The sequence below is a fragment of the Pezoporus flaviventris genome, unplaced genomic scaffold, assembly GCF_033815535.1.
Source record: "Pezoporus flaviventris isolate CSIRO_AGI_PZ_B2104156 unplaced genomic scaffold, CSIRO_AGI_Pfla_v1 ptg000029l, whole genome shotgun sequence".
Taxonomy (NCBI): Eukaryota; Metazoa; Chordata; class Aves; order Psittaciformes; family Psittacidae; genus Pezoporus; species Pezoporus flaviventris.
The window spans coordinates 6,488,919-6,561,007 of NW_026892577.1; the positions used below are offsets into that span (position 1 = coordinate 6,488,919).

General features: G+C 40.6%; 1 protein-coding gene across 4 annotated transcripts; it reads left to right on the forward strand.

The window, feature by feature from the left end:
• Positions 1-5,672: 5,672 nt before the first annotated feature.
• Positions 5,673-51,224, forward strand: GPAM (glycerol-3-phosphate acyltransferase, mitochondrial). Of its 4 annotated transcripts, none has more exons than XM_061458767.1 (21): positions 5,673-5,799; positions 20,546-20,675; positions 22,644-22,766; positions 25,623-25,696; positions 28,626-28,739; positions 29,984-30,133; positions 31,214-31,310; positions 32,269-32,405; positions 33,766-33,865; positions 34,574-34,786; positions 35,189-35,302; positions 37,316-37,401; positions 38,076-38,191; positions 38,932-39,002; positions 40,096-40,360; positions 40,785-40,927; positions 42,532-42,609; positions 44,708-44,848; positions 45,558-45,747; positions 45,857-45,915; positions 47,885-51,224. In XM_061458767.1, exons 2-21 carry the CDS (start codon positions 20,574-20,576, stop codon positions 47,999-48,001), a joined length of 2,490 nt encoding a protein of 829 aa, XP_061314751.1. In that variant the 5' UTR covers positions 5,673-5,799; positions 20,546-20,573; the 3' UTR covers positions 48,002-51,224. The 4 variants fall into 4 exon arrangements, with proteins under 4 accessions (XP_061314751.1, XP_061314749.1, XP_061314750.1 ...); XM_061458765.1 differs by lacking the exon at positions 5,673-5,799 and adding an exon at positions 18,472-18,620; XM_061458766.1 differs by lacking the exon at positions 5,673-5,799 and adding an exon at positions 18,920-19,017.
• The last annotated feature ends 20,865 nt before the right edge of the window (positions 51,225-72,089 follow it).

The following is a 72,089-nucleotide window of genomic DNA, read 5'->3' on the forward strand; positions in this document are numbered from 1 at the left end:
AATCTCCTGCTAGTCCAAGTTGGTATTTATTCCAGTTCAGTGTCAGCATAGTAGAGCATACCAAGCAACCCACAAACTGTGCTGGCGAGCATATTTAATCATACATCAGCAGATTACCTATAATTAGCTCTATCGCAGCCAGATCCTTGGAGATCTTCAGTGGAAGGATAAAGTCTACTCCAAGGACTGAAGGAACCCTGCAGGGAAGATGGGAGCCGAGCTGCAAAGTACTGCTGGAGTAGATTCGAGCCTTTAATGATGAGTCTGAAGTTGTTTATAGTTTCATATTTCAAAGCCCTGACTATGGTTTCCATGAACTGTTCCAGTGGGGATCTCTGGACTCCATGTCAGTCCTATGCATCTAAATAAACTCTGCATTTATTTGCTTTGTGCCATACTGTCAAGGCTTGTCAGCTGGGCTGGAGTTTACCCTGCTTATCACTAGAAGTCAGCGGTTTGTATCTGGAATAGTGACCTTAAACTAATGCTGTATTCAGCGCAGGAACAGGGTCCTTGAGAGCCTGTTACGACCAATGCATCTGAGTGTTTGAGGCATCTACTTTGGGATCAGATGAACTGTGTCCTAGAAAAGAATTTCTCTTTCCAGAGTGAGATAGAGATACAGATATCTAAGCTTAGCTGGATGAAACTCACCCCATACCTTTGCCCTTCAGTCCAGTTCAGCTTTTCCTCTCAGTAATCTCTCCATATTAGCAGGACTAAGTAGGATATAAGATGCTTTTTCTAGATTGTAGAAGGCACAGAGAAACCAGGCAGAGAAGCAGAGTATGGCAAATCATTTGTATGACTTGTATGGATGTGGAAGTACACTCCGCTTTTGATATGAATGCTTTTCCAATAAACCTCCAAATTATCATCCCTTCTGAGTGTACCAGAGCAACATCTGGTACCACACAGACCTTGTGGGTTTAGCACATGGCAGGAGAAACAGAATCACAGCTCTTCTTGGGCCAGAGCTGGGGTTACAATACTGTGGTGATGATACATGCAATATTGTTCCAGATGTCTAAGTCTTCTAGATTTAGAAGCCACAATGGTTTCCTGTTTTGCCATTTCAGACTTTCCCACCTGATAAGCACCAAATCTGTTTTCTCTCACCTGAGTATCTACTAGTCATCTTATATCTTATTTTATCAGCAACTGGATTTGCCTAGATGTTTGTATGTAATAATCTAATTTCTTGTAAGGATATATTTAAGAAGACTAAAACCTGAATCTTCTGGTGTGGAATGAGCTGTGTCTGGGTCCCTCCTTCTCCCAGCTGACAAAGCTGCATCAGGATCAATTTTGAGACTTGCAAATCTAAATGAAATGTGTATAAAAAATAGAAACAAGGAGACATATTTGAGGATGAGAATAAAAGTCAAGAATATAGAAATAAGATCAGGAAGGCTGAACTGATACATATTTTAGAGAGTATAAAAAAAGGCAAGAAGAAAAGATTCTATAATGAAAATATAAAGGAAAGATAAAGGAAAGTTAGAAGTTTACTACTTAATATGAAATGAGATGAAATAGAAGATGATAAAAAAGTGAAATTATTTAAGGCTTTCAATCTGAAAGTTAGTTGTGTCCTGAAATTTAGCAAAATTAATTCTAATTATGTGGTAGGAGCTTAAGTCAGAAAATAGAACATGCTAGGGAATATTTTAAAGCATGCATATAGAAAGAATCAGAATATAAAAAAAACCTTTCTCTAGGATACTTGAGGAATTAGATAAAGTAGTCACTGAATTGTTAGTTGTCTGCGGTAGTGGAAAATGAAAAGACACAACGTATTTCCGCTTTCTCAGCATCATTCATCAGTAGATTTCCATCGCCACTGAATAGTAAACCTACTTTTTCCTTGCTCTTATTCATACACAGATTTTTTTCCTATTGCCTTTTATGGTCCTTGCATCTTGACTCCTGTTCTTTCCAGTAGCAATCCCAGGCACAGCTACAGGTTGGGCAGAGAAGAGATTCAGAGCAGCCCTGCAGAGAAGGACTTGGGGGTGTTGGTTGATGAGAAAATGAACATGAGCAGGCAGTGTGTGCTTGCAGCCCAGAAAGCCAACCGTATCCTGAGCTGCATCAAAAGGAGCGTGACCAGCAGGTCGAAGGAGGTGATCCTGCCCCTCTACTCTGCTCTTGTGAGACCTCACCTGGAGTATTGTGTGCGGTTCTGGTGTCCTCAACATAAAAAGGACATGGAACTGTTGGAACAAGTCCAGAGGAGGCCACAAGGATGATCAGGGCACTGGAGCACCTCCTGTATGAAGACAGGCTGAGAAAGTTGGGGCTGTTCAGCCTGGAGAAGAGAAGGCTGCGTGGAGACCTCATAGCAGCCTTCCAGTATCTGAAGGGGGCCTATAGGGATGCTGGGGAGGGACTCTTCATTAGGGACTGTAGTGATAGGACAAGGGGTAATGGGTTAAAACTTAAACAGGGGAAGTTTAGATTGGATATAAGGAGGAAATTCTTTCCTGTTAGGGTGATGAGGCACTGGAATGGCTTGCCCAGGGAGGTTGTGAATGCTCCATCCCTGGCAGTGTCCAAGACCAGGTTGGATGAGGGCTTGGGTGATATGGTTTAGTGTGAGGTGTCCCTGCCCATGGCAGGGGGGTTGGAACTAGATGATCTTAAGGTCCTTTCCAACCCTAATGATCCTATGATTCTATGCGTACCAAGGGGTTGAAATGGAAATTCTGAAGGCCTGTTATGAACATTTAGACGTGCTGATGTAAAAATGTGAGAACTCCTCGTGGCCTTCATTTTGCCCTATTTCCTCTCCATGGAAAACTCTGGTTTGAAGTGTGGCACAGCAGCAGCTCTCAGCTAATCACAGTTGCTGTGGAGAGGTATATACTGCACATACTGCTGTGACGCTTCTGTTGAATGCTTGTAGATTTTCTTACTCCCACTACTGTATAGTTAAAGCACATTTATTTGTGTAAGCCTGCCATTACGAGAACTGAAACCATACATGCATAATGAGTTGGAAGTGATTTTCCAGTCTTGCACCATGGAGTCATACATATATCCCAGGCCTCTTCAGCATCACTGAGATTCTTGTCCTGAGAGGACACTGTTCAGCTGAATAAATGTTCAAGCGTCAGGACTTGAATTTATATCTGTAATATTTATTAATGTTTTTCTGCTGCAAACTGGATGGCTAAACTTATTGGAAATATTGTCACATGTATGTGCAATGCTGTCTGAAAAGAGAAAAGAGGGAAGTTAGTCTGTGTTCACCTATCTGCGCGAAGATTTCTGAGATGGAAAACTGAAATGCTTGTCTATTCAGAAATATCGCTTTAGAGACATGGAGAGATGGATTTCAGTGCATGAACTGCTATCTCAGACAAGATCTCACAAGATGCACTATGCCAGGGCAGATGTTGTACCACATATAACCTAGCCAAAGATCCTGGCACAGAGAGGAGAATGAAGGCAGGAAGCATATGAACTACATCCGTCCTGAAACATAATGACTTTATTGATAATACACTATTAAACTGTGAGCTCATCCTTCATCTCCATAAAGCAGTACTGCAGCATTACTGAGCTAACATCTTCATTTTTCAAGAAGTTATTGGGCCCAAATTACTCATTCCTCTGGATGAAATGAGAACTAAACAACAACAAAAACTCCATAAAGGCTAACTTTATATACTTGCCATTGATTATTTCATGCAAAAGGTATCCTACCAGCTCTAGTGCAAGACATTATTAAAACCTGTTCAGAACATTTGAGAATTGGTTAGCTCTTACATCTGATTGCACCACATTAAGGTTAATGTATTACATTAATCTTAAAGCTTACACTGATTACAGCTGAAATAGCCAAGATATGAAAGGTGGAGTCTGTAACTTCCCAAAGTCACCTACTAGGTGGTGCTTCCTGTGAAACTGTCTAGCATTGTTGCCATCAATTCCAGTCCTGATTTTTATTAAGCTCAAATTGCCACCACTAGAAGTTGAAACTTATTAAATAGATGCTGAAAACATCTTTGATTACATTGCTGCAGAAATTGTCTATGGCATATGGAATTTCATGACATATTCTACTTGTATGCTTTTCTTTTGGTACATTTATTGAACACAGGTTTTCTAAGGAGTTGGTTTACAAAATAAAATGGCTAAAAAACCCCACCATTTTCATAATGAAACCTGAAGTAATTACTGCTGACTAAACTTATTGAGGATGAACATATATTGACATCAGTAAAATCACAGAATCATAGAACAGTTTGGGTTGAAGGGACCTTCAAACATCATGTAGTCCAACTTCCCAATGATGGGAGATAGACACAATAATTCATTGTGTTAGAAGGATGGTACTACATGAAAAATATTTAGATTAAACTGAAATGCCAGGTGCTTTAAGGGAAAAGATGCCAACATAGTGAACACACTGTTTTTCATTGCCAAGTGCTGTCTAAGCCTATTATTAATTTTGAGCAATCCAGGCTTTGCTGGATTTCCTTTGGCTACCAAGGCCCGTGAGACTGTAAAGGTTGCACAGGTTGTAAAGGATGACATGAGTGTGTATTAACCAAGTGTTGGTGGATCATGTATTTCTTTCTCTTGCAGGACTTAGCATTCAGCAGGCTTAAGAGCTTCTCCAAATAATAGTTCAGTATATTTGCCAACATCCTAGCAGGGTGGTAAGTATTTTGCCATTTTATAGACAATCATAAACATATTAATACTTTCTGATTGTATGGTATGAGAATCATAAAAGATTGTGCAAAAAGCATTATTCCTCCAATTGTGGCAAAGCAGGTGTATAGAGTTCATGGAGTAAGGGGCATAGAGTATGGAGTAATGGGTTATTCAGCTGGCCAACAATGGGTTACTCGGCTGGCCAGCAATGGGTACCTCTACAGGAGAAGCTACCAGGTGACATCTAACCATCAGCCTGAACTTACATCACTCATAGCAGATGTTAACATGACTCTGTCCCACCCAGAAATCTCACTGCTGGCTTTAGTAAATTAACAAAATTATATTCATATATTTATATTTTGAGTATAACTTATTGAGGCATGTAAACAGGTATGTTTTTCTTCCAAATCAATTTCAGGTATAATGCTGCTTTAAAGCACCTTTGGATAGTCTAACTTTGAAGTTAGACTGAAGGCATGAGTAGGCTAATGACATCTTCATCTAACAGAAATTAATTTTATGATGATATGGGCAACAGGGGAAATATATTCTTATTGGGCACTCTATGATTAAAACAACTGACTAAAATAGAAATATTGAAGTCTTACTATGAAATATATTTATCTTGAAGCCATAGCTGTCAAGATGATAGCACCAAAAGAAACTACTAGAAGTCAAACAACACTTCATCTCAACCATTCGTTCATGTCCAATAAAACCTTCAAGATGACATTTTAGCATAAATGCTTGAGAAACACTTGGATACTTTGGGAATGGGGTTAGTTGTTGGTTTATACAGAAATGTATAAACACTTTCTAAACACCTTCTACTGAAAAAGAGCTTGTTAAGTTTGTGCGATGATCTGTTCTGCTTCAAACTTCTGACCTAGAATAACCCATGTAATCTGTCTACCCTATCTGAGTGTGGTAAGAATAGCCGTATGATCATATATATTCTGGCATTGCAGTAATGGGAGAAGTGTAAATGCCTTAGCAAGACAGATAAAATAGCAGGGGACAGAGATCATCCCTGGCAAGTCTCCTGGGTACCTCCCCTCTAAACATCAATCGGGCTTCACCCAGGCAGATTTTATGTCCTTGCTCCTGACCACACATCGGCTGGACGTGGTAAGACACTGGCTATTTTGTCATTATTTTTTTTGCATAAAAGAAAAGAAAATACAGTTAAAGGTGCCCATACAGTGCTCAGGATGCTCGCAGGCAGAGGGAAGGGTGGGAAATAGATGGTTCTCATGTTCTCACAGCCATTGTCTTGCACTGGGCAAAGTGAACTGGGTTATCTGGGAGAGAGCACCATAATTTCTTTCAGAATCACTGCCTGTTTTGCAATTATCTTTTTATATGTTGCTTTGTTGTTATTTTTTAATGAAGGCAGAGAAATCTATGATTAAAAATAAGTCTGTGGAGTGATATTTTGTACTTACCTGTGTTAAAGCAATATAATTAGGATGTCATAGATGACAGACAATGTTGGAATAACCAGTACAGAGAAGGATTAAAAAAATTAAGATGAAGGTAGAAGTAATTCAGAATATAGTAAATAAATGCTTCATCACATTTTCCAGATTCTTCTGTATTCATAGATCCTTAGTTAATATGCAGAGTTTTTAACCATGTATATAGATAAAATGGCAGTTTGCCAATAGCAGGCAATGAAAGGAAGTAGCCTCTATGACAGTAAACTGGTTTCCAAACCTTAGGTGGTAGAAACCACTTTTGAAACCTATTTTGTTAAGAAAAATATTATGTTCCTTACCAGCATAATTATAGTGTTTCCAAACATGCCTGAATTGGATTTAACTTGTAGCAAAAGTTAAGAAAACACTGAGGAAAACACCTTGTTCAAGAAATCTTACTTTGGTGATTATTCCCATTGACACCAAAGCTCTAAAGGGCTTCGACAAATGGAATTTAGCTTAATTAGGGAATGAATACAATTATATTCTGGTAAACGGAAGTGTAGGCATACAAGCAAAACGGATTACTTTTTATTTTTAACTTGGAATTCAAATGTGGGAAAAGGCCTGTTATAAGTTATTTTCCCTTTTTTCACCCCCAGAAAACAGAACTAAGCCTTAACCTGGATAATCATGTAAAGAATGTACTTTTTAAAGCTGTGATTTGACCCCATTCTGTATGAAGTCTGTTTTCCTACTGGGGCTCTCCCTCCCCCATGTTTGTATTCTCATTCAACAAGAGGAAACAAAACTATTCCTCACAAGCAAAAGGATATGACTCTGAGCACAGCTCCACATACATGTCTTCTAATGGCTCTGCCACGTTGTGCCACTCCCTCAGTCATTCCTCCCACCCTTCCGCTGCCTCTATGGCTGGACCAGCATGATGGTTTTGATGATGACTTATTTTTCAGATTGATTGTTTCCCCATCTAGCTAGCTGCATGCCTCCCAGCTGAGGGGTATATTTTGTCATTAGCGAGTTTTAACCAGAAAAAGCCCAAAGGAATGGTGTATTCTCTTTCTGTTGAGAGAGGAGGGAAAAACATTAGGAAGGGTAAATTAGGATGGGTCAGGTTTTCAGGTGATTCTTAAACCTGGTCCTTGGCCTTTGTTGGGTAGGCTTTTCAGTGACTGAATGTGTGTATTTAAGTATTTCCAGGTGATTATGTTTGGAGAGTTGGAAACCGAAAAACGGGGGTCTCAACAGGGGAAATAAAATGCCTCCTTAGACTGGTGGGTTAGAAGCAAAGTTGGATGTGTGGATTTTTATCAGGCTGTGAAAAAGGTAAAAACCTAAATTTTCTTTTTCAGCATTCCTGTTCCCCCGAATATAGCCCAATTCTGTGTGTCCCAGTCATACAGAACTACTGTTTGAATGTATTTGATTCAAACACTTTACCTCTTAAACCATTGTGAATGCCTCAGTCAAGGAAGCAGGCAATGCCACATATTGAAAGATAAGCTCTGTGTCTTCTTCCAGCCCTGATGGTGTTTAAAATACCTGAGTGGTTTCTAAAGATTTAATGTAGTTAAATTGGGATAAACTATGCATCTTTCAAAAAGTATTTCTGACCACACAGTTATCTTGCCATGCATGTCAGTCTTTTATAATGGCAGAGGAAAAAAAGTCTGGTTTGTTATACCAGCAGAAATTTGTAGTCATCCCATTTTCCATTGATGTAAAAGTGACCGTAAGCTGTCACATAAAACATTTTGTATAGAACTTCAGCTGCTGCACTATAAAGTATCTAAAAAGGGTCTTGGAATGTTCCTTTTCACAAAACAGAATTTATTTATTGAGAAATTGCATCAACTTTAAAAAATATCCTGAAGGTAGTACAATGATAATTGGATATCGCTTCTTGAATTTAGAATATATGGGCATGGCTGCTTGAATTTAGACATACCCTGTGAGCTAAGTTAATACCTGAGAACGCCTGAATTAACAGTTAAAAGTAAGGGACGCTAATAAACTTTGTGCACAGAGAAATGGAGCATATTCTTCAAATTCTAATAGATCTGAAAAGCTGCGAGGCCCTGGCAGTTATGCTCAGACATCACACACTAAGCATGTGAAAAGTGAGTGAAAAACGGGATCACAGGAGGAGAGAGGCCCAAGTAACCACAGTGCACAAAAGTATCTGTTTGCTAATGACCTGTTTGTTTTAGACCAAAAGTTTATTATTGCAGTCAGTAAAGATATGAGTCGAAGTGCACACACAGTTTGTGGCAGTCTTGGTCAAAGTTTGTATTAACAGGTTTTGAAGGATAAACAGTTTACAACAAAAAGCTGCTTTGTAGCAGACTCTGTATTATGGCTACCAGCAGAGCATCCCCTGAAATGCATTTAACATGAAAAAAAAAACCCAAATGTTTTCTGTAGGTAGAATTTACTTTCTGGCACTGCTTTGATGATTACTCAAGATCCTGCCTGTGCCATGGATTTCCACCTGTTGGTGGTGTTTGCATTAGGTTGTGTAACTGCTTCTTAATGCCTGCTATGTAAGGATACATGGATTGCAGCCCCATGAGGCATCCTGCACCCAAGATAAAGTGATAATGTAAGCATGGTTTCAAAGATGACTATTGGTTAAATCTTACATTAATTAAAATCCTTCCTACATAAGTCAAATGCTTAATACAGAAGTGTAGATGGGGCTCAGAAAGTAGGTAGCTGTGGTTGTCCTATTGTCATACAGTATATAAGTTTTGTGATATTCATTGAACATATCAGTGCAATGGTCAGAGTGGGAGTTTTGCCATTGGCTTTTGCCACGCTATGATTTTACCCCAAAGATGTCAGGCTATATCAGCTAAAACACAGTAACATGTAGATAGAGAAGGCATCAGAAGAAATAGTCAACATTCACTAGGTCACTAGGCTTGGTTTTGTTGTGTTTTGTTGTTGTTTCTTGAGGTTCTTTTTTAATTTTATACTACTTCTATTGGTTTTGCCTTTTTTCTTCTATTTAACGTAATTTTACTTAGGCTAAGTACAGATGCATACTGAGGAAAGAGAATCTAAGTTTGTCTCAGATGGTATACTAAATGCAGAGTTGAGGCTGGAATAGAAGAAATTCAAAAGAATGGGCAGGGGGAAAGGGATTTTAGTTCAGCAAAAATGTATTTAAATCTAAATTTAAATCTAAATCAGAAGGATTGTGGACAGAGTTCCAATTTGAAATGTTGTTAGCTATAAAAACACTTTTTTTCTTCTCTAACATTAATACAACACCTTTCTAAATTATTAATTTCAATTCCCATAACAAACCCCAAAAGGTAGATTTAAGACATATCTTTACTGGAGTGCTCCATCAGCATATATTTTCTGGTATGGTCCTCTGAAAATGCATACCTTGCTTCATATGGAGCCTTTTCAATTTTGAGTATCACCTGACTACAAGAACATGAGACATGGCACATCTGTGGTCGTGGCCAGGAAACATCGTACACAGATTTTGCAGAGGAATAGATAGAACAGGGAGCAGAGAGAGTGGATCATGCTACTGATCACGAAGCTGCAAAATGGCATTTGGACTCTTTGATCATGCACTGCTCTGCTTCCAAGTTTTGCAAGTACAGAGATACAGATGACTTTTTCTCCAGATCTGCCTGACCCAGGTTTTAGGAGACTTAACACCACTTAATATGAAAATAAATTATGTTTCAAAATGTATTCATTGTCACCTTGAGGGCTGGTCAGAAAAAGATAACATATCTATTCCAGTGCTGGAATATTAGTTAAAATATAGTAACTAAGACATTTTTAGCAACAAGTGCTCCTAGTGTAAACAAACTGAAATTTTGCCCCATGTTTCATCATACTAGGATTACTGATGGTACCTCTTGGCTTATATGTACTAATGGTTTATCAGAGATGCTGAAACTGAATAATGAATGGCGAAAAAATAAGGATGATCCTGTGATGTAGTTGGATTTCAGGCTGATATTTACCCCATAATACTCTTAAAAGGCTGTTCCAGAAATTACGTCTTAACTGCATAGGAGCCTTCTCCGATTTCCAGTCTGGCCAGTGCTCCTCAAGTGCTGTTTTCTTTTTATTCATTAACTTAATTAGCACATCGTAAACTTGCTCTGTAAGAAATACTGAATATCCACAAAAACATACCTGAGAAAGGTCACAGGTGAAAATACACAGAAAGTTCTTTTATGGAAAAAGCTGGTGGGGAAACACCTCTTGGTTTGAGTGGTGCAGCTCAGTTTGATCTTGGAGGCACTGCAGTGGCACAGATGGAAACCGAGAAGAAAACCTTTTGCAAGGAAGACCCCAAGGCAAATGCGTGCCCAGTACATTCTGATCACTAAAGGAGATTTCTGAATGCACATTCAAAGTGCATTGGCCTAATCAGTACATTTTATATTTCATAAAATCAGACCGGTGTAGTAAATCCATAACATTAACAAGTCAATCATAAAATACAGAACTGGTATCTACAGTTTACAGGCTTTTTTTTCCCCAGTTCCTCAGAAGAAATAAACCACTGTTGTTTCAAGAGGCTCCTCATCTTGCCTTTCAATCTGAATCCTATGACACATTGTGCGAATTTTATTTTAGCTGAACTCCTGTGGCACTTTCAGTAAATCACGCTGATTGATAGGTGCTCAAATATGCCCAATTTTTTATGCTGGATGAAATAGGCTTTTTTGGTAACTTTGTGTCTCTAACACTGGCGTCTTAGAGGCAGAAGCTGATAGAAGCTTCTCTTATACCTCAGGTTAAGCTGATTAGGTCCCAATGAAAGGCATCAATCATTTCTCTCTCCCAAAGGACCTCGCTCAAAACACCTCTGTCCTACAGCCGAGGGTGTTTTGCTGCATGGGAATGTGTAGTCTAACCTCTTGCTTCAGTTCAAACAAGAACCCTACAGAAACCACTGCTGCTTTACCCCTCCTACAGAGAGAAGGAAAGGTGAAAGTGCAGCAAGAATAAACAAGGCATACATGATCCTGTGTTATCCTAAATCTGAAAAAGCTGTGGAGTCATTCAGTCCTAACCCACAAACAGCTTTATGAAACCAGCCTGTCATGCTATGACCCATGTCATTTTCCTGAAGCAATGGTTTGTCATGTGTGAAATACCAAGCTAGTAATATGCACTGTTCTTTTATAGATGGCAAAGGCCAGGGTTGCAAAAACATCATCTCTTAGCAACAGATTATATCCTTTTCAAGATCCCTACCATTCCAGGTGACTATCTTGGAATAACTAAGCAATTTAATAGTTTTGGATATACACATAAAAAGATTTCTGCTCTCACAAAGATATAAGCTGCTTGGGAAAGTATTAGGTTATGCTTCAACCAGTAAAAAAAACCCAGCCCTAAGGAGGGTTTTATCATGTTGTGAGATGAGTATCTGTTATTTAGTAACTGAAAAAGTATGCTTTTGCCGGGTCAATTAGTATCATTTTGGTCAAATGATCATTGATAGATGGTGAAATCTAGCACTGCAATACAATAGTTGGCTGAGTCTTCGATCCTAAACAAGGAGATATTTTTCTGCAGTTTCCAGATCCAGGAGATACATGAGTGGGAAAAAAAAGGTTTTGTTTGGGAAACATTGTGGGAAAATTACTCAACATGACTTGAATGTCAGAACTGAAATGCAACAACTGGTGTAGCCAGATCAGTGCGAAGAGAAGGCCAAAGGTAAAAAAACTGCTTTTGTCAGGGTTCTCAGTTAATTTGGTAGTACTGAAATAAAATTTATAGTTTTCTTTCTGTTGACTGTGCTCAGAGATAAAATTTCAGTTACATAATTATATATATCTAGGATAAACTAAAGCCTGGAGATTTTGTATGTTTTGGGGAGACTGACTTATCAAAACAGAAAAAGGTATTTAGGCATCTACAGGAAATTTTAGCTCCTGCTTGCTCTTTGCAAAGCCCAACTCAGTGAATCCATTTTGTTTGCTTGGGTAAACTGGGGGGCAGGGTGTGTTGCCCTTTGCACATGGCCCTCTGTTCCTCTGCAGAAGAGAGCATCAAACAGGAGACTGGAAAATACTGGGGTTGTAAAGCCTTCATTGCATTATATGGAAGCCTGCATCAGGATCATTGTATCAGGTCAGAACAGTTAAGACACTCTCCTAATCCACCCAGGGTGTTTGCAAATATGTCTCCAAAGGTCTGAGAAAATTTCCCAAACAGCAAGTCCTAAATTAGTCTGGAGAAGAGAAGGCTCAAGGGGGACCTCATTGCTCCGTATAGTTGCCTGACAGAAGGATGGAGCCAGGAGGAGGCTGATCTCTGCTCTCAAGGAACAAGGGATGGGACAAGAGAAAACAGCCTCAAACTGCACCAGGAGAGGTTTAGCTGGAGATGAAGAACAATTCCTTCACCAAAGGGTGCTCAGGCACTGGAACAGGCTGCCCAGGGCAGTGCTGGAGTCACCATCCCTGAAGTGTTCACACACCATCAGACAAGGCCCTCAGTGACATGGGTTAGTGGTGGCCTTGGCAGTCCTGGAGTAGGGGCTGGACTGGATGATCTTAAAGGTCTTTTCCAACCTGATTGATTCTGTGTTCCATGTCAGAGGCATTAAGACTCTTCCAGTGGCTCACACAGCAGCACCTTGATTAAGGTCCCAAATACCAGAAAATGAGAGAAGTGGGATATCATCTGATCCAACACTTGGGTTATATAATCTGTTGCAAAGACTCTTGTGCACTGGTGGTTGAAAGAGCTGCCTGTGATCCCAACTTCTATTATCTACAGTGTTTTAAATTATAAGATATGACAAGTCCTTCTAAAGCCAACTACACAATAGAACAAATCCAAGCAGTGAAAACCACCTCGTTTTGAGATCCTGATGAAAGACTTGCCTAGCATCTTATAATAATTAGAGGTGTGTTATTCTAGAACAATTTGCAGTCTCTCAAGGATGACTCACAGATTTTTTAATGAGATGCTGATTTTTTTTCAAAATGGTCTATACATAAAAAGGACATGGAACTGTTGGAACAAGTCCAGAGGAGGCCACGAGGATGATCAGGGGACTGGAGCACCTCCTGTATGAAGACAGGCTGAGAAAGTTGGGGCTGTTCAGCCTGGAGAAGAGAAGGCTGCGTGGGAAACCTCATAGCAGCCTTCCAGTATCTAAAGGGGGGCCTATAGGGATGCTGGGGAGGGACTCTTCATTAGGGACTGTAGTGACAGGACAAGGGGTAACGGGTTCAAACTGAAACAGGGGAAGTTTAGATTGGATGTAAGGAGGAAATTCTTTACTGTAAGGGTGGTGAGGCACTGGAATGGCTTGCCCAGGGAGGTTGTGAATGCCTCATCCCTGGTAGTGCTCAAGGCAAGGCTGGACAGAGCCTTGGGCTGCATGGTCTAGTGTGAAGTGTCCCTGCCCATGGCACGGGGGTTGGAACTAGATGATCTTAAGGTCCTTTCCAACCCTAACTATTCTATGATTCTATATTGCCCCCAGCTTTTGGGTTTCTTTGTTCCTTTAGTTCTTTATTCCTTGGCTGCTTGTTTGGAGAGGAGACCAGATGAGAAGAAACACTTCTATCTGTCTTCTGCAGGGAAGTTGGCAATAAGTAGTGGTCCATTGGGCTTGACATAAAATGAAGTCATTAGTGAAACTTGAAATACCCACAAACAGAAACCTAGATTTATCCTTTGTATAACCAGAGTCCCACACACATACTCATTTTTAACAATTTACAAGTGGCTAATATCTTTGGAGTATTCAAGAGTATTTAGGGCCTCTATACAGTAAATTAGTTGTTTCATTTGTGCTATTTTTTAGAGAAAATCAACTCTCAGCTAAAACTTCAGCTTCACAAATACCCTCAGCAAACAAAAGGAGAGAACAGAAATAACCGCCCTTACAAAATGTACCCCCTATTCACAGCAGGCATGGGGAAGTTTGCATTGTTACAGCAGATAATTGCTCAAGGTCTGAGAGAGAATCTTCTCTCCCAAAGTCTGGGAGAATCTTATTCCAAATTCTGCCATTCATTATCCCTAAATTAAAAATGTTGGTAAATTCCTTTGGATAGTGAAGATTTCCTGATTTATATATAATACAGGTGTGTGTGTAATTGCTTGATAGACAAATGGGGCTAAGAGTGCAAGTGTAAAAGTTAATTTTACTTGTTTTGTCCCAGTTTTGTTCTGTTAGAACAAAAGCCTTTTTTGTACTAATGGAGCAAGTTCAAGAGAAAAGCTAGGAGCAGCTTGGGCTGAAATGCCCTTATCTCTCCAAAGTTACAGTAATAAATATGATATTTGAATGAGAAGAAATTACAGAAACACGATGTGCTACATTACATAGGAGGGAGTCAATGCACTCTTAATGAGTTCTGCATTTGTTCTCAAGATAAAGCAGATGAAATAGAAGAAATCATTTGTCTTGAAAGGAGATATAAACTATACCCAAACCATTTCTATGTACAATCTTATCAGCCCATTTCATGGCCACTTGCCATTCTGAGATGCTCTTAATATATTGTATACCAAAGGCAATGCTGCTGACACCGAGTTCTGCAATGGCCAAATTGCATATTCATTATTATTCATAGTCATGTGAGGTCAAGTTCGGTCATGGCACACAAAGAACCTCTGTCTGGATCTTTACTCCCTCCTCACGCCGTTTTCAGTTTCTAACTTTTGTAGCACTCCCAGGGCTGAAAGTTTCTTTTTCAAGAGGATGCTGTGTACTCCTTTGTAAACATGTCTCCGTTACTGAAAGTGACATCATGGGAATCGCTGGGAATGAGCTGGGAGCACAGACCCAGGGTAGAAGCAATATAAAAAGAAGGCCCCCCGGTCCTTTCTCCCTCCTCCTCCCCACAGCATTGTCTAGCAAACAGGTACTTTGTTGAACTCCGCTGGAAGCTTCATGAGGAATTTAAACATAGGAAGGACTAATCATTATTTAAAAGAAGAGTCCTGCCAGCTCCTTCTCATCTGTAGGCTGCTATACACAATGTGGTCAGCAGCTTATTCACACAAAGCCAGGGTTCTGCTGATTTGCCATCATATGCAAATTACCTCCCTGGACTCATTGGCATGGTAAACACCTCAGTTTAAGAAGTTTAAAAAGATGGATTGCAAAACTTAGGCATGCTCCCACTCCTACTGGGGTCAGTGGCAAGCCTCCCATGCACTTCAATGGCAGCAGGACAGAGTCTCTCTTTACTAGAAGCGAGACCCAGCCGTATTAGAACTTTTTGGAGCACATGCAGCTCTGAAAGGCTGTTCCCCTATGGCATTCCAAACTTTTTCCCATTTGCTTGATTCCATGGCAACACAACATCACCACCAAGCTCTCAGTACTGAAATGAGATTTTACTCCTAAGCCTGAGGATTTGCACCAGTGTGTCCTGTAAAAAGATCTGAGCTGCAACTGCCATTGGAGTAACTGTGCGTCCTTTTCGAGTGAGTGCCAAAATTATCTGTGGATTTACTTTACAATAAGCCAAGAATTTCCTAAGGTTAGAAAAAACCTGCTCTACAATCATACCAGAAACAACTTTTTATTACTCAGAATCACCATGTGTAAAACACTGTATCTATTTACTATTATTTTCAAAACAGTCTAGAGAATAGACTAAGCAGTTTTCTCATAAAATCTACTAAAATCAGACTCTGGAGACTGTATAAAATTATGATAAAACCACTGAGGCTTTTCTTCTGTTTTCTGTATTACTTATATCACAGAAATAACTGGTTTGCAACCTGAAAAACAGAACAGTATAAAAGCATGTGAGGCAAAAAACATGCGCAAAGATACATATTGGATTCTGAATGTGCTACAGTTCATCTCTCATAGAGGGAAGCAAAGCAGACAAGCTTGCTTTACACTTGGTGGCTGAGAGTTTGCTCTGAGTTATAGCGTTCTGAAAATGAGTGCACTGCTACTTGGTTCCCTACTTTTATGTGTGAAAGGGGAAAAAAAATCAAAGTGATTTTTACCTAGAGAAGGTAAAGTTGTGTGTAAGCAATATCAATTGTCCTTTATAATGTAAAGTAGCTACTAAGAAGTTCCCAATTAACAATACAAATACAGTGGAGCAAATAAAATTATTAGACAACACTAACAAGGATTTTAACTGCCTTGTGTTTCATGCATTTTCTTAGACAACAGATGTAACCACTCATTACCATCTCTGTTATATTCAGTTTTCATGTAATCCAATTGTTGAATCTTCTCCTTCAATGTGATTTCTGAGAGAATTCTGCCACTTTAGTCAACAGCTCTGGCTTCCCTATTGCACACAGTCTTACACAGACAGACCCATCCTGGAAGTAATCATGGAATGGTTTGGGTTGGAAGAGACCTTAAGGCTCATCTAGTTCCCACCCCCTGCCATGGGCAGGGACACCTTCCACTAGACCAGGTTGCTCCAAGCCCCGTCCAGCCTGGCCTTGAGCACTGCCAGGGATGGGGCAGCCACAGCTTCTCTGGGCACCCTGTGACAGTGCCTCAGCACCCTCACAGGGAAAAAATTATTCCTAATATCTTGTCTAAATCCACCCTCTTTCAGCTTTAAAGCCATTACCCCTTGACTTATCCCCGCATGTCCTTATAAAAAGTCCCTCTTTGGGTCTTTGGGTTTTTTGTAGGCACCTTTAGGCACTAGAAGCTGCTCCAAGGTCTCCCTGGAACCTTCTCCAGGCTGAACAAGTCCAACTCTCTCAGCCTGTCTCCACAGGAGAGGTGCTCCAGCCCTTTGATCATCTTTGTAGCCCTCCTCTGGACATGCTCTAACAGGTCTACATCCTTCATATGGGGTGTCAGAGCAATGACTAGAATGGGGGCTGCAGCATTATACTGGGACTTTGACTACTGTGATCTGCTCTTTATGCAAAGGCTTATGAAAATACATGCTGTAACACTGGAGTTCACTTTTCTGAATGGAGCTCAGGGTTTCACCTTCTGATGCTTCCAATGCACCTAGGACAAAATCCATGTAATCCTGAGTGTGGGACGTGGCCCTGCTGACTGGCTGGACCACAGGACTGGAGATCAGACATCTCTGACCTCAACAACCCCACCAATCCAACAAGATGCTCATTATGCTAGTGGAGCAGAGATAAGGATGCAACAACTTAGATCACACAAATCTGACAGTAGCACTGTGCCTCTCTGACAGTATTTTCTTTCCATATGGATGGCCTCCTGGGCTGGGCTCTGGTTAGTGAAGAAGTTACAAATCCACTTAGCTGCAGTAGACCCAGATGAAAGCAGAATCTGCTGCCTCTTTCCCAGCTGACCTTCAGGAATTCAGTTCCACAAAAAAAAAATTGATATAAAGTCAAAAGCCTTCTTATAAAGCCAGACAGTTATGGGCCTGTACTTCAGAAGAGGACAGAGATTCTGGCTATGTTGCTTTTCAAGACCACAACTTGAAAGTGGGTGTTTGGCACTATTTAAAGCAACTCTCCTTCCCTCAAACTGACACATAGAACTGCTCATCAAATTTGAAATTCTTGGACCAGATTATATGAAAACTGGAGGAAAACCTATAGTATGTGCTGTAGTAAGAAATACAATTAGAGATTGGCCTTTATACAGAATGTGATGCCATAAAAAATGGTGCTTTGCTATGCACAAATGCTGTACTGTGTATTACGCAGAAATACAAATGTTTTGAGTTGTACATCTCACTACTGTATTTTATCTCAAAAGTCTTATATTCCATAGTCCACCCTGCAACACAGTAGAGTATCTTGTCTTGCTAAAGGAGGAAAATTCAGATTCAAAATCTCTTCAGACCCATGAACTGCAGAATGCCGCTTGTGAAGTATCAGGTCTAGTATCTGTGTAATATTCCCTGGGAGGCACTCCGTTGTGGGAAACAGGGCAACCCACATGTGCATGCAACAGTCTGGGGTTTGTCCATCACATCTTACACACTTTCTGTGTGAAAAGTGTTCGTAATTCTTACGGAACAATTCTTGTTTGTGATAAATGAAAAATAACACCTAGAAGTGAGGCCTCTAAGAGAATACCTCCTTGGGTTGCTTAAATTTATGACTAGAATATTTGCATTACCATAAAATGATGTCTTGCATTTTGTCACTTTATTCCTGTGTTGCGCTGTTTAGAACAATCATGAAGACTCAGACTTCAAAGAAACGTAGGTGCTCGCCCTCCATAGGTCTGTAAGTCAAGCCACGGAAAAGCTATCTTTAAATAGCCCAAGTCTGCCAAAGCCAAAACCCCCTCTCGGCCCACGTTTGTTTATCTGCAGCAATCTCAATCAACATTTACTCTTGCACTCAGTAAAAGGCAAACTGGCACCGCTGCAAGGCCAGGTGGGCAGATCGATGCCTGTCCCGAACCTTCTGCAACTGCTCTCATTTCAACAGCAGTTGCAGCCCAGAGCCGCTACGCGCCCGTAGAAACACGATTTTACATCCTTTTCCCAGCGTTTTTCCCCGTTGGCAGCTCTGATTTGAGGGCACAACAGTGTCTGTCGCCAGGAGGAGCGGGTGAGGAGGCGGTCTGGCGGCGAGACGGCGGCCGAACGCTGTCCATGCACCTATGCGGACCGCGGCCGCTTACTCCCGTCAACGAGGGGTACGGCGGCTGGCAGCGGGGGCCGCAGCCGAAGAGCAGCGGCGGGGCCCGCACGATGGCGATGGGCGCTCAGGAAGTCGCGTCAGGCCCGGCGCCGCCGCGCGGCTCGGCGGACACGCCGGGTGGAACCGGCCCCGGTGCCGCTGGAAGCCGCCGCTAGAGCGGGAGCCGGAACCGGGTGCCGAAGTGCCGCCCCCGGCAGCGGGGCGGGGCGAGGGTCAGCCGCGGGGCGGGACGGGGCGGGCCGCGGCCAGCAGCCGCCGGCGGAGTGTGGAGCCGAGGTAGGGGGGAGGCCGGGTGGCTGGTTAAGTGTGCGGGGAACCTCGGTGGGGAGCTTACGGCGCCGGTCCTTTGGCAGCTCCGCACCCCGTCGTAGTCTGCTTTATATCGGTTCTCGTGAGCGTGCGGGGTCGCGAAGCGCGGTTGCCGGCCCGCAGGACGGCGTGCCGCGGTGCGGCGGCTGTGTGAGCGGGGGCTTGGGAGGGGGGATTTTGCTTGAGGTGGGTACGGGGCTGCTCGTGCTCAAACAGGCTTCTAATGGCGTGGGTTTTGAAGTTCATCTTTTGTGTATTGCCGGTGCAGCCAAGGTCACCTTGAGCACAAGAAGCACACATTTCGTTTTCATTGTGAGCTTTCTTTCATGTATTTATTGGGTGGTTTAGATATCGATTTGCTCGAGCGCTAATAAAGTATTGAATATTGGGCAAATGGAGTCTAAGAGCCAGCAAAGAAAAAAAGATGACTTACGTACTTGGGCTGTGCAAAGATAACTCTGTGTGTGGATGCGATAGATCCAGTCCGTATGGGGAGCTCTGAACGGGGAGGGGGTGTCTCGCAGGATGGGTTCGTGCCTGCTCGGGGAGGATGTTGAGAAAGACAAAGCCTTGCACTGAAGTTTTAGGCCTTGCTCTTGAGAATGTTCCTGTGCAGGCTGGGAGCAGTCTCGCTCCTGGTGGCTCATAGCTTGGGCGTGCTCTAAGTTTCTTTGCGGTGGCGGATAGAAGAAGGCTGTATTGCCACTTCATAGTTTCTCTAGATGGAAATGCTGGGATTCCTGCTTGAAGCAGTTTGATGTGCAGGCTTTTGCAGATCAACCATACAACAATAAGTTGTTTTGGTGTGTTTGGCCTACTTTTTATTTTGTACAAGGGAGAATTATTTTGCTATGCTTATTATGTGAACTATAAAACTTCCACTTTAATAGTGCAAGTTTGGACTTCGCTACTGCTTTTTAATCCCGCAAGCCTGTCATGACACCTGTGTCAGCAGCATGTTTGGATTTCAGGCTGTGCTTTTGTACACAGCGCTCTATTTTCCCAGCGGTTTGCAAACTGGTTTGACTACAGCTGGATCAGACACATAAAATATACTGTGCGATAGGATTGGGAGAGAGCCTTAATGAAATTTCTTTTGTAGATAATGGGTGTCCTTGAGAAACAGATGATGAAAGAGTGAGGTCATGGTGCAAGAGAATAGTAAACTTTGGACAGTGGCTGAAATGTGTGTCGTTGTGGTAGAATGGTTTAAAACAGGCAGTGAGGAACAGTGGAAAAGTGCAAAGGGACAGCACTAAGCTGTAATGAATGGAAGAAGAGCAGGGAGAGAACAACATGTAATAGTTGTTTGGTGTGCTGTGTTTATGGAAATTGAAGGTGCTGGGGGTTTTTGTCATGTTAAAATCATGCTGATTTCTGCCTGCAGTGAAACTTATTCAAACCTAACTTCTACTGAAGGGTGCAAAAATTTCAGGTTGCTAATCTGTTGCTAGATACCCATCACTGAAATTATACATGTGTATGTGTGTGTATACATATGTATGTATGTTATTATTTTGCAGCTCTGATCTTCAGTTCAGCTCCTGTGTCATGGATGAAACTGCTTTGTCCCTTGGAACAATAGATGTTTCCTATTTATCCGCCTCAGCAGAATGCAGTATCAGTAGATGTAAGCATTCCAGTGAAGAATGGGTAAGTGAAAATTATGAGTATTACTGACAAGTGTTTATCTTATTTTTTCTTAGAGTCAGAGATGGACTTATTGTTATGAAGAATGAGGTTGAGGCGTCACCTCTCTCATGCACGAGGCAGTTTGGTTTTAATTTAACTTGAAATGTAAGGAGGAGCCCAAGTTGAGTGCAGTGCTGCAGAACAATGTTGCTAGAAAAGAAAAACCTCATCAAACTCTTTAGATAGTCTTACAGTCTTATGGTGTGATATTACTAATCATTTTATATAACAGTAAATGTGCAGAATCCCATTGTGGAGTAGACTGAGATCAAACGGAAAGCTTGTTGCTATTCCGAAGCATGTAGTTTGAAATGCACCAGCAAAGAGGAGTGTGAAACTAAAGATGCATGGTTGTGTAGCCATTGTAGCTGGAGCTTTTTGTGCAGTACAAGAGGCAAAGAAAATCTGGTGGCTATAAATAAGGAGCCAATTAAAAGTCTGTGTCCTCTGTGGAATGAGTCTTGGGATTTGAAGGAGGCAAAGGGGTCAGCAGGGATGGCTGGGTGGAGCAGAAAGAGCCCATGGGGACTGTGCTGTCCTGGTTGGTTTAGAAGCAGAGGTCTGGAAGCATTAGACATGTTCTGGAGAGGGGGAGTTTGAACTCGATACAGAAGAGTTGGACACACGGTCAGTTGAGGGAAAGGACAGATGTCCTGGCAGCTGGGTTTTCTGTCTAGCTAGATGCAAGTTACATTGGACAGCAAGTTGCACTAACCAAGGGATCCACGAGAGAGTGGGATAAAGGCAGGCGAGACACAAGAGATAGAAAGGAGGTTTTGTAAGACACTTGTGATGGTTTCAGTCAGGGCTTGGGGGCAAGTAGAAGGAAGACAATATTGTTGGAAAGTTGATTAACTTTGGAGTTAGCATTACCAAAGGTAAAAGAGAAGGAATTGGGTCAGGCTTAGCATCTTTATGCTTCTTTATTTCAGATGGAAAACTTAGGCTTGTAATATTGGCCAGTTCATACTGGCCAAATATGATACATGCACATTTTGGTTTTTAGGCGTCTTCAGTGTTGCTTATGACTTTTTGGTTGTTTCTCACTGGGCTGGCTTTCTAACTGAGTATGTGATGATCTGTATTTGTGCTTTCCAGCCCTTATGCTGGTTTAAGGTATTGGTTCTACCCTGCTTTTCTTCCTCTTAAGTGTGCTATTTTAAACAACATTTTGATTTGGTTTGTTTCTGTAATTTTCCTTTTATTAAAAGCTTAAGAGTAGATGGTTCAGAAAATGGCAATCCAGTGCTTGTTCTAAGGCAAGCAATAATTCAGTAGACTTCTATGGGAACAGTTGATGTCTTTGTAAAAAGTGTAGTCAAGTGTATTTTCTTTATGTCCTCTCATAGAGAATGTGTTCTGTGAATGCAGTTACTTTGGTTTTTTTTGTTCTGTAATCTTTAGAAAGACAGTGTAACATTGGAAAAGGCACAGTAGTTCCTCTTTCATATCACTTAGCATGAAACTGTTTGAAAAATAGCCTGCAGAGTCAATGGAGTTAATGTTTTGCATACATCCAACTTTCCTGCAGTTCCACAGGATGATGTCCAGTAAAGTTTAACATATATTGCTGGTATTATAAGCAGCGTTACATTATTGAAATTGTAATGTACTGCTAACTTCTTCCACTTTTCTCAGCTGCCAATTTCCTTGCAGTTTCTTATTAGGGTTGTTATTTATTTTAAATTTTTTTGTGTCAGCAAATACTGCAGTGCTTAAGTTACAAAAGTACAATACTGATTTTGCTTTTGTTTTGTAAAATTACATCATCTGGAGATAGTATAATTTGTTTTAGAAAAGTCTTGGAAGAGTTTGTCTTAATTTTATGTAATTGGGGGTAATTACTTTTTTGTTTCTTACTCCAAGTTTTCACATACTCAGTAAAACATGTATTTCTGGCTATTTACACAGCACTCTTTTGTTCTGCAGGGAGAGTGTAACTCTAGACCCACTCTCTTCCGATCTGCTACTTTAAAATGGAAAGAGACTCTACTGGGCAGAAAAAGGCCTTTTGTGGGACGATGTTGCTATGTTTGCACTCCCCAGAGCCGGGTAAGAAGATTATGGAATGGATTATGTTTGACAACGTGTAACTGCAGCATGATGAAGTTTCTGTAGTTTTCTTAATTTCAGAATTAAGGTCACAATGTTTTTGCTTCATAAAGGAATATAGTTTTTCACCTTTGTGGTTATATTTCTTTGCCACAGAATTAATGGGTGATGCAGACCCATTGTGATGCTTTGTCTCCTACTTTTTAGTGCAGACGTACTCCTTGCACAAGACTCTCCAGCTCTCCAGATTCAGCACTAGGAAATTGTGTAGGAAAAAATTATCTGCTCTGCTAGATTAATAATGGAAATTTGGTGCATATGAAAGTATTAAGCCTTACTTTTAGGACACTTAATTCCCTATTATCAGAATAAATATAGTTTTGAAAGTAAGCAATGTGCTTCCCTTCAAATTTGAAGGCATCAATTCTGTACTTGAGAAGAGGGGTTGGTTTTTTACACCTAGCTCATTCCCGGCTTCTCTGCCCAGCCTGTAAACAAGGAGCGCCAGTTACAATAGTGAGGATATTTGTCTGCTGGGAACAGTGTCAAGATGGTGGCTCCAGAGAGGTTGTGCAACCTGATTTAAAATGTGAACTTTATTGAACTGCAGTGGTCAGCTTTCCATAAGCTGAAGATGCAGAATGCTGATAAATAGCATAATGCAGTTGCAATCAGTTCATCATGTAACTTGACTTGCGTGTACTCCCTGGGCTTTAAATTGCACTCAGTTGTACCTGTGCTGAGTTTCATGATTGTTTGGGCTGAAATAGAGTGAAAATTTTCTTTGTTTCGTTGACCAAGGAAAAGTTGTTACTTCACTCTATTCCTATGCCAGAACAGAAGATTGCAACAATGAGATATAAATGTGGGCTGGAAATCCAAATGTGTTGTGAAGGCTAGGTATGATAAAGGCAATGAGACAAGCAGTTAGATAAACTGAGACTACTTCTAACAGACACTTGAGTGTTTCGACTTGTAAAAAGATGTGTAAGAATTCTCAACTTAAGGCTTTATACATTTAGTAATCAGTCTATCAGTAATTAGGCTGTTTCAATTTGGGAATCATGCCTTAAAAATAAAAATCTTGTTCTGTATTTTGTACATTTAGTAAGAAACTAATTAACTACCCTGAGATCCCACTTAAGAAAGGGGCATGACCTGATTAAGCCCTTTATTGCATTATGCCACAATGCAGCAGACAGTAACAAACCAGATCCTTTCATTAGCCTCCAGATATTTCACTTCTTTTTCTTTTGAGCTGCCTGTTTCGTTAATTCTCTTAAGGAAAAGGGATGGATGAGTGAGACAAATTTACCTAAGTGTGTTGGCCAAACTAACAGCTTGCTGATGCTGGGAGTGGGAAGTCTAGCTTCTCCTCCTTGTTTTCTTTCCTGCTGTCCTGGGGGCCGATCAAGTTCACTATCCAAGCAGAAAACTGCCTGCTTTATTTATTCATTTAGTCTGGCTGTCTTAGTTTTCTGCCTTGCCTGAATGAAGCTGGCTCGTTAAGGGGTGTGTTGAATGCTAGAGGTGGTATAATTTAAGAGGTGAGGGAAAGTGTTCAGTGGGAAAGGGTAGGATGTGGTGTTGGGAGCTGGGCTTCTTCCTCAGAGCAGCATGGAGATGCTTTATCAGCTCACTTGGTCTCCCAGAACCACATTCTCTGCTTGACACAGGTCAGGAAGGAGTTAAATAAGGAAAAGCTAAAGTGTGACGTTACAGCTAGAGGATGACTTGCACAGAGCAAGATTGTAGCCTAATAGAGCACTGGTCTGGACTTGGCCATTGAGTGGTAATTAACTTCGTTGCTGACTTTCTGTGAGACCAAGAAAAAGTCATTTCACTTCTTTTTGCCAGGACATCTCATAAGCTTCAAAATCCACAAAATATTACCATTGAATAGTCAAGGAAATTAGCATTACCTTGAAGCTGTGGCAAATGGTGTGTCCTAAAAAAAAATCCAAATAAATGAGACTCTTCCCTGACTCCCATTGCAGAATTGGTCATGAGGCTGTTCTGCAGCTCTGCTGTAGCTGATGGCTACGTCCTTTACTGCCCTGTTTTCATCTTCCTTGACATACACAGTCCGAGTGATTTTAGCTGTAATTCACTGTTGGCGTGGTACCAGTTTTATAATTAAATATTATTTGAGCAGAAAGAAGCTAGCCTCTCGGTCAAGGTACTTGGAATATGGAAGATTAAAGTTTAGGTCTTCCAGCCAGGAAATATTTGTTTATCCAAAGTGGAACTGCTCCTCAACTCATCCCAGAACAGTTAATAGCCTGGCGTGTAGTGTCTGCACCAGGGGTGTAGAAGGCTGGGTTGAGTTTGTTCTTCAGGCAGAGCAGGAGCGTGGAGATTTGCCACTTAACCATGGATGGATATTGTGACCCTTGGTTGCCGTTGTGTGATGCCTGATCTGCTGTCAAACTGGATGTCACAGACATAGCATCAAAAGAGTTGTGATTATACTAATGCTGAATGTGGCTTAATGAAGTTCTGTCTCAAAGATGGGTTCTGTATTATGACGAGTCCTGGTTTATATTACATCAGAACATGATAAAATATTCTGGCTTGAAGGATGCAATCAAAACAACCATTTCTGTATTCAGTAAAGCCTAGAGAATGCTTTGAAAATATTGGAGTGGGAATAGTGACTTTCTGAATTTAATTTTCATTTCAGAACAGCTTGTGTGTACTTAATATGCAAGCTCAGCACTTCTCTGCTTTGGCTTTTGTTTATATTAGAGTTGAAAAACTTAGTATTATCTGAAATATTATGATGAATATAAAGACACAGCTATTCTTATGTAATAAAATAGTCCACTAACCTTTTTTTTCTCCCTGTTTTTACAGGATAACTTCTTCAATGCTAGTATTCCTTCTTTGGGTCTGCGTAATGTCATATATATCAATGAAACACATACAAGGTAATGTGGCAAGTCTGTCTTTTGCTTTCAAAATTCAGTGTGTTCTGATCTTAGGACAGGGAAATCTCTAGGATAGCATGGACTCAGTGAGTGTATGTTGCTGTCCTAAAATGCAGGAATTGGTGCTGACTTTAGGAAAGTAATGTACTTGTTGAATCTGGCTGTGTGTATTTGGGAGCTGGGCAAAGTCCTTTGGGGTTGTAGGAAAGGAATGTAAGGGTCAAACCTGTTTCACAAAAACCAGAGCATGTTTAAATCCTTTCTCCTTAGTGCAAACGCAGCATCCATAGCATAATGCTGAGACAAGCTGTTTTATTCCCATGCTTCAAAATTACTTCAGGCTGCATTTTCATTTACTGAGCAGATCTGGCTCACAATTTAGGCATTGACTGTTACTGCTAATGACAATTAAATCTGAGCATGTCTTGCGAGACTGTCTCTCCTCTGCCTCCGTGGCAGAGTGCAGCTGCTGAAGGATGGTGTAGATGACCTAAAAATGATGATGTATCTTTGCGCTATTGGAAATATGTCTTGTGTTCTTGGACGAAGATACTGAAAGTACACAAAAATCTATTCTGTTCTATGGAAAGTTAATAATGCTTGCTAAGGTTTTTACAGTAATCATTAGCATAAGCAGATCCTGCAGTGTTTGTTGTAGAGTCAGAGCAAACAAAGAGAGGCCAGCAGCTCAAAAGAAATGAGCCAAAGTGTCTGAGTGGAAGAAAGGCAGCATTGTGCTGTGCTTGAGAGGGAGGAAGCTAATGTTAGAGGCTGTTCTTTCTTCAATTTGAATTAATGATGTCTTTTTAAGAGTGGACCTTGTGGTTTAGAATACAGAAAATTAAGAGAAATAGTGTGTAATATTAACCTTTTTTAATTAGTTTCAAAGGTCTAACACTTGAATGGTTTTGAATGGTCAAGAGTTATTTAAATTAGGACTATAAAGGCAACAAAATATGGGTTAATGAATTACTCTGAAATAAAATGCCTTTAGCTCAGGATGTCATTATAGTATGAAAATTGGCAGTTTTAATGAAGTTCTGAGGTCTGATGGGGTTACTTAGTCACAGTTTCTTGTCCTTGGAAAGCAAGAGGGATTCTCCTTAACTCCTAGCGTACTGTATCTGCATTGAGACATTAACATAGCCCTTTTCTTAGGTGTGAATATGTCAGTTTTATAATACATCTTGACTGGGTCTATTCTGCGTGGTTTTTGTCTTCTATCATTGCTAAATTATTAGAAAACAGATTTTTCTAATTTTACTACGCAGTTGCTAAGCTGTAAAATGAATGTAGAAGCCTTTATACCTTGACACATCCCTGCAGTAGCTGTATGCTATTGTGATATGTTTGTAGTTACCAAAATTCTTACCAGAAAAAAACATCCTCAGCTTTGGTTTTTAGAAAAATCAATAAGGCTCTCAAACTCTGATGTGAAGGGGAAAATGGAAAAGCAATTAAAGCAGAGTCACCAGTCTACTTCCCTGGCAACATGAATAGCAAAGTTCTTTGTCCTTTGAGATGGTCTGAGTATTTGTGTAACAGTTACATGTGAGACTGCTGATGTGTATGTGCACTGTGTATGTGCACTCATGTTAATTATAGTGCTAGTGGCCTGTTCACTCAGGTGGTTTGCCCTTTTGCAGTGTAAACATTCCTTCTCATCTTTCCTAGCTGGTTTTAACCCATGTATAAATTTACTGAAATGTCGTAGGGAGGTTTAACAGCCAAGATCAGTAACTTGGGTGACAAGGAGGGAGATCTTGGCAGCGCTCCAGCATGGAAACCAGCATGAGCATTGCCATCCATGGTTTGGTTTGAAGCACTCGCTGGAGCATCAGCATTGCAACAGCAGCCGTCAGGACAGGGTTTTGCATAATAGAGAATGCTCTGGTCTTAGGAATGGCCAGAATTGAATTTCTTCTTCCAACTGTTAGTTATTCCCTACCACATCAGCTCTGCTGCTTGGAGGTCCTAGCTCTGTTTAGTGTGGGGAATGACCAACATGAGTTCGGGCTTGTCTGGTCCTGGCCTGGTGAGTAAGGGTAGTAAGGAGAGAAATTAGTAATGAATATTCACTGCTGGGGACTGGATTTTAGCCCTTTCTGTATCATATGCATTGTCTGTGATGTTAGTAAAACTGTTCAAAATAACATTTTCTCAGGTAATTACTGTTGATATGATCCAGAGAGGAGAGAACAGGGTTAAAAGAAAGACTGGCAGCATAAACTAAATAGCCTTAGTTAAACACTTGAATGTGTAGAGAGATTTATTGATTTAGTGGTTCTACTACTTTTATAACTTTGCAAGGAGAAACTACGTAGGAGGCACATATGACCGGGAGTTTAACAACACTGGAAAAGATGAAAAGGTTACAAAAATAGTGGTTTTAGTGTTGGTGGCTAACACAAACATACTTTCAGAAGTGTCTGTGAGAATTTACGCTGTGCGTACGTGAGCAACTTTCCCAAGAGAACTCAGTATTTTGTGAAGAAGTTGACAAACCTCTTAGCTGGGCATTTTCATTCCCTGTTGGAAAGTCACTGAAAGGGGAATCGGTGCTACCTCTTCTTTTATCTTTGCTGAGCTAGGGAGGCAGTTCCAGTGGATAGACAAAATGTATACGCTGGTTTGTAGCTAATTTCCTGTGATACTATGGGTGTTTTAGGGCCGGTATCACCCTCAGCTGAAGTAATGCAGACCCCAGCTGTGTCAGATATCTTGTCCTTGCATCAGTTGTATCATCCGTAACATTAACATATTGATTATTTACCAGAAGATACAGAAGCTTTTAGGCAGCCCTTCATAAATCTTTACTTACTTTTGCTTCTTAATTGTGTTTTAGGTGTTTGTATATTCTTTCTTTTTTTTTTTTTTTGTGGTGAAATGGTTTGAGGGTCAGATTCAAATATCTTTCATATTTTTGTAGGTACAGAGGGTGGCTTGCGAGACGCTTTTGTTACGTCCTTTTTGTGCAAGAAAGGGATGTTCATAAGGGCATGTTTGCCAAGAATCTGACAGAAAATGTGCTAAATAACAGCAGGTAAGATAATGCAAAATAGACATTTCCCTTTTTTTGAATGACTGGTACTTTATAATATGATTTAAGAATTTGGAAATGGCAGGTTTTGAAAATCAGACTGTGAAAATATGAGAGGGTACAGTATCTTCAGCACAGCTTTTCAGGTCTCTAGCTTGCAATTTCCATTTGAATAGTAAAAGTGGAGATTAAGAGCTATAATGCTCCAAATGAATGATGCACAGTGGGTGGACAGCAGACAGTACATGGAAAAATACATTGCTACATGCGAACTCTTGAAATGTTTATGTAATTTATGTTTATGTAATTCATGTAAATGATTACCACTAAAGTCATACTGCAGTCATAAGAAGCTGTCAGTGTTTCAGAAGTAATAGGAAAACAGCATTTTAGAGTACCCTGAGTGTACACCAAGAGCATGAGGCAAAACTGGAACAAAACTGTAGAATGAAATACCCACCCTCTACTTTGTCGAGCTTGTTTTCTGTTTCATATACTGCATTTTAAATGGCATGTTGAGCCCCTGATAAGCTATTAAGGTATCAGTTTTCCTTGGATGCAAAGAAATTCAGCTGTCCAGTCCTCGAGTCTGCTCTTGTCAGAGGGCACACACTGCCTACATTAACATTCCTAACTCTCCTGAATTTTTAATGTACAAGTCCCATCTGAAGATCATAGTGTTGCTTTTGTAAAGCAAAGCAGACTGCACTGTGCTATAGTTATGGTGTGTTAAGCCACTTAATCTCTGTTAGATATATTTTAAATGGGGAAAAGAGTCCTTATAAAATTCGGTTATACTTTGCAAAAGTGAGAATTCAAGGAATTATGCAGTGCAAAATAGCAACTGCATAAATCTGTCTAATAAGGTGACACTGCTGTGACAGAAAAAAGATATTAACAGATATTTCAGCTATTCTTTCTGCATTTTAACTTTGTTAACAGTTTCTGAAAATTAGTGATCATTTAGTATCAGTACCTGTGAACAGTGTACATACCATACATGGTCAACTTTGAGTGCATTCACCAATTGTCCACCTATTTAATCAGAGCTTAGAAAAATACTGAATTAAATTTGATGCATTTGGAGTGCATGATATTTCAGTGTGCAGATTCTTCTATGCCTGCAAGGTGCTCTTGTAGTGATATGTAGCTCATAACATATCACTGTCCCATAGCAACCCAGCTGTTGTGTGTCTTGAACGCTTCTGTTGCGTGATTGTCTCATATGTTTTACTTTTTAATGTTAGAGTCCAGAAGGCCATTGTAGATGAAGCTTCTGAACCAAGTACTCCAGGTAGTTTTGTTCAAACAGATCCTAAAGCTATCAACAAAGTGAAGAAAAAAGCCAGGAAAATTCTTCAAGAAATGGTAGCAAATGTGTCGCCTGCTTTAATCAGGTAAGAAAAATGGCTCATCAATATTGTCAGTGGGTAGAAAAATGGCCAAGCTTGCTCTGTGTTATACCAGCAGAGCTTATAACACATTCATAAATAATAACTGTTCTAAAAAATAATACATTATTTATTAAAATCCCTGTTCTAATGGTTAACTAATGAAACAGTAGTTAGTCTTCATTTTCTGATGCAGCAGAAATTATCTGGCTTTTCAAGGGATAAGTCTTGTGATAAGGTTAAATAAAAGCATGTTTTTTTTCTTCTGAAAGCTGGATTTGGTGCTAGTGCTTAGACCAGTATTAGTGTCCTTTGTTTCAGGCTCATATGAGTGAAAGCAGGTAGGTGCAGCATCTTAAACTGTGAAAGATCGTTTTTTTCACTAGCCCACTGAATATGATAACCCAGAAAGCACCTTAGATGAAATCTTCTACTGTAGTGTCTACCCATTACTACCAGGGATGAATTTGTCACTGTAATGTTCCTAGCCCTTTACCAAGTTCTATGATGCAAATCCTATATTTTTTTAAACTATATTAAGTTCTCCCACAGGACCAGATAGATACTGTCACCTAACATAACTAGCTTAGTTATTATAATTGATTATACAACCACCATTAATTTGCCTTGTATGCTAAGTGGTCTTTGTCCTTTGAACAGCCTTCACTGAGGTTGACACTAACAAGATTTGTGTCATAACTGCAGGAGGCTGAAATGTGGTTACTAACCATGGCTTAGCTGATAGGCAAAATCTTGTTAAGCAATTGGATTTTGTAGTAATTTTGTTTGAATATAAAGTAGTGAGATCTTATGGCTTTGCCTTTTGGCATATGAGAGGGAGGCAGAAATGAGAGGTGGTGAGGCACTGGAATGGTTGCCCAGGGAGGTTGTGAATGCTCTATCCCTGGCAGTGTTCAAGGCCAGGTTGGACGAAGCCTTGGGTGAGATGGTTTAGTGTGAGGTGTCCCTGCCCATGGCAGGGGGGTTGGAACTGAATGATCTTAAAGTCCTTTCCAACCCTAACTATTCTATGATTCTGTGATTCTATGAATGGAGGTTTTTTAATTGTGTTTGTTCTTCCTTCAGGTTGACTGGATGGGTGTTACTGAAGTTGTTTAACAGCTTTTTCTGGAATATTCAGATCCACAGAGGTCAAATAGAAATGGTCAAAGCAGCAACAGAGGTAAGGGCGGATGAGAAAAATCTAGTAACATAGATTTCTGATGTAGTTTTTAATAATGCTTACAGCACTTTCTCATTTTAGAAGAGTTCTGCTAAGTCTATGATACCGGATTTGTAGAACTGTCTCATATGTGTGAAATAGAGTTTTTAATTAAATGTAATACTCGTGGAGTTGTGTAAGCTAAAATACTGTGAACTCTGGTTTTACCTTTGATTCAGGATCAAATTTGAACCATCAGGCTGAATGATTATTGCACATAACCTTCATCCAGCAATATTTTGGGTTTTGTGCTGAAGCAGCCAGTAATAAATTAATAGTAGTCTATTTAGGATTTCTCACTCTTGCCTTAATTTGAATAAAAAATCTTTAAGAAATAAACTAGAAATTTGTTTCCAGTCATTCAATATTTATTTAAATTGATCAAAATGACTCCTAAATTCTGCTATTTTCTTTACACCCAAATTAATTGATTCTTTTTGCAGGGTTTTCCTTAGAAAGATGAATTGGATAAATGAAACAAAAAAAAAAAAGGTTCCTAATATTTTCTCTTAATCTTCTGATTACAGTGTTTTGGAACCCCACTATTCATAAAACCTTGCTGATATCTAATAGAAAGAAATAGAAGTACTTTGGTGACACTGATTTAGCCACATCTGTTTAATTGTTTGATTGTCGTCTGAATGCTGTGAGTCTGAAGAAACTCGGAATATTAATCATTGTAAATGTAATGCATACAACTAAAAACTGCAGGCCATGAAAATAGCAAGTACAGTTGACTAAAATGTCTTTGTGTCACAGCTGACTGAAAACCAGAAGGAAACAAACTGATGCTAACCAGAAAAAGCCATCAGTTCTGATAACATGATGCTAGCAATCTCAGTGATTGATCAGAAAAGGAGTAGTATTCTACATTTCTTGCCAACTGTCTTCTCTTTTTTTACTTCTCTCCCCACCATAGATGAATTTGCCTCTTATCTTCTTGCCTGTTCACAAATCCCACATTGACTACCTGCTCCTTACATTCATTCTTTTCTGCCATAACATCAAGGCACCCTACATTGCTGCAGGGAACAATCTCAACATCCCCATCTTCAGGTAATAACCTCTCCTTGTTTGTTCCTTTCAGCCCTAATGATTCTGGGATTCTATGAAAAGACTGAGTGGGGGAACTTCAGGAGACCTGTTACTCCATATATCTTATGTCCAAGTGTAAGACAATTTGAATATTATTAGGCTATCATTTAGAACTTTGGTTCCTATTACATGCTTAGAGAGAGAGCATAACAAAATCCTTCTGAGAAACTGTGATAACCTAAGTAGGATAAGGAAGACTGTTCCTTTCTTCTAGGAGTCTCAAAATGGGTAAGGGACTAGGAAAGATGAGTATGTGAAAAAGTGGTGTGAATGGACAGCTCTTCATGAAGTTCAATGACCTGTCTAATGGGCAACAACAGTACTGAATGTGCAATACTTTGTGGAGAGTACTCCAGTTTGGTCTCTCTTTAAATTATATTTCTGGTGGCTGAAGAACATACAGTCTTTTAGGTAGTATTTGCCAGTGAGTCAGAATTTGGTGATAACTAATTTCTGAAAAAGCCACTGGATTTTGCAGTAAATGGTGAGGAAAGAAGGGGGGGTACCTTGACTTAGAGGGTGTTTTGCACCAATAAGTGCTGGTCTATGAGGATCCCAGTAAGAAAGGCATTCAGAGTCTATGAAATATCAATTAAAATTATATCTGTTAGGGCTAGCAGTATAAAAAAAGAGAGACTAACATAGGTAATCTAAGAGGCCTTCAGACACTGGAACCCCAAGTTGTGCAGCATCCAGTGGGCCTCTGATCCACGTTCAGCACATCGTGTGGACCCTGTCTGCAGAAGGGGTTGCCCATTTTGGTTGGTTGAGTTAGTACAGGATTTTCTTACAGGAAAACAACTATTCATAATTTCTTCTGTCAATTGGAAAGGATGTTCTCATGAGAACTTGCTGCAATGTTGGACAAAAGCAAGGACACACGGGTGGTGTAACTACTGGTGCCAACTGGATTGCTGCCTGCAGGCTCCTCTGTTAAAATTAGTTGGCTGAGCTGATCCTCCAGCAAGGGCCATATGCAGTACAACGTAAACACAAGGGCCATGGTTTATGTGCAGCACATCACAGACTTGGCCAACTCAGCTTAACTCTTATGTGAGTCACCAACATCTCAGTGTGAAATGATCTCCCAGTCAGGGTCAATGCAGAGGGCAAGGAATCTGGTAAGTGAGGCAAGACAGCATAGAGAAGCCTGTTTCTTAAGTTAAATAGAGTCCCATCATTTGCAAATAATATAATATGTTTTAGTATCTGAGAATTTCAGTAATTTCAGTTCCTGTTGTGTGCTAGGAATTTTGTACTGGACATGTAGTAATTTCCTACAAACTAAATTCAAAGAGTATAATTCTCCTTTATCATATAGCACATTGATCCGCAAGCTAGGAGGATTTTTCATTCGTCGAAAGTTAGATCAGAGTCCTGATGGTCGTAAGGACTTCCTCTACAGAGCTTTGCTCTATGTGGTATGTATTTCTTGTCTTTGTTTCTCTAGGTAGCGTTTCAGTCAGGTGACAGGTGGGAAACTAAGTTCTGTCAGTCTGGGGATATTTTTTACTGCTTTGAATTTGTCTTAGGTTTCATGCTGCAAAAAAAAAAGGATATATTTTTGTATGAAGTCTTGGCTGTGTAGAATAAAATTGAATGCCCAGCAGCTTCAAAGATGAACAGATTTTTCACCATGCATAATCCTTATTAAAAAAGTGAAATTAATGCCCTCTGAATTAATGTTAAACTTAAGCCTTTTTTCTCTGATTCCTTTTGTACTGGGGCAGATCTGCACAGATTCTATAACTTAATGGGAGTCTCTGTTTATGATGGGTTGTTGTAATCCTTTGTGCCATTCAGTATAACAGCTGTATTTGCATCCTAGATAATAGGATGTACTGAGGAACCAGAAGGATTGATGTATGCAAATTGACTAGATCAGCTGTTGCTAGAGATGCTGTTCCTGAGCAAATGGCATTACACTGCTTGTATATTCATGCAAATTCAATTGCAGTTTGGTCTGGGTTTATGTCAAGGATTAATCATTAGTTTTAGTTTTTTCACAAGTATTCATGCCAACTCATGATCTTCCAGTGTTTGCAAAAGCAAATGGTTGCTGACAATATATTTAAAATGTGAATTTGCCAATGTAATTTTTTCTTCTTTTCCAATCTTTTTGTATTCAGCACATAGAAGAATTGCTGAGACAGCAGCAGTTTTTAGAAATATTCTTGGAAGGCACACGGTCTCGAAGTGGAAAGACATCTGGTGCTAGAGCAGGTCTTTTATCTGTAGTGGTGGATGCTCTCTTCTCAAATGCTACTCCTGATGTCCTAATTATACCTGTGGGAATCTCTTATGATCGCATAATTGAAGGTCACTATAACAGTGAACAGCTGGTAAGAGCAATTGAACAACTTGTTTTGCCTAGGGGATTTTCTGTTTATGTGCAGGAAAACGTGTTACGTGTATAAATGATGTGCTAGTAGTCCTCTGTCTCATGTCCTTGGTGTTAGTGTTGTAGAGTGTACAGCCATGAATCACAAAACCTCTCTAACAGCGAGTGCTGAGGTATATGTGACATAGTTCTAAATGCAAATTCGTGACATATCCACTTGAACATGTTACTTGTTATCTATGGAAAAGAATAGTTCTCTTGATTTAATTGAAGTTATAAGGTGTGTCAAAAGGCTCGACCTTATTTTGTCTGCTGTCACATGCATTTTAATTTTAGTCATAGCCTTTTAATTGCAAATTGAAAAAAAAGCCAACAACAAAACAACCACCTCTGTTTTTTCCAGGGCAAGCCTAAGAAGAATGAAAGTATTTGGAGTATTGCTAGAGGAGTCTTCAGAATGCTGCGGAAGAACTATGGGTGTGTCAGAGTAGATTTTGCACAACCGTTTTCCTTAAAAGTAAGTTTCATATTTTGAAGATCCTTCTCTAAGGCTTGGCATTTTCAGTGTTTCAGTAGTGGGGCACACTAACTTTACATTTTCTCTTTGTGGGTTGTCATCACAAGCATCATCTGCTGAAGTTCGTTCTGGTGGGACAAAGGTATCCCTGGTTTGCTGATTGTGTGATTCTTTGGACACATTTGTGTTAAGCTGAAATAGTGTCAGAGCTGATGCAAAGTGTTGTTTAGTTTTGACGTAGTGTAAGTATTCTCACTGAGGTGAGAATCTTTAAAATGATCCTTGCATCATGTAGTAATTCTTTACCTTATAGGGACATTTGGATTTGAAGGAGACCGAATACTGCTCTCCAGTTTAAGCAGTTAATTGGTTTATACTATTGTTGAGGAAGGGCATTTACCTCACTGAACTTTGAAAATTGCTAAGTGAATCAGTAGCTCTTAAAGTATCATGGATAATATGTCACTAAAATCTGCATGTTCTTTACAAGTCATAGTTTGTTATTAGTTTACATCTATCATCTACAGTAGCCCACCAGATACTGTTGCGTAGTTTCTCAGGGAATGGGGTGATGCAGAAGTATCTGCCTTCACTTCTTAAATATTCTCTGATCTCTTTGCAGAATCTGCTAGTACTATACTTACCTGCATTTCACTAACCTTGTGTTCTGCTACAGTATACCTTATTTTTAGTGTGACTTTAATAAGATTAGCTACTGTAACAACAGCCTACTAGAACATTATTCAAATTAATTAGGTGTTCTTTCTGCCCTACTTCTCTCAGCAATGCAGTAGGTTGGAGAGCTTTGGAGGGTTCAATTACCACAGCATGAAATTACTGTGACCGTCTGCACTGCATTAGAGTTGGCATAGTTCACTTCCAAAGGAGAAGGCTTGGGCTATTCTTGGTGGGGAGTTAACAATTGTTGTAGGATCAGTATAAGGAAAAGAAGGTTATCTGCCCTCTTAATCTAGTGAAATGCTAATCACTCTTTACCTTCCTAGCAACCTACTTCAGGTCTCATTTGTCTCTGTGTTCATTTTTGTACTCCAAAAAGGTAATAAATTACATACGTTTTGTAAAGTATTCCTTAACCGAGATTTGCAGAAGTGTAACTATTTTTAAATTGAAGTTATCTCACTGCAGTTTTTTGTAAAGGAGATGAGCTTTGGGGGTTAATTTTGGGCATCTGCAGTTCTGCGGGCACAGGCTTAGAAGCAGGAGAGTGTGAGCTGCCTGTGAAAGTCTTTTAAGCGGCTTTCCTGGGAAGGAACTGTTTTCCTGACCAGCAGGTTAAGTGGCTCTTTAGTTTTCCAGTCTTTATAGAAACTGCAAGAACACGGTGTCCTGAAAACAGAGTAATGTCGATGCTAACCTGTAAGGAGAGGTGTTTGGCTTTTGACAAATCAGGGATTCAAGAATTCTAAGCATGTGGTACCCTCCTTGCTTCCTGGGTGCTTTAGTTTGTGGCACTGTAAGGGGTCTTACAACTGCAGTATCTATGCTAGTGTTTACCTATGGAGAAGTTCCCTACCCTGGTATTTGAGGAAGGCAGCAGCAAGCAATAATTACAGTCTCCATGTCGCTTCTGAATGGATATTACTTTGCTCTCTCTCATGTTAATGAAGGCAGTTCTCATTAATTTAATCATGGAGAAGCTAATCTCAAAGGAGTTGTTCCCAGCACGGTACTGACAGGGTTTACGTATTCTTTTTGTTGCAGTGTTTTTGATGAAGTACAGATTTCTTGCTGTGGAAAGTCTGCCTTTTCATAGAATAAAATCAAAAGTGAATAAACTTGAAAACTGTTTATTTCTATGACCTAGTTACTGCTTTTTTAATGTAAGCTGTTTTGAATTGCAGGGTTTTTTTTTGTTTTGGGGTTTTGTTTTTTTTTGATTTTTTTGTTTTTTTTAGTAAATGCCTTTTTCATGTAATAATATTATCAGTTCAGTGCAAGAATAGGGTGGGAAAAGTACCAAAAAACCCAACAAAACAAGTCATCTCTTTACAGGAATATGTAAACAGCCAAAGTCAAAAACCTGTGCCTGCTCCTCTTTCTTTGGAACAAGCTTTGTTACCAGCTATACTTCCATCAAGGTACAGACTTTCTGGGGATTGGGAAGAGAGAGGGCAGGTTGGAATGTGCTTGTTATTTTAGTTTTCTACATTACATTCCCAGCAGTGCTTGAACTCCCCCCATTGTGTATAGAAAAACTGAAGACTTGGATAATTGTAACTGCAGTTTGCATTTGCAGTTGCATTCTTGCTGGATAGCTCTGTTTAAATAAGCTCAAGGAGGCTTTTTTCTTTTTTTTTAATTTTAGTGAGCTCTGTAGGTTTAATTTTAAATTTTTTTTTAATAACTTAGGGAAAAATGGCACCCTACATAAAAACCTAAGGATTTAGTTTGAAACCTCAAAAACATTTCAGGTGGGTTTTGATGTCATTTCAAAGCAAATAGAACTTGGGACTGAGTACCCCTTGCTCAAGGAGGTGACTGTCACCTCCAGAACTGCAAAACTGTGCACAGGGGCTAGATCTGCATTTGTTACATGGATAAACATTTTGGTTCAGGTGTTTGCTGGACTTGTACAAACCGGTGTGGTCCTGGTAGAGATAAAATCAGTCATTTGTCTTTACGAAGTTGTAGGTCCATAAAAAAGACCATTTCTGGTTTGTAGGGAGGCTAGGCTGGAAATTGCCTTTTAGGCAGGTTTACTTCATGTACCGTTGTCTAAATGTCATAATGTGAATTTTTATTATGTATTCAGACCTAATGATACTGTGGATGAAGGTGCAGAGGCCTCACTGCCCAACTCCAGGGATATCACCAGTGAACCCTTCAGAAGAGAACTAATATCCAACTTGGCTGAGCATATTTTGTTCAGTAAGTGTTATAGTATCACTATCAGCTACCTGTTTTGTTTTGCTGATCGCATGAACTAACTGGCTATTTGGTAAAGTTGTACTTCCCAATTCCCTCCATTCAGTTGATCATTTCATGACTTCAAATGCTCTATTGACAATTCTCTATCCTTTGTCTGCCTCCCTCCCTCTTCACAGTTTAATTAAATCTCTTTCTGATTAAGTACAAGCTTTTTATTCTGTTTTGTTAACTTTTGTATTCTTTGGACTAGTATACTGAACTTGCTATACTCTATCAATATTATTTATCAATATTATATATCAATATATCAATATAACTTTCTTGTTATATTGATACACTGATGTCTTATCACTTCTTCTAAGAAGTTACTGTAGTGTCTTAATGCCATTATTTAAGATCATACTCACATGAACTCATCTAGCTGCATGGACCAATGCAGTTTTATAGGTTATGTATAGGTATGTAGTGTGTTTTTCAGTCAGATCTGTGATCTGTGGTAAAAGAGATGCATACAAAACAGTAGTTAGTAAACTTTTAAGCTTTACTCAGCCTTCTTAGTTCAAATTAATTTAATACTGTTAACATGTAGACAAAATACACCTTGTATTTAATTTGGAATGTACAGTTCTGTGCCAATATTGCTGTTATTTTTATTGATTTTTAAAAATGAGTGCTCTTTCACTTGCTACGATATTCTAAACTTCACAGGTGCTTAACAAGTTTATCTTGTTTGCCTCTAGCTGCTAACAAGTCGTGTGCTGTGATGTCTACCCACATTGTTGCCTGTTTGCTGCTGTACAGACACAGGCAGGTAAGGCCTTCATGCTGCTTAAATAGCCAGATATTACTTTGGCCTTGTTAATAAAAAAAACAGCATGTATTTTACTATTGCATGATATTAAGAAGAAAGATGTGTTTAAATTAAAGTGGATTTCAGGTAGTCTGAGTGCTAATATTTTAGTTGTTAGTGGATGCTTGAAGATAAGCCATTATTGACGGGCTGGTAACCCTCATGTGGAAAGATTTTGTAGTCTGAAATGTAGTTCTGCTTTTCTTTTGAAGAGAACATGGGTTTGTTTCGTTATATTAAGATTGTATTTTACATCTCAAACACGTTCACCACTGAATATGTTAGAACCTCTTCTGTTAATTTTCAAATTAGTTTGGCTGTTCTTCAATACTAGAATATTATATCACAGTGGCAGAAGGATACTAATGTTTAACTGAAGCCTTGTTCAAGGGGCTTGGATAAAATATAGTTTTTTCTCCTACAAGTGTGTTTTGCATTTTTTTTTTCTGAAATTCCTTCTCTTTCTAATCTGAAGCTTTCATTGCACATAAATTGAGAATGAATTGAGAAATACTGCTCAGATATGTAGTTTTGCTTGTCGAAGACGGTGTCGACATTCCCGTCAGTCTAGTCTTCCCAATTTCCTGAAATAATGAGATCAAGGAAGCATTTTATGGTGTGATCTGAAGCCAGCTTGACTAAAAGCTTTTCTGTGTGTCCCCAGCCAGTTGAACAACTCCTTTATTTACAACATTTCCAGATAAGTGATTGTTAATTTTTTAGTGTAGGTAATGGAAATAAGGTATCTCTAACAAGTTCTTGAAGACCAGCTCTGGTCTCTGGAGGTTGTGAAATAAGCCAAGATGCAAACAAAAAACCATTGCATTCCCAAATAGCTGCATGGCTTCAAAATAAAATTGCATGTAATTCAAAACCTGTGGGCTGTGTGCAAAATCTCCTTGAAAATTTTTGCTCGTTGTGATTTTGACTCTTGTGATTTGGCTTATTGACAGTTAGTGTATTGTCTGTGTTTGCTATGTATATGGTTCTGTGGTTTACAGATAAACATCTGTGCAGAAAAATTGTTGAACCGTGTGACTGTTTTTCTTCCTAGGGAACTGACCTTTCCAGGTTGGTAGAAGATTTCTTCTCTATGAAGGAGGAGGTCTTAGCCCGTGACTTTGACTTGGGATTTTCAGGGAACTCAGACGATGTTGTCATGCATGCCATCCACTTGCTGGGGAACTGTGTAAATATCACAAACACAAGCCGAAACAATGAGTTCTTCATCACTCCCAGCACGACGATACCTGCTGTCTTTGAACTCAATTTCTACAGCAATGGAGTACTTCATGTATTCATTAAAGAGGCCATTATTGGTATGTTTTGGGCTTTACCAAGGAAAGGCTTTCTTGTAACCCATGAAGTCAAAGTGTCTGCACAAAAAACCTCATCAGTTTTTCATGTAATTTACTTTTATATATTTCTTTCCTCTCCCCTTCAATGCTTGTGTTTTGTTTGTGGAATGTTTCCACTCATTTTTGCAATCATCCTTGATCTTCCTTGGAAGTATTTGTGTATTGGTCACAGCCATAGGCAAGGCACTATCAGAGTTTGAGTGAACATAGCAAAACCTGTGCTTTTACACAAACAAAATAGTGGTGACTTCTGTCTTCATTCTTCAGTTGCATGTGTAATGTTTGACTGCTTTTAGGCCAGAAATAGACAAACCAAAAGTTTTGTTTCCTTTGCTATAAAGCTCTTTGGAAAAATAAACTTTGCATATGTTTGTTTCTGCTGTAGCCTGCAGTCTTCATGCGGTTCAGAGCAGGAGGTACAGAAATGGTACCAGTGGTGCTTCTCCCAGTTTGATTAGTCAAGAACACCTGGTCCGAAAAGCTGCGAGCTTGTGTTACTTACTTTCTAATGAATTTACTGTATCTTTGGTAAGTAATTGCATTAATTGCCCACGTTTTAAATTTTTGTTCTGCTTGTAACTGCCTATGTTATTTTAAAATGAATTGATGCTTTTTTTAAGTGTCACAGTTCTGATATGTTTGCTTTAAGGACAATCTGAAGGTAATGGGTAGCAAAAGGCTGAATGTAATTTGACAAAGATAGCATTGTTCCATTTTCTTCAAGGAAATCTCTGGACATTTGAATGAATGTGGCTCATCAGGAGAGTTCGTCCAAAAGATGTCTGGCCTGAGATAACATGTGAATTAACTTGCCAAACTCCTGTCACTACCTAGTTTCCTTGTCAAAGTGTGACAACATCGTTTGATCCTGTTTCAGGGATACGTACTGAGTGCATGCCTGCTGCTCATGCAAGTCCTGAAGTGGGTGATGCTGGGGTGAGCCTGCGGCATTTCTGCTGTGCTGGCTTTGAGCTTTTCCTGAGAGAGGAAAGCTGCTCAGTCTATCTCTGTCAGCTTCCCACAATTAGAGGTTGGGCTTCTTAATGCCTTCTACCAGGTTTTGTGTTGTTTATGTCATTAGACCCTGACAACTATATCTGCATTATGCTTTTTTTACTTAAACAAATACAGGTTTCTGAGAGTACCCAGCTTGTATGGGTTTGCATAGATGATTGAAATAATGCTGGGAACTAAGGCTCCAGACTGTGAAGATGCTCTTAGTTTGCGTAGGAGTGCAAGTCACAGTGTGCCACGCCTAGCACTTAGTGGCAACTTTAAACATGGCCTGACTTTGGTTTTTGGTTTGTTACAAAACATTGAAGCAAGCTGATTCTATCTCAGTTCTCAGACACTGTGTATCCTTATGCTTCGGAAACTTGCAATATTAAGTGCTAGATTTATTTTTGGTTTTTTTTTTTTTTTTTTAATGTGTAGAATTACTTAGAATTCTGGGGATTCTTGTATTTGTGCTTAAACATGCACACGTATTTCTGACTTTTGCCTTTATAAATGAAGCATAAGCCAAATTTAGTATTTTTGCCTCTGCAATAATGTAGCTTGTATGGTAGGGCTCTTCAGTGATCTTATCCTTCTGCTTTCAGAGATGGTAATTTTAACCTAGAAATATTTTGTACATCATTATGAACAACGTAAAAGAGGTTGTGTTTTGGGGGGGGGTGTTTTGTTTGTTTTTTTTTTTGTTTGTTACTTTTTTATTTTATTTTTATTCAGAGTTTCAAAATACGTAGGGCATTTTTTCCTTTTCTAAGTAAATCACTGGTGTAAGCGTCAATGGTTTTAGTTTTACAGTGATTTTATGCCAGAATTGTTTAAAAATTGGTTAGAGGTGATTAAAATGGGAGAATATTTGATGTGGTTTTTTACCAGCATAATAATGCATTTCTTAAGAATACATTGGACAAGATTCAAATATCCTGTTTCACTATAATTTTTTTAATGTCTGCCAGGATAAACATAATAGTGGTGCATTGGGATTATGGTGAATCTTCAATAACAGGTTTGAAAGGAATAAGTGCTGTATCTAAAACATTCATACAGACCAGGGAGCTGGTCTTGCTGTAATGGTCATAACGGATATGATTTTTTCAGTGCATTTCTTTTATGTTGTGCAGCCTTGCCAGTTGATCTATCAAGTTTGCCATGAATCCGTGGAAAGGCTGATTCAATACGGCATTCTTCTGGTGGCCGAGGTAAAGTGATAGAGATATTAAATGAGCTTTGTTTTATGTACTTGACTTTAGTCATAGTAATTTGTTTCTTAATTATGAGCCTTGTTCTAAACCCATGCTGCTACTGAAAGCTTGTATTAACGGGTTCAGGACCAATACTATTCATTCCTACACTATAAGCATCAGACATTTGGGTATAGTCATCATGAGGTGCTATTAATGACTCTGTAATTTCATTGTGCCATTAAACCTACCAAGGAAGACACATGTTTTATACTGTCTTGTAAAATGGGGACTTCTTTTATTATTGGATCCCTTTCAGGCTGTAGCATAGTTATGTGGGCGTTTACTTTCTACCCTACAGGAGTCAGTAGTCCAGATTTTTTGTCCTCATTCAATTCTTTTGCATTGATCTCGAAGTTATTGTACACCTCTTCTACTAGCACAATTTGCAGTTTCAGGGGCGTACTGGAGTTACTGTATGGTACAATCTGCCATAGGTGTACAGTGTAAAGAAAACCTGGGGAAGAGGGAGCAGCTGACTTGCCATACCTTTGCTTCCCCAGCTTTTTTTGTGCACAGTAAACAAACCTCGATGCCCAGGAGGAAGTAGCAAGAGCGTGTGGAAAAGAAGTTATGCATTTGGCTGCTTTCTTCTTGCAGCTCTCCAGCTTCAGAGGCTAGAGATGCTTCTGGTATATTTGTCAGTGGCCACTGCTTCACTCTAATCTTACTGCACACCTCTTGATGCATGCTTCCATTTTTAATATATGTAACCGTAGGTGGTACTATTTACTTAATACAATTGGATATTAAACATTCTCCTCTGGAGTTACTAGTGCTTGCTTTTTATCTGAACTAATGACATGTTGTGAGGCACTAGGTTGGAATCGTTATGAGATAAATCCAAAAATAAATGCTGATCAGAGGATTAGAAAGAAACCTGTATGTTCCATACCTGGGGCCAGATGAGGAAAATAGGTGTGGACTGTAGTAGATATGCACCTCTGTCTACTCAAGCATGAAACCTGTCTTGAGGGTTCTTCTATAAGTTTTGGTTGCAAGTCTGGTACTTTACAACTGGAATATAGATAGATGTCAGGCAGTATATAAGTATTTGTATATGCTGTCTGATACACGTCACCGGTGCAACATTTGAACACGTAAGAAGGACATATATTCCATCAGTATGTTTCTTATACTTAGAAAATCTCTGAATCTGCTTACTCTTTTTGAAATGTTAAGAATTTGCATAATCAGTGCAAACACTATAAGCAGTGGTTGTTTCATGAGTTCAGACAGGCTGGAAATGTTTATGAGCGTTTTACAACCTGTTCTCTAAGAAAGGTCGCTAGCTTCTGCCCCTTCCAGTGATTTCAGTTTCCTGCTGACATTAACACATTGATAAATTTCCCATTATATTGAGCTTCATTGAGCCCTGCTATTTTTTGAACACTTTTTCCTGTGATTCTAGTGTCTGCTTCAAAAACCAAGAAATATTCCTAACACCTATTGATTTCTGGTCTTTTTCTAAACTTATTTTACCACTTCTGCTTTATTCAAAAGGTAAGATTGGAAGGATGTTATTCTTTATTAGCTGAGAGGCCTTTTTCATTGACGTTAATATGACAGTAATCACATCTGTGAGGTGTCTGTTATTCATTTGGTTTTAATCTTGCCCGATTCACGTTTCTAAATGGAATAACTGTGAGGGGTCTTTCTTCAGTGATGTAGTACTGGTGACCTCTGAAAAAAATCTTTGTGTTCTGCTACTTTCAGCAGAACAAGTAATGGTGAATGATTGATACTAAGGCTTCCCTTACGCTTTCTAATGCAACTGAAAGCACTTTTTTGACAAGTGCTACTATATGGCCTCTGGTAGGAAGATTCAGCAACACTTTTGCATTTTTCTGTGATGGGCAAACTATGAAGAAAAACAGCCTTTTTCACCAAATATCTCATTTCTTTCTGCTTGTCTCAACCCTGTCTATAGTTGGGTCTCACCTGCTTTCATTAAATTCTGGTTAGCAAATGGACTAATTCGTATGAGATTATAAAATAAATCTATTGTTTGCCTGGGTTTGGGTTCTTATTTATCACTTTGCCTTTCAAATTTAAGCAGGATGATCAGGAGGATGTTAGTCCCAGTCTTACAGAACACCAATGGAATAAAAAACTCCCTGAGCCATTATCTTGGAGAAGTGATGAGGAAGATGAAGACAGTGATTTTGGAGAAGAGCAGAGAGATTGCTACCTGAAGGTAATGTAATCCTAGGGCTACTAACATTGAAGCCTGTTGTGGGAAATGCAAACTACTTCACTAGCTTAGGAGGGGTAATGATAATTTTTTATTATTGGCTCACAGTGTAAAATGCCTTCACTCCTCCCCATGAGGAAACATCCAAAGAATAATCTCACAGGAGGTGGAAGGACAATGGTTTCTGTCATGAAAACTGAAAAAGGCTTAAGTATCTTAGGACCTGAATGTTTTTTTCTTTATTGACTGCATACACTCTAAAAGGGGCACATCTGGCTGGTATTTATTTTCAGCCTAAATTTCACTTCGTAGATTGATCGTGTTGATGTTAGCCATAATACAAGTTTTCTTACAGGGCTGACACAAACACTGTGAGGATATCTTGTTAACACTTAGAAATCCATGTCCATCTCTGAATGTATGGCAACCTTTATCCTGGCTGCAGAGCAGTGCAATGTCTTTAATTTTGTCTTGGGAAAATAGTTATTAATACCCTGATGGAGAAAAAAAGTGGCATTGATCTGTGACATGTAGTGCCTGTTTTGTCCCTCATGGTAAACTGGTTTTCTGCTGGGCTTTCTTAATATTCTGTGTTGTGCCTCTTTTTTGTATTAAGAATCATTTTGGCTACTGCTGTGCCATGTACTGTGTTGCATGGCGTTTCTTGTTTCCACTGCTCTCTGTCACTTAAGCTCTTGTTGCCCTTTCTTAGGTGAGCCAGTCTCAAGAGCACCAGCAGTACATCACTTTCCTGCAGAGGTTGTTGGGACCTTTACTGGAGGCATATAGCTCTGTTGTCATCTTCGTGCACAATTTTAGTGGTCCTGTTTTAGAGTCTGAATACCTTCAAAAGTTACACAGGCACTTAATAAGCAGGACGGAGAAGAATGTTGCTGTATATGGTATGTTAAACTGTTTTTGGAACTGAATTTGATTCATTCTGTTCCTCCTATTACAAGGTAGCCCAAATCCAACTGCAGTTTGCTTACATCTGGGTTTTCTTTCTTGCAGCTGAGAGTGCTACCTACAGTCATGTGAAAAACGCATTGAAAGTCTTTAAGGAAATCGGGGTAAGTGTTCAGTGGTCAGAGCTGGAGACTGTTAAGTTTCATTTTAATAGTGAGAGCGATTTTGACAATTCACGAAACCTGTTCAATGTCAGTTCAAAACCTGTGAATGTATCTGTGCACATGTATTGTGGGTTTTGAGCACTTTGCTTTCCTTAAAGCTTAGGGCTGTAGGAGAAGAACACATACTGTGGAACAGGGCACTTCTTGCCCCTGAGAAAACCAGTCTAGATGAGGGCTGGGTAGCTAGATATTTTTATTCACAGCAAATGAAGTTCCTGTGCTCTACTCCATGTCCTTTCTGGACATCAGTGACTAAGTTGGAAGGCTGAGAGCATGCTCTGTGCTTATTAACACCTACATTTCATTTTGGATGACTACTTAAACCTTCAAAAAGTATTAGCTGAATTTTGACTTAGCAGTGATCAGTACTCCAGGGGAACCATCCCAATAGACCCACAGTGTCCACCATGAGGATACAGGTGTTCTTTAAAATAAAGGATCAGTTCTGCACTTTACTACTAGCATTTTGAATTTTAAATCCCCTAACTAGACTCCCCTTCAGCCCTGTGGAGAAGGACTTTGGGGTGTTGGTTGATGAGAAACTTAACATGAGTCAGCTACAGTGTGCGCTCGCAGTTCAGAAAGCCAAACATATCCTGGGCTGCATCAAAAGGAGCGTGACCAGCAGGTCGAAGGAGGTGATCCTGCCCCTTTACTCTGCTCTTGTGAGACCTCACTTGGAGTCTTCTGTGCAGTTCTGGTGTCCTCAACATAAAAAGGACGTGGAACTGTTGGAACAAGTCCAGAGGAGGGCCACGAGGATGATCAGGGGACTGGAGCACCTCCTGTATGAAGACAGGCTGAGAAAGTTGGGGCTGTTCAGCCTGGAGAAGAGCAGGCTGTGTGGAGACCTCATAGCAGCCTTCCAGTATCTGAAGGGCGCCTGTAAGGATGCTGAGGAGGGACTCTTCTTTAGGCACTGTAGTGATAGAACAAGGGGTAACGGGTTCAAACTTAAACAGGGGAAGTTTAGATTGGATGTAAGAAGGAAGTTCTTTACTGTGAGGGTGGTGAGGCTCTGGAATGGGTTTCCCAGGGAGGTTGTGAATGCTCCATCCCTGGCGCTGTTCAAGGCCAGGTTGAACAGCCTCGAGTGACATGGTTTAGTGTGAGATGTCCCTGCCCATTGCAGGGGGGTTGTAACTAGATGATCTTAAGGTCTTTTGCAGCCCTAAGTGTTCTATGATTCTATGACTTTGCAAATGAAGCAGTTTTCTTTCAACTAAATAATACAGCTTCCTGAATGCCAGATGGAATTTGGCATTTCAATTTTGGAAGCATCAGCATTTAGATAGGGTATTGCTAGATAAGCGTTTTGAAATCTTCGTCTTTAATTCTAATGTAGTAAGTAATCTAACAATAGTTAGACTATAGTAAAGCCTATAGTAAAGGTATCTTCCTGTAAGAGCTGTAAAGAAAGCACACATCAAATCGATCATTTTTAATTCATTCTGCCGTTGGAAAAGGGGAAATAGATAGCTTCTGCTAAGCATCTGTTCACCGCATAGCATCTGAACTCTTGTTATCAAAGTGCTTACGCTTTGAATTCAGATGCCTTTTAAATGCTTGTTTATCCCTTGCTGTTAAGAGCTGGCTGTTTATCATGCTTTTTCTCAAATTCTATTCTTCCATACCACTTGAAGTACTTCAACACTTAGTGCATTCTAATAATATAATAACCCCCCATGACTCAGAGGTTGGAACTGGATGATCTTAAGGTCCTTTCCAACCCAAACCATTATATGAGTCTATGAATATCTAACAGCATTACCATGTAAGCCTTCAAGAAAGGGAAAAAGAAGTCCTGTAAATGAGGGCAAATTTATTAAGGACCATAAAATTCTCATCACAAAAGAAAGGAGATCCCTTTAACATTGTGATACTTACATATATTCATGCTGTGCTTTAGGTTTTCAGTCAGACAACACAAAGAAGAGACACCATTTTGGAGCTAAGCACTACGTTCCTACCTCAGCGCAACAGGCAAAAACTACTGGAATTCATCATGAGCTTCATGGTATTATAGACCACCTATAGCACCTTAGTCCAGGGACACGAAGACAGGTTTTGAGACTGTGTCAAAGCCTGGGGACATTTGCTAATCCTTCAAAGTGTGAGGTGCCACTCTCTGGGTAAGGCCTTCTCTGACTTGAACTACTGGAAGACAAGTGCCTTCTTACGTATACATTTATGGGTTTCTTACAGTCCCCAATCCCATTGTAATTACAGTGATACTCACATGACACCTTGGATACAAGTAATTAAACACGTTGCAAAAAATAAATTATTAGAATTAGACTTAAAATTAAGAATAAAGTTTTATCAGTGTTATGTTTTAACTATACTTTTAAAGACTGTAACAGATGCACAAATGCACATATTGGTGATCTGTAGCTAATCCTGAGTTCTTGAGTTTAGTGGCAACACAGATTATGGCATAAACAAATTAATTCCTATTCAGTTTTACTGTTTTAAATAAATGGTTAAAAAATTGCTTAGGCAGGATAAATATTTCATGGATAAAGCCATAGTTTTTCATAAATATTAACATAAATGCCAAAATTCTAATGAGAATAACAGTTACAGACATCTGAGAATAATGATCATGTAGCAGATGATTGTGAGAAACGTTGGCAGCAGGCACACCTTGCACTCTTAGGGCAGTAGTGAACTGCAATAATCACTGCTGCCATGAAGGATGTGAGAGCAGCATTCTTGTTTTTATTATGGCGTCTGTCATTCAGCCAGATAAAAGTCAGGAGACAGTTGCCTGTATGTGAATATCTTGTAAAATCTTAGATTATTTAATTGAAAAAAGCTATTAAGTTTGTTTGTGTGTTGTTTTTAATTAATAGGATGTCAGATTTGTTTTTTTTTTTTTTTAAAGTGAAGTAAAGACTTGATTTGGTGAAATAATTATGGCCCTAGAAATTTCAGCAATAACTTCCACAGTTCTTTGGAAACAAGTGTTCATACCGGATTCTGTTGTTGAGTAGGTCTAAATTGGTATGAAGTAGTAACCTTTAGAAATACAGAAGTATCAGAAACAATGTACTTTTGACTCTGATCTACAGAGTCCAAACTGACTTACAAGTAAAATCGTAGACCAATTTGTGATGAATAAATTCTGTCCTTTGAAACAGGACTCTGGTCTTGCGATTTGATCCTTTCACATGGAGGACTTGCACTGTAGATTTCATCTTCTCTTCATGTGAGTGGAGATCAGATTGCAACCTGTAGTCCTGTATTTTAGTACAGCTGATCTAGCTGAAGCAATAACTTGATGGTATGTGAAGCTGGTTTGTTTTGCTTGTGAAATGTGGTTTTCCTCATCTAGACTGCCTTCTATTTGGGGGAAATCGAACACTTTGATCACTGCAGTGTTTCACTTCATTCTCACATCCTGGCCTTGTGAACAGAAAATCCCCCAAATTTCATCACGTAGTCTCTGTTGCTTAACATAAATACGGAAAAACATACTTGAATCCCAGCACTTGCACTGTTAATGCCAGCACAAAACTGATGCAGACAATTTGAGTTTGTGGCCAAGGATCTTGCATTTCTACTGCACATATGTCAAAAGGAATGTTTCTGTAAATTTTTTTATTAAATGCTATTAATATTTTAAACGGGCAGTTTATAGTTTATTAGCATTCTACTGTTAACACTGTGAGACGCATGTGTTCTGTCACTAAACCAGGTGCTCTACAACACTTAAAGAATTTCTGAACCAAAGCTACATACAATACGGATGGAAACTGACCCTAGAGTCGCTTTTCTTGTTACATCCTTCTGCTGTCTCAGCAGGATAGTGACTACATCGCAGATAATTTGTTTTGTGAAGTCTTCCTAGCTATTTAGAAAACAGTTTCATCTCATACTAGCTGATGTTAACCTGACGAGGGCTCCATACAACAGTTGTTGCTGATGGCTTCCGTTTAATGTCAAAAGAAAAAAAGACTAGGTGCTTCTGAATAATGAGCTTTCATAGTTTACTGCATTTCAGTAAATCTCAAGTGTACTAACAGCAAAGATTGTACATCAAACAGATTTTTAAAAGTAAAGCAATATGAAATAAACAAAACTTGAGTCATTTTATGGAGAATGTTCCACCAACTGATGTATTAGTTACCGTAAAACCCAGGAGTGCTGTGGTCACCGGAGTGTTCTGGCTAGGTGTTAAAGATAAATGATAGCTTACGTTTAAAAATAAGTAAATAAATCCGGTTAATACAAATCAGTGAGTGGGTAGGGCAGTAATGCATGTGAATACACATTAATGCATACATTGAGTATGCAGAGGGAGGGGGCACCTCTAAAACTAGTTTGGTTTTGTATGAAAATAACCCTGCATGTGAGAAGTCAGTACTACAAATCATATGCCACTGGTAGCCTTTGCATTCTGCAGCGTGTATGTACACGTATATATGCAAGTGTGTATATTATGACACACAAGAACTATGCTTTTCCCTGAAAGTAAAGCACAGAATATAAAATTATCAGGCTGTAACAGTTAAAAACTGAAACCAACACTTTTGCACTGTATTTACACCTTCAGTGTCTTCTGATTCTTACTAATATCTCATGTTTCTTTTGTTGATAGAATTCCATGTTGAGTTAATTTCAGTGAAGGTGAAGTTAAGCAGTAAAGAAGAAAGATCTGGCCCTGAATTACCACTGATGTGTTTTAAGACTCTCCTACAAAGACTTACACAAGTCTTGTCATTCTTGAGCATATTACTCAGGTGTGCAAGTCCTTTGGGGCCAGGATCTTTCAAGATATGAGAAACTTAATCTTTCCACATGCATCCTGTAGGTATCACATTTTTAGAGTGATGAAAATGTAGAATTCCCCTTCCCGTGCTGCCACAGCTACCCAGGCCGCCAGGGATCGTAAGCTTGTTAATACATTTACTTCCTACTAACACTGACGTTGGAGGCATACCTGCCTTCTTTTGGGCTATATAGGGCTTTATTCACCTAGCTTTGATTAGGAAGCATATCCACACACTTGCATTCAGCTGACTGCTTGCTCCACAGAGAAATATCAGAACCACCAGGCAGAAGAAAGTTGGGCTGGGAGGTGATGTAAGATACTGTTGCTCTTGTGTTTCTGTGGTAATGAGCCTGATACTGCTTCCTTGAGAACGTTACCATGTTTTGCCTGTTATGTGTAATGCCGTGTCTGTTGTAGAAGCACAGAGGTGTACTGGAGTCATTTTAATACATTAAACTGTTTGCTAATATGACATTTAACAAGTTTTTCTAGTGTTTTTGGGGGTTGGTTTTGGTTTTTGTTTCTGTGTGTGCGGTTGGTTTGGGGTTTTTTTTGGGGGGGTTGTTTTTTAAATAACCTGCTAAGATAATTCATTCAGTAACTTTGGCCCATTCCAGGTCATTTCTGAAATTAAACAATTAAAAGCTTTCACTGTAAACGTGTCTCTAGCAGTGTATGTACTGGAGCAGAACCATTTGACGAGCAGATTGAGGTGACATCCTGACTCCCTGGTCACTGTTTTGTTGTGAAGCAGTGGTGTCATTTTGCTTCTCTATTTCCCCATCCCTGCAAGGCTCTTGTATGTGGCTTCCTCTTTAAAACTTCCTCTCACCTTATGGGGGGTGTGGGGGTGTCATTCAGGAGTCTGGGATGACTCTGATGCTACAGACTGTCCCTTCTCATAGCGATTACAAGCTGACCTGGAGGGCAATAAGCACCTGTCAGCAATTCTGACAGCATCTGGCAAATGTGAATCGATTGGAGTGGGGCTTTAATATGATAAAACCTGCATAGATGATCATTACTTGAAGTGAGAAGGAGGGATGCTGTTTCACTCTTCAGGAAAAAAAAAAAACAAGACATTGTAATCAACTGATTCTTTAAGAGGCCTCTAGCAATATTCACATGCAAGCAAGGCTCGATAATTGACAACTCTAGGCTGAGGCAGGAAGCTGAAATTCAATTATTGTCAATAGCTTGAATAAAACCCAATTCTTATTGGTGATGACCTTACATGTTATTCTTTCTGGAAATGTCTTCCTGTTTCTCAGCCTTTTCAAATCCCAAATGTCGGATAAAGCACTTATCCCAGTTTTTGCTTAATTCAGTTATCTTGTAATAAAAGCTTGTCAGGCTTGTTTAGAACGGTCACTTGATTTGAGCTCTCTGCTTTGTTCTCACTTATGGTACACCAAGTTTTCAGCAGCCCTGTATTTTCAAGTAAGTTCTACAGCGATCTGAACTGCTGCTTGAAAACATGTTCTTTTTAGTCTTTTATAGATGTTCATTGCACTTTGCATTTGCTGGGTGAGATGTATCACCCTTATTAATTCTTCTGTAAGTTGGCGCACCTGTTAATGTAATTGTCCAAGTATCATAGTTGATTCTGTCACTAGTATAAGAAACTTCCTGGCTTTGGGGAAGAAACATGGAGGAAGTGTTCATTGCTCTGTGTTATACTGGAGTTCAGACCTGGGAGACCATAAATCCCAAAGAAACGTCTAGATTTCATCTGTCATAAAACATTGACAGTTACAGAAACAAAAGCTGTTTAATTATTGTATAGCTATTAGTTATACAAATACACATGTATGTAGTTATGCAGTGCAAAATTTCAATAAAGGATGCATGGCATAATTGCTATGAGTAATCTGCATTAAAAGGGTGTTTTATAGCATAGTAACACTTGGTTCTTAAACTGATAGTATTTGCAATCTCTTGGTCTCAGATGTTTTAGAGTGACAGTTTCTGGCAAGTGAGGAGGCTGAAGCATGGAAATCAGATAATGTCTCTAATGCCATGCATGGATTCAGTGACACCTATGAGCCTATTCTTTCGCTCCTAATTTACATGTCACTTCTGATGCTGTCCTGTATTTTCATTAGCAAGTGATGGTAGTTTGAGGAAAGCTGCATCTGTACAAGCACTAAGGGGATTTTTTTTTTCTCACCTTAAAGCACCATTCACAGTCAGAATGGAAGAACTATGGGGTGGAATAATCACTATTAGTAGTGAACACAATTCCAGTAACATCTGTTCTGAGTCTCATCTGTTCAGTGTCTTCATTAGTGACCTGGGCAATGGAAGAGAGTTTGCTCTTTACATTTGTAGATAGCAAGATCTGGAAGAGCCAGGTTGTTGTAATCCCAGTGGTAATGATACATTTTGGAGAGAAGGCAGAAGAATAACCAGGGAAGCACAAGGTACCACAACTGAGAGAATTAAAACTAAATGCACAGGCACGGAAGAGGAAATAAACTGGCTGTGTAGCAATTCTTTGGAGAGAACTCCAATTTACTGGCAGATTACAAGCAGGGCATGAATCAAAAGTGGCATTCTGTTATGAAAAGGACAGACGTCATGCAAAGTGATGCCTTTTGCTTGCACATAATGACAAATATGGCAAAACTTAACAGTCCGTTCGGATTGATAAGGTGTCAGCTGGCATAAAATGTTCTTTTTGAGGAACTCTGAAGGATGCTAAGGGCAAGATGCAAGGGGGGGAAAGAAGCTTTTTCTTTCACCTTGTGGAGAAGAATCTGTGTTATTCCCTGGATGTGGGACTCCTCAGGTTGGATAACAGCAGTGAATTTAGTTGCATTGAAAAGAGTCAGGTTAGATACTGTAAAATCTTCTTCTGAAAGTAAAGAGAAGCTCTGAGGTAGATGGCCTGGGCAGGGCTGTTGATATTTCCCTTGTTCTGGGTATTGGGTCCCTGTCCCTGCTGGTTGTGCCATGTTGAACAGAACGGATGTGAGGTGAAGCTTTGCTTTGCAGGTCTAGTCACCTTTTTAAGGACAGGTTGGATGGAGCTTTGAGCAAGCTGGGCTAGTGGAAGAAGGTGTCTGCTTATGGCAGAGTGTTGGAGGTGGATGAGCTTTAGGGTCCCTTCCAAACCAAACTGTTCTATGATTCTATGAAAATAGAAATGGGTTTGTGCAGAGACAGCTTGGTCAGGCTGCTTTCACTGGTGGTCTGGCTGGCTCTTTATCCCTCAGTCCCAAGATAAGGAGCAGCTCTCATATAGGTTATACCTCTTATTCCTATGATTGTTCAGGAATAAAATATAAGGGCTTTTTTAAGGTTGTTCTGTAGACATATTTGCTTAGTGTCTCTGATAGTCAAAAAGCACATGGACTGCCAGCAGTGACCAGGAACGGAATAGAGAAGAAACCAGGTAACATCATCATGGCTCTGCGCTGAGTCTGGAGTGGGGTGTGATCATTTTCAGAGAGATGCGTAGGAGCATCCTACCTCTGCCAGTAGTAAAACCCCTGCTGACTGGAAAATGGGTAAGGAATCCTGCCCCTGGCATTGTCACCTTTCAGACTGTTCCTGTCAGATTACAATAACAAATTACAAATTAACCCTGTAATCTGTTAGCAGATTGCAGTTTAGCTCTGGCCCTGGGTTGGAAATGCTGAAAGCCAAGGGGTATCTCCTGAGTTGTGGGTTTACCTCTGCCTTGACTATTGCCTTATCTCAGGAGTTCAGGCTCCAGCAATTGTATCTACCCAAAGAAAACATTTAAATGCCACAGAATTTCTTTGGAAATTCTTTGGAATTTCCAGGATTCCCCCCAAAATGCTTAGCTAGCTTCTTTAAGTGAACTCTGTACTGTGTGATGGCTGCTGTGTAGTTGGTACTCAAGATGGCTTGTTAAGAGCTAGTAGGAGTGTGTCTATAAAACCAGTAATCTCACCTTCGATTTGTTGTCCTCCTTCAGATGAGGCTAAGGAAGGGCTGATGGATCAGGTTTGTTCCCCAGTTAAACATTTTGCATGTCTGTGGAAAGTTTTACAGGCTCACCTTGTGGCTGTGTTAATATAGATGTTCTCTAAATCGAGATGAAGCCTAATTTTAGCAGTAGTGCTAGACATCTGGTTGAATCAGCCTTCCTCTTGTCTCTGCAGGATGGAGAAGGCCAATTAAACTGCTAATTATCAGAAAGCTGTAAAAGCCCCTTTTCAGTGTTGATATTTCCCCTCCATTAAACTTAATTATGATAAATCAGCACCTTCAAATCTCTCCCGTTGTCTCTTTGGCTCACTGGCCATTTATAGCGTCCAGTCTCCCCGGTTCCTTCTTTTTGTGTGCTACAGGCTTAGAGCTTCATCATCCTTGTGACCATTCCTGTTCCCAGGTGCTTCTGATTGTCCTTAGCAGCAGCTCTTTTGTCGTGTGACTCAGCTTTCTCATTCAGAGCCCCCCAGAATATAAAAATAAGCTCCTTTAAAATCCAGACATGGTGATTAAAATTGATGATTTTTGTTTTCTTTTGGAAAATCCTGTTTGCTTATAATCAATGTGATAAAAAGCAGGTATGTTTCTTCCTGTACTTCCTTCTTTTGGCAAGGCATTTGCGAAAGAATTAAATCTGAAGAAGGACTTTGCATTGAAGTAGTGGCTTTGGTCAGTTTGGGGGCTTTGAAAGTGGAGGCAGAACAAACTTCTTCTCAAGAGTTTTCCATGAAAACATTCACCAAAGGAATTGGATTTGCAATGTTTGTGATGTTTCATTCAGCTGTCATTGAAATGTCTCCTCGTGTTCTTGGAGCGTAGCTCGATTAGTCCAGTAATACTTGTTTTCCTGAATAAATGCTATTTGTCATTCTTACAATGGTCAGCCTGACCAATGAGATTGATGCTATACTGCAGAATAACATCTTCTATTGCAAAGAAATGGTGTTTCGAGGAAACCATACTACAGGGCACATTCCGTGAAAGATATTTTTTTACATCTCCAAAAGATACCATGACATGAAATAAAGCCAATGTTTCCTGGTTTTAGGAGATGAGGAAGTTTAGACGTGTCTTATGTTTACACTTTCACAGTACTTAGATATAATGTGCATTGATTCTTGTGCTATGTTTTAGAACTCTGTTCTCCCTTCAAAACTGCAGATTCTGTCCTTTTTAGTCCAAAATGTTTCTTTTTGTCCCAGAGTCTTGGAGAACTGGTTTAGAGAGGAGAATTCTATCCCTTTACCAGCTGTAACCATTAATTCAAGTTGTAGTTTAAGTAAGACTGAAATAAAGAAGTGTAGAAATACTAGAAGCTGATGGCTCTGGGTATACTCAAGAGAGTTAGCAGAGCAAACCAGGGCAGGAGGTTGTGTGTGTGTTTTTGTCTTTTAATTGGTTTATATGAAGTTATCCCTTTGCTGATGCAGAAGGCAGTAAAAATGAAAAGTGTTGGAACCAGTGACACATGTAGTTAATTTTCTAAACTAAGTAAATTAAATACAAATTGGCTATTAGTAATTCAAAGCAAACTGCTAGATAAGAATTTGAAGCAGCTTGTCTATCATTTTCCACCATTAAAAGATTAGTCTAGGCAAGGCAGTCTGAGGCTCCCTGATCTCTTATTAAAGCCTCACTTTTTCATTTAATAAAGAAGCAGATCTAAATGATGCAGCAGGCTTGAGACATTGCTGTTGTAACAGCCCACGTGTCATGCCCTGCTGCAGACTGGACTTAATCTAGAAGGTGGGTTTGGGGTAGGAAGGTTCAGGTATGTTGGATAGCATGGTCACTTCCTTGGGGGTTGGAACTAGATATCTTAATGTCCTTTCCAACCCTACCTGTTCACAGAATCACAGAATCCCAAGGATTGGAAGGGACCTCAAAAGATCATCTAGTCCAACCCCCCTGCAGGAGCAGGGTAACCTAGAGTACATCACACAGGAACTTGTCCAGGCGGGCCTTGAATATCTCCAATGTAGGAGACTCCACAACCCCCCTGGGCAACCCATTCCAGTGCTCTGTCACTCTCACAGTAAAGAAGTTTTTCCTGATGTTCACATGGAACCTCCTATGCTCCAGTTTACACCCATTGCCCCTTGTCCTATCATTGGACATTACTGAAAAAAACCTAGATCCATCATCCTGACACTCACCCTTTACATATTTGTAAACATTGATGAGGTCACCCCTCAGTCTCCTCTTCTCCAAGCTAAAGAGTCCCAGCTCCCTCAGCCTGTCCTCATAAGGGAGATGTTCCATTCCCTTAATCATCTTTGTGGCTCTGTGCTGGACTCTTTCAAGCAATTCACTGTCCTTCTTGAACTGAGGAGCCCAGAACTGGACACAATATTCCAGATGCGGCCTCACCAAGGCAGAGTAGAGGGGGAGGAGAACCTCGACCTACTAACCACACCCTTTCTAATGCACCCTAGGATGCCATTGGCCTTCTTGGCCACAAGGGCACATTGCTGGCTCATGGTCATCCTCCTATCCACCAGGAGCCCCAGGTCCCTTTCCCCTTCACTACAGCCCCAGCAGGTCAGCCCCCAACCTGTACTGGTACATGGGGTCGTTCTCCCCAGATGCAAGACTCTACACTTGCCCTTGTTGAATTTCATCAAGTTTCTCCCTGTCCAGGTCTCGCTGAATGGCAACACAGCCCTCTGGTGTGTCAGCCACTCCTCCCAGTTTAATATCATCAGCAAACTTGCTGAGGGTACATTCAGTTCCCTCATCCAGGTCGTTGATGAAAATATTAAACAGCACTGGTCCCATCACTGAGCCCTGAGGGACTCCACTAGTCACAGACCTCCAGCTAGATTCTGCCCCATTGACCGCAGCTCTCTGCCTTCTTCCTTCCAACCAGTTCTTGATCCACCTCACTACCTGATCATCAAGCCCACACTTCCTTAGCTTATCTATGAGGATGCTGTGGGAGACAGTTTCAAATGCCTTACTGAAATCAAGGAAAACCACATCTACCGCTCTACCATCATCCAGCCACCTAGTTACTTCCTCACAGAAGGCTATAAGGTTGGTCAAACATGACTTCCCCTTGGTAAAACTATGTTGGCTGCTCTTAATGACCCCCTCGTAAAACCATGTTGGCTGCTCTTAATGACCCCCTCATCCTTGATATGTCTAGATATGTCTGTTCTATGATTACTGTCAGTCATATGAAGAGGAGAAGAGATGGAGATCTTAAACCACAGCAGTTTGTTAGAAAGTCCTGCAGTGCCCAGGAGGTAATAGCATGATGCCCTGTGCTACACATGGAGCATGGCTGGAGGATGGACTGACACCTCTGTAGTTCCACTGGTATTAACCTGCACAATGATATGCACTAATGTCCCACCAATCCCGATCATCTTGGTGCTGGGCATCTCTTCCCAATCCCTGCCCCTGAGCAGGACAAGTGGCACATGTTCAGCTACTGCAAAGCAGGGATGGACCACGTTCCATGCACAGAGGGCTGATAACCTGCACAGGTCCTGGCCACCCAGCAGCAGCGCAGCAGGTATGGATAACTGACTGGGGAGACACAGTGAGACTTCTGGTCCCAGGGCTCAGGGTGGTTTTCTTCTGTAATACAAAAAATTCAGTTCTCCCTGTTATTGCTATGTGACTACCGTGTAAGCCACATAAGGGTTTTCTGTTTAAATTGCCTAAGAAAACACTCTTTCCCCCATTGTTCTCCTGCTTTTGCATTCCGACTGTGCTTCGTGAAGAATTGCCTCTCCGATCTATCAGAGCTGCAGTAAAATGGAATGAAAACAGATTTTCCAAAGGAGATAACGTAGTTGTCGCTTATGTCCATAGGTAGAAAACCCTGGATGGCTGGAAAACAGGGGAATAAGGGCTTTGGTCCTAGAATTTTTAACTTTTTTTTCTTTAGAGGGTTTTTATAGTTTTGGTAATAGACAACCACGGATGAGCACAGCTCCATCTTCAGTGTGTCCAGCAGATGGTGGTGGAGTTTCACCTACAGCTGCGATTCCAGCTGAGGGCCTGGACACCACCGTTCCCATACTTCAGCCCTCAGGCTGTCCCTTAGAAACAAAACATCATTTCCTCAGCAGCCAGACGCAATATGTGCTTAACATGGAAAGTACTTCGTTCTGAGCTGATTTTTTCTGTTGCTGTGATTGATTTTTATAGTTGCACGGTTCAGGCTGTGTTTGGCACCTCACACAAACACAAAGACCACCTTTAATGCCTGTGGCCACGGAGTGGTGCTTACCATGCTTCAAGAGAAAATTTGCATTAGAAGAGAGGCTCTTCACCTCTTCCTCCCTCTGCAGCCTCTGGTCCTGATGAGCGTTTTAAAGAGACAAAGCGAATCCAAGTCCAGACCTGAGCATGCTGCAAGTTTCGAATTGTCCCCGATGTGAGGGTTGCAGACCCATATCAGACCCCCCCCAGCTCTCCCACCCCATGCAAACTGATGCCCCTCCACAGCTGTGGAAGGCAGAGAACTGGATCTTCTGCAAGGTAGGTGGAAAAAAGAGTCTGTGCCATTGGGGTGCTTTGGAGAGCCTGGCAGTGCTGTCAGCTGAGCTTACCCCTCTTTAGATGTAAACCTTCCTCTGATGCTGGAGAGCAATTCCAAGACTTTGGCTGAATATGGCTACAAGGTGAAGCATCAATTAATTTAGTTTGAGAATATTCTGCAGGCTTTTCCTTGTGAAGATAACCTTGAACCCAAGTGTCCCAGGAAGCACCGGTGAGCAGCCTAATTCATCGACACAGCGGTTCTTAAACAAAAAACTCCTCATGCACCCACCAGTGCAAATCAGGTTTGAACCTGCCTTATATAAAATCTGAGGAGTCCCCTGACTTTAAGAAATCCTTCAGGGGAGGGAGGGCAGAGCAGTTCACTCTGCTGCACAACACGTAATTGTGGGGTCTGGACAGGGAGATGGCAAGTGCCCTGCTGAGCACCTCTGTCCCTGTAACCAGTGGGCTCTGTGGATCCCAGGAGATGTGGCTCATGTGCAATTCTTAACAGTGTTGATGGTGACAAATCTTGTCCTTTCCCTTCCCTGCTCGGTTCCTCCCCGATGCCTGTGTTCCCTGTTCCCAGGCAGCTGCTTTGAGGCTTTGCTGAATGAAATTCTGCAGCTTCTTCCTCTTCCATGTCCTCTTCTTCTGGACTATTTTTGAGGCTGATTGAAGTCCCAGTCCCCTGTTTGCAAAGCACCACTGGCCGTCAGCCTGGCAGGGGGAGCCAAGCTGGTGACATGAACAAATGATGGAGAGAGGTTGAAAGGAGGGCATGAATACCTTACACGAGTATTTCTGAGTCTCTTAACCATAAGGCTCTAAGTTTCTGTGGCAATTCAAGCAATTTCCAGCCAGCAAGGTGTGGGGAATGAATCCTTTGGTCCATTCACTCCTCCTGGGTGATGCGCACGGCAGAACTCACAGCGAGGTCTGAGTCTGAGAGAAAAAAGCAATTGCCTTAGGGGGGGTTTAAAAGTGAGGAGGAGCATGGTTCTGGCTGCCAACCCAGAAATCATAAATCCAAAGGTGTGCTTTGCACTGGAAGGGGCTGCATTTACCTCCCTGTGCCTGTCCTCTGCAGCCTGGCCTGCTGGCGGTTCTAGTAGCAATGACACCGTTATTATTCTGTCACTAAACTGGGATCAGAATTTGGTTCCTTTAGTCAAAATGACAAGGAATCAATTCTTCAGACTTAAACACTGCTTGTGAGAGAAGTGGTCATTGTGACACAAGTAAAACTATAGGGATTTCTTCCACATCTGAAATATTAGCCCGGAGGGGATTTATGGATACTAACGCAGCCACTGGAGGGCAGACGTGAAACTCACATCTACCTTGTATCACTAATTTTCTCCTGAAAATTTCACTTCAGGCTTATCTTTTGCAGCAAGCATTTCCCTTTTGCTTTACTACATTCCTTTTCTTCTCACTCCATTATTCCCAAATCCTGCATCTTTTCAAGCATGTAGGTTGGCAGCTCCCTCTGCTCACTTGCCAGTCATAGAATCATCTAGGATGGAAAAGACCTTTAAAATCATCAAGTCCAACCATTACTTCAGGACTGCTAAGACCACCACTAAATCATACCACTGAGGCCTTCATCTACTGATGCTACTGGCAACACCAGCTTGTGCAAATGGCTGTTCTTCTTGCCTGCGCAGTCTGTGCACCGAGTCTCCCTGCTGCCACTGCTAGAGGTGATTGTTTTGTAGCACGACAGGGCATTGAGCGTGATGGTAAACTTGGATATTCAGGATGAAAAGCATTTTACAACTCCTTCTTCTTCATTTACATTACAACTCCTTCATTTTACAACTTCTTCTCAGGGTGCTGGATGTGTCCCAGCAGCGAAAAGAAGGACGCAGACACTGTGCACGCTGTGGTGAAGATCAGCTGCCGCATGCTTGAGCCTAGCAGGGGGTGCTGAATGGTGGCAGAGCTACCGTCAGCAGAGAAGGCTGGCTGGTGAGATCAGTAACCAACAGCAGGGTGATACTGGTGGTGGGGCAGGCAGGGATCTCAACTGATAGACAGCCTGTTTCTGTAGTCACGGCAGGGCAGCAGTGTTCTGGGGAGGCACACAGAAGAGGACAAGGGGATGGACTCAATGGCATGTGAAAACAAGCTCAGCAAAACAAACAGCAGAGATTTCTCTGGCAGCTCCCATTGCCGAAATAGCCCAGTACTGGACTAGAAGTGTGCTGGAGTTGACACCAGGGGAGGAAAGGGAAGGCAAGATGGGCCCATAAGTGCTAGCACTGGCACAGGTTGCCCAGAGAAGTGGTGAATGCTCCATTCCTGGCAGTGTTCAAGGCCAGGTAGCACAGTCTTGGCTGACATGGCTTAGTGTGTGGTGTCCCTGCCCGTGGCAACAGATTTGGAACTATGTGATCTTAAGGTCCTTTCCAACCCAAACCATTCTATGATTCTGTGGTGCTTCAGTGCCGCAGTTCAGAAGCTCAGTCCCAGCAATCCCTTGATTTGATACAGAGCAAGGACACAATCAGTTGAATGTCTCCTGGATCAGCTGTAGGCATTGCACATTAAGAAATAAACCAACTTTCAGCTTTCTGTCTTAGGAACAGCTGCTTCACCGCCCCTCAGCTTTTCATGAGGGGTGGGAGCAGCATTTGGATCATGGAAGAGGAGGCTGGGGAGAGGTGGCATTCCTGAGGAGCCCTGCCTGTGAGGTGAGAGGGGATGACGGTACCGCGCTGCTGAGCTGCTGCTGTAGATTGCCTCAGGTCACTTGCAGAATTACACCATATGCCATTAAATCATTCCACATTAGACAAATCTGTGCTCTGGATGATTTCCCTTTCCCAGCACGGCTGAGTGGAGATACAAACACACACAGGCGCTCTCTTTCTCCATAATTTTCCTCTGCGTGGCAGATGAGACCTGAAAAATCAACATGCATGTTTCCCTATGGGCTATGATGTTCCTCTAACTGGTGCTTTTGTTTGCCAGCTGTAACGCATCCCTTCCAGTCCGGTGCCTTTGCTGTTGTCACTGTGATCCCTATTGCGTCTCTGGTAGTGCCCTGCGGCAGTGTGGGATGGTTTCCACTCTGCTCCAGCCTCAGTTAAGCAGGTTTTTATTTCTTCGCTGGCACCACCAGCTGTTCCCAAGCATGAGGCATAGGTAGAAACTAGATATCATCAAGAGGCCTCAAGAGCCCCAGTCCTGTCTGCTCTGCTTGGAGCTGTGCTTGTCCAGTTTAAGAAACGAGGCTCTTCAGACAGCTGGGATGTCTGTCTGCTTTTCCAGACAACCTCAAACAACTTGAAGAAGTCAGAGTGACTGCAGATGTAATAACAAGCTATATCATCATCATCACTATGCTGTTCAACTCCTTCAGTGTTTCAAGCAGTCGCACGGCTGAACAGCATACACCAGCTGACAGACCCCTTGGCCATTTCAGATCAGCTACTGCTTGTACCATCATGTGCACCGTGGGAGATGTAAGCTCTGTGGAAAGATGTATGACAAGACGGTGGTTGGAGGAGACAGGAACAAATCCACAGGAAATAACTTTAATTGGTTTTGCTGTTCATGGGGCACCATCCTTTACAAGTATAAGTTATCCTCTTTTTAAATTCCATGTGTTACTGGCTTCTGGGCTTTGACTGTTTCCACACAACCCCTAGGGGACAGAATTGCTGTAGGAAAATGAAGGGGAAAAGTAAGTCTTTAATTTGACCTGCAACATCAGAGAATTTGAGAAATCATGAGTGTTTTGTAGGGCTTTCATATCATCACCCTTTTCAACTGAACATCCTGAATGCTTTATACATATTAATTAAGTCTCATGTGGCTCCTCTGAATTACGTAAAGACAGAATTGCCTCATCCATCAGAAGAGAGAATCCAGAAGCTGCTTAACAATTTGAGGCAGCCATAAATGACACCATCTCAGTGAATGAGAACACAACACCCACTTGAAACTTCTGAGCTGGAGAAAAAATGATGCAATTGGACTATATCTTTCCACCCTTGTGAAAAAGCAGTGTTGGATCATGAAGGACCTCTCTTCTCATACCCTCTTTCCGTCTCTTCTTTTGCTTGATGGGAAAACGTTGTCTCCCTGGATAAACTTGATCTAAGATTAGGGTTTCAGGAAGGAAGCAACCTAAAGGGAAATGCTCATAAAATCCTCATCCTCTCTCCCAGTCCATTGTTGATGTCTGACAGATACTGAACTGGGAACTGCTGGAAGAGGAGGTTGGACCAGAAGGATGGAAATGCTGTGAGAGCAGAGTGGTTAAGGGAACTCCTTGGAGCAGCGTAGAGCTAGGAGGAGGATGGTGAAGCTAAGCACAAGATGGAAACCTCATTAGACAACAGAGCAGAGTAATCTAAAGGGCTGTCAATGCAGTACTGGTATGTAGAGATGCTGCTTGTTTGGGAAGGAATTTCAAGATTATTCCTAGTTATTAGGATCACAGAGTCTCACCCAAAGGGATGAGCTAATTGCATATCAGGTGTTAGATTAATGATTTACCACCCCAGCTGAAGAATTTGGGTTTGGACTCCAGCTCATTAAAAGTTTAACTTGAAGTAGAGATTGGCACTTAATGAATGCAGGGAGGCATCAGTTGTTTACTCAAATTTCTCATCTCCCACAGAAATTATTCTCATTTTCTCTATCAAATGCCCAAGAAAGGCACTAGATTAATTGTTTCTCCAGCTGGACTTCTCTAGATCTGTCTTCTAATTCACTTTTGATTGATGATTTCTAATGATTTCTAGCAAGATTGACAACAGAGTAGGATAAAATATAAGTATAGTGGAAAAATTTGTTTGCGTTAGAAAATTCAAGGATTGGGTCTGGGGCTTTTTTTGTATACCAGACACGACAGGGCACTCTTGGAATGTTCTAAAATTGCAGTGAGTACAGAAGACGTGTACTAACTGCCCTTTTATATAGAAATTGGTTATGGAAAAGAACCTGCCTGGCCTGGTGGGCATCATGCTCCTTATGCACCAACAATGCTTGTCTAGGCTGTAAAGGTCAACCTCACTATAAGCTGCACTAGCTAGAACCTAGGTACTTCTTCCCCTATATGGAACACTTAAAGGATACGTCTGTAATAATGTCCCAAATTCTTCCCCTTCCTTAATCCTCAAAATAAAGGCTTGCTCTGTCCTGCTCACAAAAAGCAACAGACACAAACTGGAACAAGGGAACTGCATGTCAGATACCTGGAAAAATTCCACAGGGAGGGCAATGAAACCCTGCAACAAGGGCTTAAAGGGGCTGGTAAGCCTCTGCCCTTGGAGGTGTCCAACTGGAAAAGCTGCTGAGCAGCCTGTCCTTCTTCAAGGTGGTATGGGGTGGTATTGGACCTCATGGCTTCAAGAGGTCCTTCCCATCCTAAATTATTCCCTTACTGTGTTCCCCTTGGGAACTGGAGCAGACCTGTGGAATCTTTCAGTTCTCTAGGCCCTACTTAGACAAATTAACAGGCATGAACAGCCTTTGAGACACTAAGGTTTGTGTTGCTGTAAGAATTATGATCATTGTAAGGTCATGATTGTTCTGCTTCTTTGAACAAAACGTGGAACTGGTTTTCTTATTTTAGTTCCTGCCTTCACCACATACGAGTTCACCCCTGCTGAGTTGTAATCTGCTGTGAATTTTCTGGCTTTGTTTCCAGCAGCACTTCTTTTGAAGAGCCCTTGTAAAGAAATGCATGGACTTTAAGTGGAAATGAAAGGTAATTCAAAACATAGATCTGTTAATCCTGAGAGTCTCAGTACTACCGCTTAATGTACCTCGGTAAAAAATGCAAAGTTAACAGCAATCAGTTACAGCATGGCTGCAATGGATCTGTTATTAGCTCACACAAAGGACACTACATGAGGATTGATGAAGGAAAAAGGAGGTAAAAGTGAATTTATTTTACCAGAATGGTCCCAGTTCAATGAATTCTTTGTGTTCTTGGCACGATAACCCAATCAATAATTGGCTCTGTGGAATAAGAGGATTGACACTGTTTCAATGCATTTCATTTTACAGCAGTTGTTTTCCTATATTTATACAAGAAAACTAAAGATACTTGGCTAAGTAAGTGAAAATGAAGTTAATTATTAGGTAGATTTCTCTGTCTTCAGCCTCTGTAGAATCCGTGTACCTTGGGAAGGTTTTTTGCTGCTTTTCTGTGTGTATAGCAATACTACATAATTAGCACCAAATAAACACCTATCTCTTACCCTTCCAGTCAGGATGTTTTATGAAGAAATTGGTGTTATATCTTTTTCTTTCAATAGTGTTCATATAGAGAAGCATATGAAAGCATCAAGTGAAGTGACCCTGAGAGGAAACATATGGGAGCAAATTTCTTGTCATGTGGATAAGGAAGAGTGCTTGAGGTGAAGTTCCAGCCACCAGGACTTTATACCTGTCTGCTAAGGTTACTGACTGCTTCAAACCATATCCCTACTTTGCTCTTCTGGAGAATGTTAAAACCATCTAATTGAATCATGTGAAAACTGTGTCCTCTAGTAAGGTGCTTGTGATTGCTGGCACCAGTAATGTGAGAGCAGAGGTAAGATTACCCTTGAGAGGGACCACAGGGTTGTGGGGGAGGCATGGCACTGCTGAGCAGTGTTGGGCTTCAGAACTGTTCTTGCAGCGTTGTAATGCAGGAGCCCCTCAGTGAGTCTCTTTAGTGTGCCAGACTTTACAGCACTTCAGGAAGAGCTGCGGTATGGAGGAGTCATCTCTCTGCATCTACTATCGGCCTGACAGAAATACTATGGTCCCAGTAGTTTCCCGTAAAATCTCTTATGACTGATCTGGCAGCTCATATGACCTGGCTAATCCCCATCTCTAGAATTAGTTGAAATAAAATCTGAGGTTTGGACACTTATGCTTCTTGAATCATCAGGATAAACATCTGAAGGTTAAGGTAGTGCCTTGGGTGCACCATTAATAAAATATATGTGTGAAATTGTGCTGTCATTTGCTTCATTTCTAGTAACACTTTACCTGGTGGAAGTAAGTCAAGAGAGAGAATGGCCAAAAGTGATAAATGCTGTGCAAGTGAGTCCATAAACCTTAGCCAGAGAGCCCTTCTGCTTGTCATAAGCAAGTGATTTTTATTTCTTAGCTTCTGCCATCACATTTTGCACAGATTATCCTTCTTCATCCCACCTTAGAGCTGTCACCTGCAACAGAGATCCCAGAAGTGATACAAAAATCACCTCTACAAACAGGACACGGGACTAACAATAAACCACAAAGAAAACTCACGTACTCATTGCTTGTAGTAATCAGCTTTCTACAGCAATAACTGCAAATCAGTGCTTCTCCCCATGGCATTTCTTACCAAAAGCTTTCCTTGAAAGGAAATCTTAGGCATGGAAATGAGGGTAAAATGCTTGATGGTCCCTATGGCTTTGGAGCATTCAAGTCCTTCTAAAATTAATGGAATTTGGGCCTGTAAATCCCTCATGGAGCTTTGAGTATCCTGCTTGACTAATATTTAAACTGCTGAAGTTCTTTGCAAACCCCCAGGAGTGAGCGCTGGCAGGACCTCCTGGGTGTTGAGAATACCAGCAGCCAGCAAGAAGGAAGATGTGCTCCTTCACATGCATATGAATGCTTCAAGTTCAAAGCTGCGAAGGCACAACAGTTACAAATCTTCAGTGGCACTTGCAAGCCTTCAATTTCATATGTTCATATACTACTGAATTCTTCAATTAATTAATTAGGCAATGATCTTTCAATGACACTTTTCCCACCCATCAGCTGCTCTGGGTTACAAACATCCCTTTGGTTGTCAGCTGTGTGAATTTGAGGACCAAAGCTTAGAGACCTTCTTCATCCCTAGACCACCCTGTCTGCACTGCAGATAGAGTTTACACGTAGCATAAAACGGATTTGATGGCAGTAACTGTGGTCTGCAAGGTCTAGTCCCAGATGGGGTAATTAGTTGTGTTAATGCCATAAGAAACAGTGGGTCAATTATTAAGGCCGCATTTCAAGTAAACTTTGGAATGAGAACTCAGACTGGGAATATTTAAGTATCAGCTGTCAATCTTGTACTAGGATTTGTGAAACGCACCTAAATTCCCGAACTACTGGTTAATATTGAACACTTCAGCTTGTTCCAGGTGAAGTGGCAGTATGGCACGTCCATTGTGGTGCCTGCTTTGATGATGTGACTGAACAGATTGTGTCTTCTCCAGTTTCCACTGCTGGAGGATCCTGCAATAAGAAATATGATGTTCAGAACCACTCATTGTAGTATGATGGAAATAGCAGAAAAAAGTCTTGGAAACACTTGGCAAAAGTCATGGACTTTCATCTCCAAGCTGAAATGTATTTATTTCAATAGCTGGCCTGAGATGTGTACTTTGACCTCCTTCTTGAAAAAGGCTTGTATTACAAACGTGAAAGATTGTACTGTGGCAGATTGTATTGCTCTTCTGTCATTTGAGGTTTTAAAACCAGTTTTTTTTTCTGATACATGTAGAAAATCCAGATTTGCTACTTCCAGAAAATCCAGGAGCAGTAAAATGCAACGGCCCTTGGATGGATCACGCTACCAATTGTGTGCTCTAAATACGACTTTGTAAAACAGTGAGTTGATGGATCTGTGCAAATCTGTCTCCTGATACCAGAGAGCATGTTCCTTGGAGCAGCTCTCTTTTAGGAAATCTTACTTAGGAAATCTTCCTCTTTCAGGGTATCTTACGCCCACAATGCTAGACATGACTTGTCTCCATTCAACATACTGATGAGCAGTTTGAAAGAAGCAAGCACACTGTGACAAACTGCAAAAAATTAGCCCAACAGCTGATAACTTTGCATTCTGCAGAAGAATCAGAGAATTATAATAGAATAATAATATTTTTTATTTCTTTTGTATCTTTTATGCTTGGTTTGCAAACTGTCCTATAAGATTGCTGTATGCTTGTAATAAGTTGTTAAATATTTTTATTCTTGTGTGATGGGTAATGGAAAATGAAGTCAATGAATTCAGTCGTGAGAGAGGTCTGAGGATGCCTGGAAAGTCAGAGGCAGAGAATGGAAACCAGCTACTGCATTTTCTAACTCCAGACCCATACAGGTCTATCAGGACTAAATGGTGATATTTGTACATGCCTGATGCTGACCAGAAACATTGTACATATTACCCTGTTCACAAAGTCTACATCTGGAAAATCCAAATTTGATATTTTTCATGTTAATTCACTGAAGCCTTTGCATTCTCAAGCATAGACTGTCTAGCACACATCAAAGGGATTTGCGCAAGACAATCCAGCTTTGTAAATCTAAAAGAAATAAGATTTTGATTAAAAAACTGATGTAGAAGAGGGGAAAATAAAATGTACATAGTTTCAATTGATCTTCCAGTTTTAAGAGAAAACTTTAGAGGTGTCAGTGGTCTAATTGTGCCTTATTTACCTGTATAATGGGACACAGACACTTTGGAATATGTGTTTCATTCCAGTTAGGGGTCAGAAGTAGCCATGTAAGCGATGCAAAACCAATAAAATATGGTAAACCATTTCTGTGAGCCAATTCTCTGATGTCTTACAATTAAGATCCAGAAATTAATGCACATTGATTCAAAAAGCTCCAAATACCCTGCAAGAGCTAATCAATCCAAAAGTACTTACAAGCAATAATTCAGTCAGCTAGCAAAGTGCTAATGATGAGGGAGGAAGACTCCCTACATTTGTAAACTATTAGCCGGATCATCTAATCTGGTGCTGAAGGTACTTGTCTACCTATATATGAAAAAAGTGTGAAAATATGTAATCCTAGAAAGTGTTGGTATAGTTGAAAGGGGATCTCAGAAAACTGCTGAGATCGTAAAATTGAAAGTAATTTGTTGGCTTTTCCACTGGCATTAACATTTGCAAACGTAATCTTCCAAATGAAGGGATGGGTCACATTGGCAGGCCCCTGAGGGCACTCATGTCCCTGCCTAGCCTCCTCTGGAGCCTCCCACATTCCTGCAAATGGCCCCCTTCAACTCAGCCGGGGGCCAACAGTCCCTGTCTGTAGGTGTGCCTGACTGCTGCCATATTCTAGACGTCGGAGAAGTCCTCTAAACTCTGTCTCCAGTGCCTCCTTGGATAGTTATCTGCTGCTGTCTGGTTTTCTCTTTCTGGGCTAAAATACTGAGGAATAGGTGCTCTTAAGTGCTGTGGAAGGAAACTCCACAGCCAACGCTCAGAGCTCTCTATGGGTTTGTTACAGGCAGAAAATAAGGTCACTTGGGATGGAAAACAGTGTCTCAAGTGTAGACCAGGCTTAAGCAGGGGGTAGAAAGATATATTATCAAGAGTTTTCAAGCTCTGGGGACATAAATTGGTTGCTGAACAGTTCTAGCCAGTTTGTAGCAGACTCAGGTGATGGAAATGACCCATTAAACAGGTCTGTGAAGCACAGCTCTTGGGTGAAGGGGACCTTCTGGCCACCTCTTGCATCCCTTGGGGGGGGGTGGGGTGGGGTGGGGTGGGGGGGGTCCTGACACCCTGCAGCAAAGAACTGCTCAAACCAGATCATTCATGTTCTCCCTTTGAGATGAATGGTGGGTGCTTTTTTGAAGCCACTTCTGGATGGGATTTTACTAAATGTTTGGTAGTACTTGAATATTTAGCAAGGCTTTAGGGAGCTAATTTGTGTCAACAGAGGTCTCCTCAATCAGTTATTGGAAGATTTCCTTATTGAAGACATCTGTAGTACCTGCAATGAATAGGAAATGTAAAAAATATCTTAAGGAAGGAGAAGGAAATAATCAAACAAACATTTTATTCGGGAGCTTCAGAAGAGCAGCAAGTTAATTAAAAGGTGGCATTTCCACACACGCACACAAAAGGTGATGTGTCTAGAAGCTGGGACAAAATGAAACAACTTCAAGAAGAATGAAAGGAAGGGGAAAAAATTGTGGTCTGGGTTTTTTTTTTCACACTAAAACTTCATTTAATTGTCAGTGAAACACTGCACATCAAAAATGCAGCTTTTTCTTCCATGGTATAATTAATGCCGAAATACATCTATCAACGTGTCTGCTTGCCTAGCACCAGACAGTTGTTTGCATGGTTTTCCTGAAGCGTTGAAGAGCTTCTCTTCAGTCCAAACCCAGCTGATGGCCCCTGCATTAGTAGGGTGGAGAAAGACAAGTTTGCTTGCTGTTTGCCTGCAGCTATTGGAAGCATCTTTGCTTCATTCACCAATTTTCTTATTTTCCAAGAAAAGGAAGATTACAGGTACAGGAGACTTAGACCCTGTATCTTTGTCACTACAGGCCATTTATTATCATTTCACAGCAAAGAAAGATTCTCTTTACCTTTAATATAATTACAGTAGATTCCCACATGATCTAATACCTCAATAGGGACTCACACTAAATCTCTGTGGTAATTTTCTATGCCCCTTTGGGCTCAAGACCTTTTGAAGATTTAGGTGATTTGTTTCAAAACCCATTCTCTTGTGGACTGCTAGGGGTTTTGTTATACTAATTCCTACTTGCTGCCCAACGTGCTAATTACTTTTGAAAACAATTTCACACTTTTCTGGGAAAATAAAAAGGAAATTATTTTAGACACCATTTAGAAAATAGTGTGGACAGGAATGGTGACTGGAGATGTGTCCATGATATTTGAAGCATCAAACCAATCTTAGTGTTGCTTTAGTAGCAGCAGTGGCAAATACCACTGAAAGAGTAAAAAAACCCCAAACCCTCAACTTTGATGATTTATCATATGCTTATTTAGTACTTTCAGAATAAATTAGCTCTGTATCTGTGCATGCAGTCTGAGTTTGCACAGCCATACATCTTGTGATATTTGGGTCCCTGGCTCACATTGATCTTAAAAGTTGCTTTTGCTTCATTCTGGGGGCAGACTTGTGAGTTTGAAAGGTGCACGGATCTTACAGGCAAAATCAGGCTCTTGTGACTGGTTTTGTTGTATAAATTCTTCAGTTTTCCTTACCCAGAGCTGAGTTTCAAGGTGCAGCAGAGCAGCAGTGATCAGAACTAACAGCTCTGGAGGAAGGCTGGCTCCAGAAAGCTGGTTTATGAAGCCAGAGGCAGGAGTGACTCCATGTAGACTTTGAGTGATCAAGACTAAGCAGAGGATTAATAATACACTTGTTGAAACTAGTTCCTCTTCAAGGCACAGAAGCATGGGAAAGGAAGCACAAGCTGCTATTGGAGCACAGAGGTTTTTTAGGCATGCTTAAAATGCCTGCTCTAAGCTATTTTATTTACAGCTGAGGGCACTGCAGTAGGCAAGTTTAAAGGTGATGAATATGTGGCCTATCTACATCCAACAGGAAAATGGTATTTGTTTGCCCATGTAGAACAAAGTGTTCATAATCACCAGCATGTAAAATATGACAGCCTATGCTCTGTGATGTTTTTCCTAGAAGCAGTGTCAGGCTGAAAGATTTTGGCCTTCAGCTGTATTTCAAACTCTGCAAGACTTAGGTACACTGAGGTCTGTTATTTATGGTTTGACCTGCTGCACCTAGAATAAGAATACACACAGAATTTAAATTTATCCATTGAATGCTAAATTATCTACATCAACTCAGGCAACATGTAGGCAACCTGATGTATTGCTATTATGTCATCAAACCGATGCACTGTATTTTAATTCTGCAGCTAATAAAAGCCAAATTCCTCGAGTAATGCGTAGTGTGTCATGACTTTCCCTGTAACTGATGGCACTGGTGTTAGCTTTGCTACAACTTTAGCTAGTTTATATTAATTTTCAATTCTGTTTTTGTAGTTTTTAATTGAACTGCACATTTGCCAGATAATATCCAGAACACAAAAAGCTACTTAGTAGAAAACAGCAGTAAAATTACTGTATAGCTTCCTCTGCACGTGTTTTAATTA

Bases quoted from the DNA above. Each gene is read 5' to 3' on its own strand.
- GPAM (XM_061458767.1), top strand. From the start codon at position 20,574: ATGGATGAAACTGCTTTGTCCCTTGGAACAATAGATGTTTCCTATTTA. The intron at 35,303-37,315 runs GTAAGTTTCATA...ATCTCTTTACAG, and splicing joins CACAACCGTTTTCCTTAAAA to GAATATGTAAACAGCCAAAG. The intron at 42,610-44,707 runs GTAAAGTGATAG...TTCAAATTTAAG, and splicing joins GCATTCTTCTGGTGGCCGAG to CAGGATGATCAGGAGGATGT.